This window comes from Corylus avellana, chromosome 6 (assembly GCF_965113065.1).
Source record: "Corylus avellana chromosome 6, dhCorAvel1.hap1.2, whole genome shotgun sequence".
Taxonomy (NCBI): Eukaryota; Viridiplantae; Streptophyta; class Magnoliopsida; order Fagales; family Betulaceae; genus Corylus; species Corylus avellana.
In genome coordinates this window covers 21,610,065-21,682,153 of record NC_142495.1, presented here as the reverse complement: position 1 = coordinate 21,682,153, position 72,089 = coordinate 21,610,065, and the positions used below count along the sequence as shown (strand labels likewise).

At 33.0% G+C, this 72,089-nt stretch overlaps 1 protein-coding gene, 1 long non-coding RNA gene and 2 pseudogenes across 3 annotated transcripts; 1 reads left to right on the top strand and 3 right to left on the bottom strand.

Moving 5' to 3' along the window:
- Window positions 1–14,512: 14,512 nt before the first annotated feature.
- LOC132188768 (uncharacterized) lies at window positions 14,513–15,448 on the bottom strand. Its single transcript, XR_009440913.2, has 3 exons — window positions 15,234–15,448; window positions 14,977–15,012; window positions 14,513–14,790 (listed from the first exon to the last, which is right to left on the bottom strand). It is a non-coding gene; the product is annotated as an uncharacterized LOC132188768 (long non-coding RNA).
- A 3,849-nt stretch (window positions 15,449–19,297) lies between these two features.
- Window positions 19,298–50,938, top strand: LOC148585020 (glycerol kinase-like; annotated as a pseudogene).
- On the bottom strand, window positions 25,592–38,979 carry LOC148585021 (receptor-like protein 14; annotated as a pseudogene).
- Window positions 50,939–51,686: 748 nt separating the features above from the next.
- On the bottom strand, window positions 51,687–61,139 carry LOC132186083 (cuscuta receptor 1-like). Of its 2 annotated transcripts, XM_088517778.1 has the most exons (10): window positions 60,657–61,139; window positions 58,866–59,024; window positions 58,689–58,763; window positions 57,799–57,954; window positions 57,324–57,479; window positions 57,161–57,235; window positions 56,166–56,321; window positions 56,011–56,085; window positions 54,373–54,474; window positions 51,687–54,093 (listed from the first exon to the last, which is right to left on the bottom strand). In XM_088517778.1, exons 1-10 carry the CDS (start codon window positions 61,102–61,104, stop codon window positions 51,920–51,922), a joined length of 3,576 nt encoding a protein of 1,191 aa, XP_088373904.1. In that variant the 5' UTR covers window positions 61,105–61,139; the 3' UTR covers window positions 51,687–51,919. The 2 variants fall into 2 exon arrangements, with proteins under 2 accessions (XP_088373904.1, XP_088373903.1); XM_088517777.1 differs by lacking the exons at window positions 58,689–58,763; window positions 58,866–59,024; window positions 60,657–61,139 and having other exon boundaries at window positions 51,692–54,093; window positions 54,373–54,471; window positions 57,799–58,128.
- Between the last annotated feature and the right edge of the window lie 10,950 nt (window positions 61,140–72,089).

The following is a 72,089-nucleotide window of genomic DNA, read 5'->3' as shown; positions in this document are numbered from 1 at the left end:
GTCGAGGTAAATTTTTCTCACCGGTGAACGTGCTCATAGGGCTAACTAACCGTTTTTATCCACAACTACCATTATCTTTCTTATTTTTTCTTTTTTGCTTTTTTTTTTTTTCCTTTTATTTTTTTCTGGAAATATCACAAGTATATTTGACAAATGACAATAACTCAAGTGCCACTAGCAAGCCTTAAATCATGCAATACTAGCTGTTGCTCCATGCGATATTAGACTCTAGACCTTATTAATTAGTTTCCTTTCTTTTATATTGTAATCCCATTCTCACTAGTGTATATAATGTCTGGTAGAATAAGTCTTCCAAAGACGAAAATCTCTTTTTATCTTTACATTCAAAGTAAATACATGTTCATCTATCTTTAATCTACTATTGGAATTCAGTTTTTATTTTTTATTTTTTATGAAAGTAACACGTGTGTGTATATAATTATGTAAGAGTTAAATGCTTCTTTTGGTAGTTGTGGTAAGAGCCATTATCAAATAGCTACTTTGGTTTCAAAATGTATTACATGTGATACCTGTTGTAAGCTAAAATACTAACTTGCATCTTTGGTTCAGGTTTTGTCTATTTTTCTAACTAAGATTCACATCAACACGCTTAAACGCGATACATGTACTGATGAATTTTTAATATTTATTGAAACATTAAAAAATAAAAAGTAATTTTATGGTTTTCCTTTCTTTGGCCTTTTTCCCAATCGTTACTTCTGCCTATAAACCATAAGATAATACTAGATATCTCAACACTTTTTCCCAAATCCATTTTCCCAAATGATTTGGTCCATTCAATAAATAAATAGATTTATATTGCTTTTTTTTTTTTTTCTTTCTTAAATGAATGTGGGGTCAAAATCATTTGGGAAAGAGAATTTGAGAAAAAGTGTTAAGTTGCCTAGTAGCCCTCTAAACCATATAATTTTCCTTAGATCCGATTAAATGAAATGGTGAGGATCCTTATCCTTTGTTCTCTTCCATCAACATTAAATGCCAAATATCATTCGCTTTCAGCTACATCTATTGTCCCTTCGAAAATACCATTTATCTTTCATCCTTGATTAATCCCGTCCAATATGAGCCATTGAATCTAAATCCTTGTGCATTTAATCCCCACCTGCAAACACACATTTTCCAATTAATCCTTTTAATCTCGAACTGTCCCTTCCTTGTGACCCTGCCCGGCCAGAGGCCTATCCACAAACCATAATTTTTTTTTTTAATTCTTATAAAAATTTACTAAATAAATAATAGTTCAAAGTGCTAAATTACATTTTTTCCTAGAAAATAATAACAAACCATAAGTAAACTATCTAGCTACTAAGCAATTAAGCCTAGCTTTAACACACTACCAAAAAAAAAAGAAAAAGGGTTCTCCAGGCGCCCAAAAAGCACTAGGGAAGAGAAAACAAACGTTGTGAATTGTAATCCCGGCGTTTGGTGTTAACACCGTGTTAAACAGTGTCGGCAAAGCTTTTTCCCGTCGTTTTGAGCGAACACTGATGAAGATAATCTCAAGGACGATGTCTTCTGCAAATGCTGGAGAAGGAATATGTATCAGTGTCATCTGTCAACGCCGGCAAAGGAGGATGCTAGCATTTTCTGTAAACAGCAGAGAAGGAATATGTGTCGGCGTCATTTGTTGACGCCAACAGAGGAGGATGTGCCGGCGTCCTCTGTCAACGCCAACAAAGGTTGTTGTGCCAGCATTTTAGTTTGGCCGGACCACCCCATTGGGCCAAGCTAAAAAAAAAAAAAAAAAATTAATGGGGTGGCCAGACCACCCCTGCTGGGCCATGGGGTGGCCGAAGCCACCCAAGGCCAACAGGGGTGGTCCGGCCACCCCTTATGGGTTGTCCGGCCAACCTTAGTTTTTTTTAAAATATTTTCTAATTTTTTATTATTTTTATTTTTATTTTTATTTTTTTAAAATCTAAAATAATATTTTATTATTAATTTTAGTTAGTGGACATGTGTCCTATTTATGACTTCAGAATTTCTAAGAAGAAATTTTAGCCATAAACTAGATATTCTCGTCCATTTTGGACTAGAGATGATCCTATTCCCTAAATGAAATGGTGAGGATGCTTCTCCTTTGTTATCTTCTATCAACATTAAATGCCACATACAATTCTCTTTCAGCAACATTTATTGCCCCTTGAAGCTAAAAAAAAAACATTTATTGCCCCTTCGAAAATATAATTCATCTGTCACCCTTGATTAATCTCCTTTAATGCCCACTTGCCAACACACATTTTCCAATTCAACCTTTTTAATTTCAATCTTCCAATCGCTCGAAATTTAATCCAAACTATCCATAATTCTTACAACTCTAGACTTTCAAAGTCTGATACAAAGTAATTCTATAAGTCATTTTTGTGCTTCTCTTGCGTCCCTTCAAGAATGATGTGGCTATTAAAATCACCATTAAGCTTGTAATTGATAATTATTGAACTTTGGTCAAATAGTGATGTTAATAGTCATATCATTTTTGGAGGGACTTAAGAGGGATACAAAAGAGACTTTTAGAATTACTCGTCTTATACACCTTCCAATCGCTCTAGAAGTCACTCTTATGTTCATCTTGTGTTACTCTAAGAATGAGGTGGCTTTGAAATCATAATTTCATCAAAATTCAATAATGATCAATCACAAGCTCAATAATAATTTTAGAAGCCACATTATTTTAAAGTGACACAAGAGAAATACAAGAGTGACTTCTAGTATTACTCCACTAATAGTCTACCAAACCAACTCTCACAATTTCAATTTTAATGGGTAAAACAGTAAACTCAACTCAGATAGAGGGGTTTAAAGTAAGTGAGGTCTATTTATGAGATAGTACTATAATAAATAATTGATCATAATATAAATCACTAATTAATGAATAATTTGTTTCAAAAAAGTTTTTTTTTTTTTTTTTTTGTTAATAACTTTTTTGGTACCTGAGTTTTCACTTTTTTATTTTTTCTCCCCTGAGTTTTAAAACATGACAAATCTAGTACCCAACCTATGGGGAAAAGACAAAATCAATACCTCTGTTAGTTCCGTCAGTCCTAATTAACGGGTTTAGTAGGAAAATCAACAAGGAAAGCTTAGAACTAGTCTCTGAAATTACCCGAAAGAACTTGGACATGTAATAGTGTTTGAAATAAAATAAATTCTTGTCAACTCGGCAACACATTCTTTCCCTTGTTTTCTTGGCAACCAAACAGTGGCAGCTTGGTTTTTTTTTTTTTTTTTAAATTTTTTAATTTTTAATTATTTTTACTTTTTAGGGTTCCAAGCTTTCCTTGTTGATTTTCCTACTAAACCCGTTAATTAGGACTGACGGAACTAACGGAGGTATTGATTTTGTCGTTTCCCCATAGGTTAGGTACTAGATTTGTCATGTTTTAAAACTCAGGGAGAAAAAAATAAAAAAGTGAAAACTCAAGTACCAAAAAAGTTATTAACTCTTTTTTTTTCTCTAATGTTTCAACAAAGTTAGAATGTGCAGAACAATGGTAATTACATTAAAAAAAAAAAACATAAAAACATTAATGGAAAGTTGAACTGAATTGATCAAGAGAACACAACAAAAAGACAAAACGAAACCTGAGGAATTTTTTTTTTTTTCACTAATCAAATTTTAAGAAATTGTCATTTTGATGTTGAAGGGGCACATATGCCCGTTAGTTTTAATATTTTCATATTGCAATGTTCATTTGAATAAATATTAATTTATTAGATATGGTAATTGTGATCTTATATATATTAATCTTCTTAAGTTATTGTTATTAGATTAGTTATCTATATCCTCGTGTGTTGGAGGTATTCTTTCTCATAAGTTGTTGAAATCGAATATTTATCTTATTTTGAAATTGAGAGCTCTTCTTTGTGGTTCAATAATTATGGTACGGAGGGATTGATTGCCGTGTTTGAAGGTTTGAGTCAGTGGCTACGGACAGTCTTCTAATCTAGCTAGGGACCCTTCTCCTTAATTTCCACTCTCACATGAATTGGTGGCCTCAATTTCCACGTTACAGTGATGTGCCTCCATTTATTCTATCACCATAAATGGAAAAATGACCTCTACTGCTCCCCACCCAAGTCAACGTAAATTAATTGTCCCCTCCTTATGACCCTGCCCAGATGCCTATCCACAAAAATTATAATATTTTATTTTATTTTTTTAATTTAATTTTTTTTTTTTTTTAATTTCTTTGTTATACTTTTTCATAAACTTTCGCATCACTTACTCAAGAAAAAAATTAAAAAGGGAAAGCATTTGAGTTATTGTCAAATTATACCATATTTTCCATATTAAAAGTGTCACTTTTTAAAATTTAAAGGTGTAATTGCAAAATAAATAATAATTCATATAGTTAAAATATATATATTTTTCGATACAAATTAATAACAAACTTCTACTAACACTAAGTAAGCTATCTACGTACTAAGCAATTAAGCCTTTAACATCTTTAAACTGCATATAATATATATACAGACTCAGTAAGGTACATGCATGATCACCACTATATATAAATAGAAATTAACAGAGATTTTTACCCAACAAAAAGAAAAAACAGAAACTGGAGAATTTATTTATGTCTTTCTCATAATATTTTCCTTGTCTTCAAATTGAGATCTCTTTCGTTGGGTACTTATTTGGTCCAATAATTATTGCACGGAGGAATTGATTGCCGTCTAGTGTTGCCTTCAAGACCATTATCCCAAAACAAAATCTCAAGCTCATCATGTATTTCAATTTTCACAAATATATTAGAGAGAGTCATAATAGGGAATGCTGGAGAGTGAATTAAACTTCCCCTTTTGTGCAGACATGTCACAAAAAAAAAGAAAAAAAATTAAGTCATGTTGTCTCCGGATGAAACTCCCTTTAGATCGGATAAGCTCTAGTACTCTTGTTTCTTCTTGAACATATAATTAATTTGTTAAAAAAAAAATAAAAATAAAAAAAACACTTTAATAGGGAACCGTTAAACAGCAAACAAGAGTACATGAACAGATATATGACTAACCTGAACTCATAATAGTATCACAGATGTCCCAATTACTAACAAGCTATATATCTATTATCGCACGCGGGAGAAATACTAGAAATAGAACAAGGCTCAACCCGACATGAACCACAATGTCTTGATTAGGAGCAATTTATTTTATTTTTATTCAAAACAGATTTGAGGGAGAGACCAATTATGGTTATTCTACCTGGGCATGACCATAGTAGCACCAATCTGCGGGAGACTGCTCATGAGTGACCTAGACGGCGGAAACCGCAAGCGCACCTTCAAGACCAACCGAGCCATAGCTTAACCACCAGCCCCACCAGTGCATCAATGAGAATCAGGGTAGTTTATACTTATCAGACATAAGGATTCTCTATTGCGGAAATTCGAGCCTACACCCTAATACTTACCTAACTACTTGAGAATTTTTTTTAGCCATTGAACCACCACAACCACTTGATTAGGAGCATTAATTCCACATAAACATGATTTGGTTAGGCATACGTACACTCTTCATATTGTTACTGAAAATATGAGGATTAAGGTTTCTGCAATTCTCTAAAATTGCAAGGCTAAGAGTTCATTCAATTGAGATCATTCATTATAAATGAATGGTTTAGAGTATGTCACGTAACCATTAATAATAATAATAATAATAATAAAACAGAAAAAGGTTAAGGGAGATGGTTCAATTATCCAGTAAACTATTTTTGGGTAGTTGGCCACCGTGATGTGGGACAACACAATAAATAATTGGTAATTTAATTTTATTTTCGTTTATTTATTAATGAGACTGTTAGGTTTCTAAATTGGCTAATTCATTGACAAAATAATTTTGGGTGTAATTTGTTTTTGGGACTATTTAATCAAGGCATAATTGTGAAGGACTTCCCCATAAACTCATATGTGATAGTGTCTGAAGAGCGTACAGACGATGTGTTCTTTGATGACCACCGACACACTCGTTTATAAACTCATCTTATGTACATATGAAGAAGATATCTAGAGAAAATCTATAAGATGTGGTTAAGCTTAATCAATCAAAATAGCAAACAATTATGATGTGGTTAAGTTTAATCAATTAAGGAAATGAGCAAATCGGAATTTCTTTAGTTGAAGTTAAAATCTTATTTGATTTATTTTCGTATTCTGCACATATCTTCGTATTTTGACCACAACTTTCGGCTCAAGTATTGAAACTAGTGGCATTGGAAAGTTAACTCCAAATTCGACAAATTACTGTGAAATAAAATTTTTCTAATTCGGATGTTTACTATACCAAAATCGTCATGAAATACAAAAACGAAAATATGGATGAATCCTATTCTAATTAGTATTAGGTTTTCTTCTCATTTCAATTAGTCTATATATAGGGAACTGCTATGTACAAAAAAGTAAAGATTTTTAGACTAGAATACATGTGCTAAGAAAATAATTAAAATATTGAGTGTTAGGGTTAGTTTCTCTTAAAGTAAAAGGTCGTGCCTTCATTACATCATAGATCGTGAACAAATTGGAGGTTCCGGTTAAGGAGGTACACTATAAGAATATTGTCGAGCTAAGAGACATGCGTGAAGCTTGTTGATTTGATAGAATCTAGGATTTGCAAAGGGTTGTAAGTCTCTGTGTACCTATAATCTGAATCTTCTTATAGTGATTTTCTAGGTTTTGCAACCCTTGAGAGGTTTTTATTTTTAGAGAGTTCTCTAAAGAGTTTCCTCTTCATCACCAAAATATTTGGGTCGATTGATTTATCGCTTTTATTATTTTTGGTGATTGATTGCTGCATGATTCATATTTTTAGTTCTACTATATTTGATTAAAACACTTATTCGCCTCCCTCTAGGTGTGTTTGGATGCTAGTGTGATTTTTCAGAGGATATAAGTATTTAATTTTTAAGAGTTTGAGATTTATTTGTATTTCACAATGGACTTAATTGAACCAAAGACAATCAATTTAGGGGTAAAGTTAGGGTTAGTCAATGTTATGGAGTTTTTTACAAGATTACATTTATATACATATTTGAACAACACCCATAGATGACTTTTAAAATCATCATTGGATTAAAATTCAATAAAGATTCATCTCATATCCAATGGTTATTTTAAAAGTTACATATGAGTGTGGAAAAATGGGTGTGAAGAGGTGGGAGTAAGTGTAGCATTACTCCTCTAAAAAAATATATATATATGTAGCATTACTCAAAAAGCCTAAGTTAATGAGCTTGGGTCCACTTTTACATATTATGCACTATTTTTCTTTATACATTCTCATTATATAATTCAATACTTATAAGTGCACTCACAACAATCTGCACATCACTTATGAGTCTCTTCTATATTGACTAAACTCCCCCTCGCTTGTGAATCTTTTTACATTTCTTTAAATAGAACACTCACAAGTCACAATAGTTAATGAGTTCTATTTTTAGTGTTTTATTGTACTCCATTGGATATAGATTTGATTGTTCTATTTAAATGTTTTATTGTACTCTATTGGATATAGATTTGATTTATTATTCAATTACTTTTGAGAAAAAAGATTTTCCTTTTTGAGGTGTGACTAAGATTTAGTGGTGAGACTTCACTGTACTCTATTGTTGGTTAGTGAAACTCCAATTGAACTTGAACGAATTCCAATCGTTATTCAGTGAGACTTTCAATTAATGTAGGATTATATGATTATGTTGTTTTATTTTATTATTAATTTTTTTTGTCATGTGTCACATTCTTAAGAAAGTGGTTGGGATGATAGTGTCCCAGGCATTCCTCTAATTTTTTTTTTTTAAATATGCAGTCCTCTAAACCTCACTCCGAAAATATGTGATGAATAATGCATTAAAGATGAGTGCCTGAATTTCCACATTTGTAGTTGACTAAGACTAAAAATTTGCTTGCAAAATACGGTTCTCTTTCAGCTACATCTATTGCCCCTTTGAAAATACCATTCATTTGTCACCCTTGATTAATCAATCACCTCCAATATTGAATCTGTATCCTTGTGTAATTAATGCCCACCTGCCAACACACACTTTCCAACTGAGCCCTTTTAATCTCAACCTTCCAATCGCTCCAAATTTAATCCAAATCATCCATAATTCTTATAACTCAAGACATGAGTGCCTAAATTTCCACGTTTGTAGTTGACAAAGACTAAAAATTTGCTTGCAAAATACCGTTCTCTTTTAGCTACATCTATTGCCCCTTTGGAAATACCATTCATTTGTCACCCTTGACTAATCAGTCACCTCCAATATTGAATCTATATCCTTGTGTAATTAATGCCCACCTGCCAACACACATTTTCCAACTGAGCCCTTTTAATCTCAACCTTCCAATCGCTCCAAATTTAATCCAAACCATCCATAATTCTTATAACTCAAGACTTTCAAAGTATGAGTGCCTGAATTTTCACGTTTGTAGTTGACTGGGACTAAAAATTTGCTTGCAAAATACCGTTCTCTCTCAACTACATCTATTTCCCCTTTGAAAATACCATTCATTTGTCACCCTTGATTAATCAATCACCTCTAATATTGAATCTATATATATCCTTGTGTAATTAATGCCCACCTGCCAACACACATTTTCCAACTAAGCCCTTTTAATCCCAACCTTCCAATCGCTCCAAATTTAATCTAAACCATCCATAATTCTTATAACTCAAGACTTTCAAAGTATGAGTGCCTCAATTTCCACGTTTGTAGTTAGACTAAAAATTTGCTTGCAAAATACCGTTTTCTTTCAGCTATATCTATTGCCCCTTTGAAAATACCATTCATTTGTCACCCTTGATTAATCAATCACCTCCAATATTGAATCTATATCCTTGTGTAATTAATGCCCACCTGCCAACACACATTTTCCAACTGAGCCCTTTTAATCTCAACCTTCCAATCGCTCCAACTTTAATCCAACCCATCCATAATTCTTATAACTCAAGACTTTCAAAGTCATTGGAAAATATGTAATGCATTAAAACATCAATACTCCTCAATTTCCACGTTACAGTGATGTGCCTCCATATTCCAGCACCTCCAGACTTTTCTTTTTTTTTTTCCAAATCTGTGTCACCCTAAATGAAAAATGACCTCTACTGCTCCCCACCCAAGTCAAGGTAAATTAATTGTCCCCTCTTTGTGACCATGCCCAGAGGCCTATCCACAACAACTATAATTTTTTAATTTCTTCAATTTTTTTTTAATTTCTTTGTTATACTTTTTTCATAAACTTTCACATCAACTGAACCAAGAAAAAAAAAAAAAAAAAAAGCAATTGAGTTATTGTTAAATTATACCATCTTTTCCCTATCAAAAGATAAAATGCGTATAAGTTTAACGACGTCACCTATTAAAATTTAAAGGCGTAATTGCAAAATAAGTAACGATTAAGAGAGCTAAAATATACTTTTCTGTAGAAAATAATAACAAACTATCTACTAATACTAAGTAACTAAACTATCTACTAATTATACAATTAAGCTTTTAACATCTTTAAACTGCATACATACTAAATAGAGTAATGGTTAGTGGTTATTGGCTAAAATCGCTAACCCTAACCACTTAGGCGGTTAAACGGTGGTTATATATATAAGCGGTTAGTGGTTAGCGACTTTTTCAAAACCGTTAATCGTAATTGTCTAGGCAGTTAGGAGTTTTTCCTAACTACGTTCAAAAGCTGTTAGCCAGCGATTAGTAATAGCCCGCATTTTCAATCCTAACCAGACCTAAGATAAAGTTAAATGAACATATTAACATTGCTCCATTCCATTAATGAATGATATTAAAAGAGAGATCAATCAGTATTTTATCCATATAAATTTGAAGTGAAAATAGCCACATATTACAACTCTTATCATAATGACTATAATAAGCTTCCAATTGTCATATAGAAAACATGGAAGCGAAGTCATCTTGGATGAAACTCACCTTTATTTTGGATGAGCTCTGCTCTAACTTGTTTCTTCTTGAACATATAACTTGTTCAAAAGAAATTATAACAAGACCTTACTTATCCAAAAAAAAAAAAAAAATGTAACGCAGGAAACCATAGAATTAAGTTATTAGCACGTGAACATATAACTAAACTGAACTCATAATAGTATCATAGATGTCTCAATAATTAACAAACTATTTATTATCACGCAAGGAAGACTACTAGAAACGGAACTAGCTTGAGCCTAACATGAACCACAATGTCTTGATTAGGAGCAGTAATTCCATGTTAACATGTAATGGTGGTCGTGGATAGAATGATCGACCACTCCCTTACCCTTTGAGGAGGTGGTCGGCTACTTCTAAGGAGTGTGATTAGGGTGTCGGTCACCCCATAACAAACTTGGAGGTGGTTGATCACTACCCTCTAAAACCTGTTGTTTTCTTTTTTTTTGTTTTTTTTTTTTTTTTTTTGATTGAACCACCTCTTTGAAAGTGGCGGACCACTCATGAAACAATTTTGTGTGATTCAGCAACCTTAAAACAAGCTTGAAAGACATCCGTACATGTATATGTATATATATAAATTTAATTATTACGAGGTATATTCTACTAAATTTCATTAATAGATTAGAAAATGCCAAACTAGATAGGAAGACAGAGAAAGTAGCAACCAGCTCTGGCAACTTCATTTTTGAATGCCATGATCAAGTGAAAGACATGGTATGGAAATCACATTTATGGTTTCAGATTAAGGTGATACTTTTGCCTCGATTTTACTTCAAGGTTTGATGTGGAATCTTTGGGTACAAGAAAGAACGAGCCACGATTGCGTTGGGCTCTAATTAAGCATTATCAGGCTAGCTAATTGCTTAAAAGAAAATCAAGAGCATGCGGTGCCATTCAAAATTGGGCACCTGCATAGAATGACTAATTGCTTTATGAGAGGAAAATCGCTAACAAAAAGCCATATGTAAATCACACCATCGATCGATCACCGGTTCTTATGATCATCAATGGAATTTGTTTTTTCTTTTAAAGAAAAAACAAATTTTGAATATGGTACGATTCTTAATATATTTTGATTTTTAAGTTTTTTTATTGCTGTTTTTATCTTGAAATCAGAAGACAAAAACATAAACAAACGTGTTGATCGGGTAATTTTTTTGGAAGACTTGAAAGGGGTTACTCTAGGTAGAAATCGTATAAATTATTTTGATCAACCACCAATGTTCGTGTCAGACATTTGCATTATATTATAGTATGTGGCTTTTTTAAAACTTCTTTTAGTGATAATAGATTCCAACCGCAGGTCTTAAAATAAGAGTATTCACAATGAAAAAAATTATAACATTACAGAATCCTTCAATATATATATATATATATATATTAAATGGATTTTTGGTAGTTATGGTAAGAGTCATTATTAAATAGTTATCTACGTAAATCAAAATATTGCATCTTTCGTTCAGGTTCCGTTCATTTTTTTAATGGATATTCACGTCAATGTGCTTAAACATGATACTTGTACTAGATGAATTTTTATTATTTAAAAGAAAAACATTAAGACGTTTTTTCTTTTCCTTTCTTTGGCATTTTTTCCAATCGTTACTTTCTTTCTATGAACCATATAATTTTCCCTTAAATCTGACCAAATGGAGAGGATCATTTTTGTTTGTGAAAACGGATCCTCTTAATTTCAAATGAAATGGAGAGTGTTTATTTAATGCATTTGAGAGGGTAATATTGTTCTTAATCTTTTAGGAGTAAATTTTTTGAACAAATTTATCCTCCTAACACTACAAAAAATTAAATTTTTTCTGACGGACGTTTTCTGACGTGTCAGGTAGTCTGACACGTCAGAAAACATTCCTAACGGGGCCTTTCTGACGTGTTATAATTAACACGTCAGAAATTATTTTCTAATGTTTTAAATTTGACACGTCATAAAAGTTTCTGACGTGTCAATTTGTGACCCGACAGAAATTTCCTGATGTGTCAAAATTGACACATCAGGAAATTTAAAAAATTAATTAAAAAAAAATATATTTTTTTTAAATTTTTTCTAGATTTTTTTTTTTCAATTAAAAAATTTATTATTTTATTTGAAATCTCTGCACGGCTGAGGGAGCTGCGCCAATTTCTCTTTTCTTTTCTCTGCAGAGAAAAGAAAAGATCATTTTCTCCTTTTTCTTTTTTTTTTCTTTTCAATTTGTTTCTACAGATTTGCTAATTGGATCATGTCTCCATGCTTTCCATTTTCTCAGTACTGTCTCTTCTTTTCTTTATTTACAAAAACTCAAACCGAAAAAGTCTTTAAAAAATCAAAAATCCAAATCAAAAAATTAAAAACCCAAACCTCAAAACCCAACAAATTTTCAAAAACCCAAAAAATCTTCTTATCTTCTCCTCTTCTTCTTCTTCTTCTTCTTCTCTTCTCCTTTTATTTTTTTTTCTTCTGCTTCTGTTCTTCTTTCCTTTTTCTTCTTCTTCTTTTGCTTTTCTTCAATCTGCTGCTTCTCTTCTTTTTATCTTCACTTTTCTTTTTCTTCTTCCTCTAGAGAGGAGCTTCGTACCAGATCGATCAGGGAGATTGAGAGAGGAGAGAGAGAGTGTGGAGAATTTCAAAATAAGAAGAGGGAAGAATAAAAAGAAGAAAAAAGTTGGGGAAATAAGAAGGGCCAGGCGGGAGAGAAAAAAAAAAAAAAAAAAGGAAGAAAACCAAAAGAAAAGTAATGGAGGCGTGGGCGATGCCTGCTGGCCTTCTCAAGGCCACGCCTGACGTGCCAGCTTGGCACGTCAGTAATTCCTGACATGCCAAGCTTGGCACGTCAGGATTTATATATATATATTATAATATATAATATATTATAAGTTATACTTATATCCTATAAATATAATATCCTATATATATAATTTATAAGTTATACTTATAAATACTTATAGGATATAATATTCTAAGTATTTTTAAAAAATCAAAGAAGAAAAAAAAAAGGTTTGTAAATTAATATATAGTATTTACAAAAGATTTTGTGTTTTCATCCTTCAAGTTGCAATATCTCCAAATTAATTTAAAATGTCATTTTATACAAAAATAGTAAAACGACATGTTTATATATAAAATATGTTTTGGAATGATTGGTTTTGTAATTTAATCAAATGTATATATATATATATATATAGATATATATATATATATATATAATGACAGAATTTTTCTTCAAATTGGATTAAAGCAAATTTTCTAAATCAAAGTTATAAAAATGATATGTGTACGTCAAACTTAAATTAAGAGTATATAACATTATCTTCGTTCATTTGGAAACTAAATCAGAAAACTTGATCAATGGAAACTAAGCACAACCTTCCAAATTCCAACCTTTGTTGCAAATTCCAATAAAACCCACGAAGCAAAACTCAAATCATACATCTGATTCCCAACCACCAATCAACTGCCAAATGCAATGTAAAGCCACAACCCAAAACGCTCAACACCTCCCAAAGAAACCCAAGAATCCCAGAAATAAAAATTTCACGATGTCTACAAGAGAAACCCAACAAATCCCAGAAAACAAATGGCTCCTAATACAGGAAAACAAAGGAAAATAAAACTGCTGACGTGTCAAACCGACACGTCAAAAAATTCTGACGTGTCAGTCAGACACGTCAGAAACTTTTGACGTGTCAGTCAGACACGTCAGAAACTTTTGACGTGTCGAACGTTGACACGTCAGAAATTTTTAAATTTTAATTTTATTTAAATAAATTGTTTAAAAATTAAATTTAATTAAATTTTACTGACATGTCAAAAATTGACACGTCAATAAATCCTGACGTGTTACTTTTGACATGTCAGTAAAATATTTGTTAACGTGCCAGTTTTAGCATGTCAGCATTTACTGACGTGGCAAAAAACAAACGCTGTTTGCCACGTCAGAAAATGACCTGTTTTTTGTAGTGTAAATATACTACACTTGTGCATTTAATGCCTACCTGTCAACACACATTTTCCAACTGAACCCTTTTAATCTCAACCTTCCAATCGCTCCAAATTTAATCCAAGCTGCCCATAACTATTACAACTCAATAGGCCTGTAAATGAGCCGAGCCGAATATTAGCAAACTCGGCTTGGCTCATTTAGGAAGACAAATAAACGAGCCGATCTCGAGCTCGAGCCGAGCTTGAAACCCATGGCTCAAGATCGGCTCATTAAGGAATTTGACACACTCGGGATCGAGTTCGGGACCGTGAAAGGGCACTATCGAGCCGAGTCGAGCCCTCGATTGGCTCGACTCGGCTCGAGCTCGGGTTGGATAAAAAAATTAAAACCTTGTGATACCGAGCCCGAGCTCGGTTAAAAGCTCGTTTGAGCCTTAAACGAGCAGCTCGGCTCGTTAAGATTAATATTCACTAAAACAATTAAAATTCAACACTTAATCTTATAAGATATTAAGATTCCAAAAGTCAATTATAAATCATCTAAGATTCACTAAATCAGGTCAAATTCAGGATAATTATATTTATAAGTTATAACAGAGCCATGATTCATGGGAAAACCTAAAAATAAGAACTTGCTTATTGCAGAAATTATAAAAACATGAAATTAGGCCTTCCAAATTACAATCAACTTCAAATGGAAGAAAACAAATTAAATGACAAACAAAATTACAAATCAAATTGAAGAATTAAATTACAAACAAAATTACAACTAGAATTACAAATGAAATTGAAGAATTTACAAATGACTTAAATGCGTGAAATGATCAAAAGGCAAAATTCATCTAAAGAGACTACAAACTACAACCTAGCCACCAGCTGCCAGCCTGCCAACACCACACTGCATTCAATGAAAAAATAGATCAATAGCATAAAGATATAAACATGATATTTATAAGCACAATTTTATGAGATTTTCAGACAATATAAAATACAGAAACTTAAAATTACCAATTTTATGAGATTTTCTATGTCATTATGTCATTCTATACTGTTATGCAAATAACTTAGAAGATTGAAACCTAACCTTTGTCATTTAGCACATATTGTCGTGGTTTCGATACTGTTTTGACAAAGAAAAAAAATAGTATCAGTGTTTGAAAACATATATAGAATTAAAACTTAGCATTTCTTTTACAGTTTGAGATCCCGAGTAGACTATCACAGAGCACCCCAAAGAACACCCGAACACATAATCAAAATCAAAGTAATATGGTCTTATTTTGATTTGAAATCGTCAAGAATAAATAAAAAGAAGCAACCAGATTATGCATTGGAACGTACCTTTGGGCGATCGGCTTTCACGAAGATGGAAAACCCTCAAACTTAGAATCCCAGAGGAAGACCTTCAAACTCATACCCAATGTACAAACAATCAAGCCAAAATCTATCACAGTCAAACAAAAATCAATGAAAGAGAAAGAGATAGAGAGTGTTTTGATCTAGGATTTCATCTGAAAATTGAAGCGGCTGCTGAGAGAGCGAGAGATAGAGAGAGGGTTTTGAACTTTTGTTTTGGGGTTAGGGCTGCTGGAAGCTTGAAAGAGATGAATCAACGGCTTGGATTAAATCAAGTTACATCCGACGGCTATAATTATAAGATGAAAAGTTTCAAATTTCAAATAATCATAATAATATAGTATGGGTAATTTCATATGAGCTCGCTTATTAGCTATCTAATAAATGATCTTGACCATTTATTTTGATCCTTATCTTCTCATTCAATAAAGGACGTTGGATTAACTCAATCAGGGGAAGCTTACAACGATTCGAATGCACCATATAACTCCTACGCAATTAAATGGTTTACAGCTGTCGTCCATTGAATGCATCCAACGGCTTAGATTTCATCACAAAATGTTGGACGGCTGAGACAGCCTGCGTGCAAAACGAGATTGCTGCAGTCTCGACCGTGCATGTGTGGGGGAGTACGAGAGTGAATTTATCCTCCGCGTGCGTGAGTTGGTGAATCTGGTTCCATGCGTTATCCAATAAATGATCTTGACCGTTTATTTTGATCTTTATTTTCAAATTAAATTCAGAACGACGGATTTGTGAGCTCAAGGTGTTATGTGGAACATCATATAACTCTCACATTAGGAATGGATTACAGCTGTATTCCATTTATCAAATCCAACGGTTTTTATTAAATCAATTAAAATCGGACGGCTAGGATTCTAAGATGAAATATTTCAAATTTCAAATAATCAGAATAATCTAGTATGGGTGATTTTAGATGAGCTCGCCTCTTAATTATCCAATAAATGATCAAAACCGTTACAATTAAATACAAATTTGTATCAATTAAATCACAGCCGTTTAATTGATTAAAGTACGCAGCAAACTGTGCTTGCAATAGTACCCCATAAAAACTCTAAAACAAAATTTTAATTAAATACTAAATAGGTTTAAAAATGGTTGTATTATTTATCATTATTTAGTAGTGTATAATGTCTAATTGTTTTAGTGTTTTAAGTCTCATAATCCTAATTAATATGTCATTAAGACAAAAACAAGTAACATATATAGACTATGGTTCATAAACATAGCTACTTTACATATTAAATTTGAAATTTGTAATTAATATATCATACACTAATACATTAAACCTATTATTAATAACATAGTCTCATATAAATATAATGCTAGTTATACCCTTAATTAATTAATTGTATACATATTAAATCTATGATTATTATTGATTAATAATATAGTCTATAAACATAACTACATTCACGACTCACATTTTCACATACTATTAGTATTATCAAATAATGTCATTATGTCACACACACTAATCACTATTATCATATTATATGTAGTATTATTTACTCTTTCAAAAAAAAAAAGAAAGTATTATTTACAATTTTAATTAATATGTTAACTTGTTATACTTAACACTATTAATATATAACATACTAACTTACTAAATACTAAGTGACTAACTATACCAAGTGACTAACTAGTAGTGTAATAGTAGTAATTAATAGTTAATATTAATAACTTATCATGTTAAATTATTTAGTTATCAACTTATCCCTAGGTTACTAACTAAGTAACTAGACTAACTAGTAATCTATAATGTCTAGTTGTTTTAGTGTTTTGAGTCTCCTAATCCTAATTAATATATCTCTAAGACAAAAACAAGTAAGTAACATATATAGACTATAGTTCATAAACATAGTTGTCATTAATTACATATTAAATTTGAAATTTGTAATTAATATATCATACATCAATACATCATATATGTAATAATTTATAATCAACTTTGTATATTGTGTTACATGTTAGTAACTTTGTAATAATTTCAAATCATATTGATTCATATATGATATATTATATGATTCATATATCATAAATGTAATAATTAATATGTTAAATTGTTACAATTAAATTATAATAATGTCACACACTATTAACTAGCAACAAGTAACATAATTAGTATATAACTAGTTGCTCGGGAAAAAAAAAAAAGTATATAACTAGTTAGTAGTTACATATTAACTACCTTTGTAATCACTTATAAGTTTTAACTTATAAGTTATATCATACATTCTCATTCTTATGTTTTGTAATTTAGTATATATTAAGTATTAAGTATTAACTAAGTTATTAAATTATAAAATTATAACTATGATTAATAACATATTCCATATAATGTTAGTTATACCCTTAATTAGTTAATTGTGTACACATTAAATCTATAATTAATAACATAGTCCATATAATGCTAGTTATACCCTTAATTAGTTAATTGTAGACATTAAACCTATAATTAATAACGTAGTCCATATAAATATAATGGTAGTTATACCCTTAATTAATTAATTGTAGACATCAAACATTTTTTATTTTTTGAATTGGACATTAAACCTATAATTAATAACATAGTCCATATAAATATAATGGTAGTTATACCCTTAATTAGTTAATTGTAGACATCAAACCTTTTTTATTTTTATTTTTTTGAATTGGACATTAAACCAATAATTAATAACATAGTCCATATAAAAATAATGGTAGTTATACTCTTAATTAGTTAATTGTAGACATTAAACCTTTTTTTTTTTTTGAATTGGACATTAAACCTATAATTAATAAAATAGTCCATATAAATATAATGGTAGTTATACCCTTAATTAGTTTTTTTTTTTTTTTTTCATGTTTTTGAATAATAAGAATCGTATGCTTTTATTGATTCTCAAAAAAGCAAAATCAAAGAGAGGGAATTGGTTCCTCTCACCTTACAATACCACAAATACATGGTGGGATGGATGTCCACCTGACTGTATCTATGACATGGGTCCTAACTCTTATAGCTAGTTCGTGGGCAGCCGTATTCGCCTCTCTCCGGGTGTGGGTGAAAATCGCCTGGTCCAAACTTTGGAGACGTTCCTTTATGGCTTCGGTTAAATGCCCATGCATAATTTCACAGGGTGTCTCTGATCTTACTTCTTTAAAAATAATGGTAGTTATACCCTTAATTAGTTAATTGTACACATCAAACCTTTTTTTTTTTTTTTTGAATTGGACATTAAACCTATAATTAATAACATAGTCCATATAAATATAATGCTAGTTATACCCTTAATTAGTTAATTGTTTACACATTAAATATATGATTATTATTAATTTATAACATAGTTACATTCTCGTGAGGTCGGGTCGGGTCAAGCGATAATCGGGTCGAGCTCGCGAGCCCTAAACGAGTCGGGCGAGCTTTAAACGATCTCGACTTAAACGAGTCAAACTCACGAGCCCCCGTCGAGTTTAATCGAGCGAGCCGAGTATGTGTCACTAGCTAATCGAGCGAGTTTCAATAGTAACGAGCGAGCTTGTACAGTATCGAGCTCGAGCTCGAGTCAAGCTTAGCCGAGCGGGTATCGAGCGAACTGTCGAGTGTGTCGGCTCATTTACAGGCCTACAACTCAAGACTTTCAAAGTCATTGAAAAATATGTAATGCATTAAAGCATCGGATTCGGCTTCTATGCGGTAGTGCAAACTACCATATAGCTACTATAGTTCAAAACTGCACTATTCTGGGGCAGTTTAGAACTGGAAATAATTGTGGGCCCCACCCACTTAATTGGATTTTTTTAAAAATAGAATAAACAAATTATTAAGAATTAAATATTATAAAACAATTAATAATTATAAAACAAAAACTATTAAACAATTAAAACAAAAAAATAAAGCAAATAAAAAAACTAAAGGGGTGGCTCCAACCATTTCTTGGCAAAAATGGGGTGGTCGGCCACCCCATTTTGCCACAGGTGGTGGCCGGCCACCCTTGTTGAGAGCCTAGGGGTGGTTCGGCCACCCCAATGGCCACTTTGAGAAGAAAATGCCTACTCAACACCCACTTTTAAGGAAATTCACCCTTCCCTTTCCTTCAGACGTGTTGCTGCTTCCAGTAGATCCACTTGTTCTCATTTCCAGGTAAAACAATTCACATCTTCTTTTACTTGCAATTAAGAATTGAAACTAAATAGAGGATTTGAAGGCTGGATTTTGAATGAATACCAGCTGTTTGTATTTAGTCCTCCTATATATAAACAATTACAAAGTGTTGAATAGTGAACGTATGGGAGTGGCCGAGCCTGAAAACCTGTTGGCTGTTGCTGTTTAGGTGAAACAGAGACATATCGGTGAGGAAAGAGAGCTCCTTGCCGAGAGTGCCTTGAAGATTTGCATGGTTGAGATCTATGCCGGCAACAACAAGGCCAGGCGAAGCATCCATCTCATCTTGAGAATCTGCACAGAAGACTCCTTTGTAAGAACAAATATCGGAGCCGACCCAAGTGTCTAAAATCCCCAATGGGTCTTCTTTGATTGCATATTTCCATGCTTGTAGAGCAGTGTAAGCTCTCTTGAGCTTTGAAACCAGAGACCTAGAAGCAACCGGCCCTTTGGGTGGTCCGGCCAGCCCAAAAATCAAACCAAAAATTTTTTTTTATTTTATTTTACCCTATTGGGGATAGTCGAACCACCCCAATGACCATGGTTTGATTTTTTCATCTCCAAATCGGCCATGCAAGATCGTCACCCCTCGGCCAAAATAGGGTGGCCGGCCACCCCATTTTCACTAGGCTTCGTTTGGCAACAGCCTTGTCCTAGATACTGTTTACTATTTGACCAGTTGACCATAAACTTTGAACTTTCAACCTCAAAATTTCACACACTTTTGACCATATTGCCCCCCTGCTCTATCCTTCACTTCTTGAATTTTTTTTCCTTGAAAATCTCCAAAGCACACAACCAGGTGTCCCCCCTGCGCTCCATCCTTCAATTCTTGATTTTTTTTTCCTTGAAAATCCCCAGAGCAGTGAAAGCACAGAACTAGGCGTCCTCCCCCCGCTCCATCCTTCACTTTTTGATTTTTTTCCCTCGAAAATCCCCATAGCACCGAACAGGCATCCTCCCCCCCCCCAACCCCCTACGCTCCATCCTTCAACGTCCCCCACGGACAAGATCACGATCGAAGATACTGCATATAGATTTTTGGCTTGTGTACTGCATATAGATTTTGCCTTGTTTGGTTAGATAGAAAAAATGAAAGAAAATTAGAGAAAGAAATGAATTGAACAGTCTCTACAAGAGACCGGCCACCATTTTCCCATTTTCCCTTTGTGGCCTTCATCAAATTTTACTTCTCGTGCAAGTGAAATTATAAGGAAAATTTGGCTTTCTGGGATGGATTTTTCATGAAAGGGTAAACATTTGGGGTTATTGTTTGAGTCTGGTGGTGTCAGTGGTAGTGGAGCTGGGGGATGTTTTTATGGGCTACAATTGTAGAGAACACCCCCCTCCCAAAAAAAAAAAAAACTAAAGAGGCGGAGTGTGAATTAATAATTGATTGTTGGATGATTTGGGGGTGAAAGTGTGATGGGCTCGCAGGGGAGATTGTGTGAGGGAGAAGAGTTCGTGCGCTGGAAAAAAGGGAAAGAAAACGAAGGCTGGGGGCAGAGTTCTTGCCCGGGAAAAAAAGGAAAGAAAACAGAGGTTGGGCAACCTTCGTGCGTTGGAAAAAAAAAAGGGGAATAAAATGAAGGCCAAGAGTGTAATTTCATAAATGGGAGACTGATGAGTTGTATTGACAAAGCACTATTATCGAGAATGTACAGTGTTTAGGCTGACTCCAGCCTATTGCCAAACACCCCCTAGGGTGACTGAGCCCCTTTGGTTTTTTTATTTGCTTTGCTTTTTGTTTTAATTGTTTAATAGTTTTTGTTTTATAATTATTAATTGTTTTATAATATTGAATTCTTAATGATTTGTTTATTCTATTTTTTTTTTAAAAAAAAACCAATTAGGTGGGTGGAGCCCACAATTATTTCCAGTTCAAAACTTCACCAAAATGGTGCAGTTTTGAACTACAGCAGCTATGCAGTAGTGCAAACTACCGTATAGAAGCTGAATCCAAAGTTAAATAAACATATTAAGATTGCACCATTCCGAGTTAAAATATTGGAGCTCCATTTAATCAAAGAAGGATATTGAGAGAGTGATCAATCAGTATTTTATTCATAAATTTGAGTAAAAAAGGCCACATATTACAACTCTTATCTTAATAACTATAATAAACTTGCAAGTCATAACATCTATATGGACAAAATATCCCAGCGTAATTTGAGAAGGACGTTGTACATTAATATATATATAAGGATACTACTCTAGTCTAAAAGTCTAAGCTAATGAGCTTGAATTTACTTAAATATATTAACTACTATTTTTCTTTATATTTTATCAATATAAGAGTACATGTTCTTTTTCTGGATGAATTGGAGTACCTTATTTGGATTTTTGTGGTTTTAATTGTACAGAAAATTGGAGAAGGAATTACGAGGGGGAAAAACTCATTTTGTGTAGGTGTGTGGTCTGCCCATAAGCACCTATTTCAGTGCAGTGAATTAGCTGCTCTGGTTGAAGGAAAATGTGGATGCTGTTAAGGAGGCTGTGAAAGCAGGGGATGCTCTTTTCGATACAATAGACACTTGGTTAATCTGGAACTTAAGAGGTGGCATAAATGGAGGAATGCATGTGTTTCCAAGTCAAAGATGTGTTGGATTCAATGCAGAAAGATGCAGGGGAGGGAGTTGCTACTTTTAATAGTCTTTTGATGTAGATTCAGGTTTGGGCTTTCTTGTTTCTTTTGTCATATTTTTTTCCCTTTTAGCTTAATATTGTTTATGTTTGTTAAATTTATTAAGAAAATATCAGAATGTCTTAATGTTGGTCTATAATCTCCGTGTTTGTTATTGGCTGTGACACAGAAGGAGTTGATATAGTAGTTCCATTTTCACACTGAAAAGTTGTCCTCACAGATAAAAAGAAGACAACAGATTGGGAAGAATGGTTCACCATTCTTCTTTTTGGCCATTTTCCGGACTACTTCAGATTTACAAAAAGATCGGACGAAGATTTAGAAAGGAGAAATGCTAGAGGTCAATATTTTTTTTCATATTTAGTCAATCTCATCTTACAAATTAACTATTATATTTGTAGATTTACGTGAACTCCACATAAGTCAATAGTGGACTCTACAAACTTATCTCATGTTTCAGACATTATTTCTTTCGTACCAAGATGACACTACTGTTTTTTAAGCTAAAGTATAATTCAGAAAATTAATTGAAAGTCTTTTGATGAGGAATTGCATATTCCTATTCCTAGGTAATCAGTGTTTCCGCACACCGAACATAACCTAAATAATGAATTTTAACATTTGTTTAGCAGTCTCAGCTAAGATTTCTGCTTCTTCTTTTTACTTCTTGGGTAATTAATTCTTCACTGTGAATTTTAGTCACTCCATGGAAATGAGAAAACAAATTGTAAATAGGATAAAAATTAGATTATGGAAGGTGTATTATTTAGGGGATTTCGCTTTGGTGCAATTTTGATTTTAGCAAAGTTTTATATCTCTTATGTCTTATTATAGGATATATATATATATATATATATATATATATATATATATATATATATATATTAATTTAGATACTACAAATTTATTAATTTTACATTCCTATGCGTTTACTTTGACTATGCTAGAGAGAAGCGATTTCTTAGTTAGCTACCAATTAGCTAAATTTGGGCAATTGCCGGTAACCCTACTAAACTGCTCAAGACCATTTTTGGAGACATTACACTAACAAACACTAACAACAATATAGGTAGAAAAGCACTTGAAAACCCGAATTATCCATCCATTGTAGAAAGAAGTAATAGAGACTTAGCTCTATGTGCAATCCTTTGCTTAGCTTATGACACTAATGAACCTAAAATGTTTTGAAAGTCATAGCGGCCAAATGTCATCAATAGTTGATTCAAATAAAAATTAAAAAAAAGGGAGAAATTGTCTTATGGATTTTGTAAATGAGTAAATAATTCTCAAGCTCGTCATTTATTTCAACTTTCTTCTACCTATTGTGAACTAACATCCACCAAATAAAATGGTGAAATATTATACTGACGATAAATAATAATATATAATTAAATATGAGTTAAAAAAAATAAATTTTATTTTTACCTTTAAAAGTATAAGAGCTGTTGCATTTATGCCTAATAACCCTTCACCGTTGGGAGCTTTATTTATATATTTAAGGGGTCTGGCTCTCAAACATTTGGACTGCTTCAATTAGTTTTCTCACAAAGCCATTCCTCCTTAACTAATTTTGAATTTTTATTTTTATTTTTATTTTGTTGAAATTTAATGAAAATTTTTACGTGGGAGGACATAAAAATACTTTCTATTTAAGAAAATTCTAAGTTTTTGTAAATGAGTAAATAATTTAAAAGTGTTGCTTTGTACATGAGGGTGAGTGACATATAAATTTTTTTTATTTAAAATACATTAATGTTCAATTTGAAAAGATAAAGAATATCGTATTATTTTTGAACATTTCGAGTGGGGAAGAAATCTCTATAATATTTCCTAAAACCTTTGAGCAATAAAGAATCTGAAAAAGACAAAAAACCAAAAAAAAAAAAAAAAAAAAAAAAAACAGAGAGTTGAATGTGCATGGAGCAAATTGTGACGTGTGTCATTAACTGAAGAAGCAATTACATAGAAGTGTGAAAGATAGGTGAGAAAACTAAGTCATGAAGTTATTGGAAATTTCAAAGTTAAGTCTCTCTTTCTCTCTTAAGGAGCCATTGAGTGCGTTATAACTAAAATCCAACTCTTCCATGTCTCCACAAAACAACACAAAAATTTTCAAAAATAATTGAAACTACTTGCAGATTCTCTAAACTAATATTAAAGATCAACCTACTTTGGGCAGGAAAGGATCCTTCTATCTGATTCAAAGTAAGATCTAGAATTCATAAGAGATTTGACTGCACTCAAAGATTTTATGATGATTATGTTGAAATTGTTGACACTCAGATTTAAGGTCTCCAGATTCTTCAATCTTGGCAATCTTGACAAGCTTTTAAAACCTAAAGTAAATATATTAAAAAAAAAACAAAAACAAAGAAAGAAATAGTATTTCTAGACAACATCACTTCATAATCGCAAGTAATTTAAATTCAAAATATATCTTCGCCGGGTAAGAATTGCCACCAAGACTCATTGCATTTGTAAGAGATAACAAAGAAGTGAACATAATCAGAGATTAAGTACAATTAAAGAGAGATTTGGGATGATAAGCATAAATATAAATGGAGGAAGGCCAGCTATTTTTTTTTTTTTTTTGAAGAAATTGGCGTTTTTATTGATAAATCAAGTCATACACTGCAGTGCTAAAGCCTCTGCATGTAGAGTCTCACGGATACAATCCGGGGGTTCATAAAACCACACCCTGTCCATCTCATTTTGCACAGCCAAACTGGCAAGAATATGAGCCACGTTATTGCCTTCCCTCCGAACGTACCCCAGCTCCCATGACGTGAAGGAATGTAGAGCTATCCGCAAGTCTTCAGTGAGGTATCCCTTTGCACTCTCATCAGGCAGCAGGGAATTCACTGCATCCACGACCACCTTCGCGTCACCCTCCAATTGGACCTGCTTCATCCCCATCTCAGTGCACAACTGAACCGCCATAATGGCTGCCAAAGTTTCAGCCGAAGTTGGGTCCAAAAAAACCCCGACCTTCAAAAGAATTTATTGCCAGAGTCAATGTCTTAAGGGACGCAAGTCTACTTAAAGATGATATAATGATATAACCAAACTTCAATATCTCCAATTTTGGAAGTAATGCTAGTCTTTCAAAACCTGAAAGATTCGAACTAATGACCTCCATTATATGAAGCGTAGTCCCTAACCGATTAAGTCGTGTCCTAAAAGTTATTTTACATTACACTTGATCTATTAATGTAACATAGTTGATAATTAAGGAGAATTTAACTATCCCAATTTAAATATTTAATTTTGAATGTTTAATGTGAAAGTATTCAAAATAGGTGCTTATTCGTAATTTTTTTTTCTTCTTTTAGGAGTAGATCGTAGAGACTTGATAAATTTAAAAGCCTACTAAAGTTACAAAGACAATATCCATTATCAAATGACAAAGAACTACAACAAAGAAGAAGGAAAATACAAGTGAACATCATGTCTCATATTAGAGCACAATAACCATTATTCGTAATCAGATGTACACCTAGCTATCATCAATACCACCATAGGTGTCCGTGGAAACTGAATATATCTAAGGATATAGACGGTTTGACAATTTTTTTAAAGTGTCAAAAATAGGATAATAACACCGATACTTAAAATCCTCAATTAAATTGAAGCATTGTTGTTGCCAGTAAGGATGAATATAAAGGAGAGTAGCTGTACCCAATAAGAAAATAATATAAGATGCGGTGAAGCTTGGAAAGAAGACCTGAAGATCTACTTCATACCATTTCCCTTCACTTGCATTTGACGATTTTGGTGGTGATGGATGTGACTTGTCTTCTTTGGTGCAACTATTCTCTAATGGTTGTCCACAAAGAAATGGATTTCCTTCGTAACTACTCTTATCAAATGTTGCAAACTGTGCTTTCATGTCTAGAACTTTACCTGATAAGTTGTTGTAAGCCACAGTGAACACTGCTAAAAAGCTCAAATCAATCAATATCGAAGGAATTTCTCCACTCAAATTGTTGTGGGAAAGGTCTAAACTCTCCAATAAGGTCAAATGTGAGAATGTTGGTGAAATGGAACTTGTCAAATGATTGTAAGACAAGTTCAATGCACGAAGTGAAGATAGCTCTCCTAGTTCCTGTGGGATGCTACTTGTTAGCTTGTTGCATGACAAATCCAATCCAAACATGTAATCAAGGATATCACCACTGTACAAGTTAGACCTGTATTTTGTGACAAACTCAATCTCAACTTGATCATCATATTCTGTCCACTTGTTATCTTCCTCATTATTCCATTCTATGAGCCTTTGGAATGTTGAAGCTATTTTCATGTTCGAGGAAATAGCAAAACTAGAATATCTATTATAGGCATGATCACTAACAATTGTCTTTCCAAAGGATATGTTGTGAAAGCAGTCCGGTATTTTTCCAGAAAGAGAATTCTTAGAAAGATCCATTATGTCTATCTTATTTAACCAACACAGTTGACTTGGAATTCTACCTCTGAAATGATTGCCCCTCAATAAAAGTATTCTTAAGCTAGAAAGTGCACCAATTTCATCAGGGATGCTACCAGAAAAGTTGTTATCTCTAAGGTCCAACGCAAAAGAGACGCTGAACGTGAGTTTAAAACAACTTTCGGTATTGCTCCTGTAAGTTTGTTTCCTTGCAAACGTAGGTGCCTAGCAGGCAAATTCAAGCAAGAAGGCATAGATCCCGAAAGTAAGTTATGGGAAAGGTCTAATAAGTAAAGTGAATTCTGTCCACAAGGAATCTGACCTTCAAAAGAATTGTTACTCATGTCAAGAGTCAACAAATATGTATTGTTTACAATCCATCTAGGAATTGTTCCTGACATATTGTTGTTGCTAATATCCAAATAAAATAGAATGAGAGGCACAACTGGTAGAGTTCCTGTGAACTGATTGTTGTTTAATTTCAAAGATAACAATTTTTCTAGCTTCAGTTGCTTTGAGAAAAACTCACCATTAAAGCGATTATTGCATACCTTCAAAATCGTCAAGGAGGTGCAATTGGCAAGCGATTCCACTGTTAACTCTCCTGAGAAATTATTAAAGGACAAGTCCAAAAACTCCAAATTACTCATGTTACCAATTGAGGATGGAAGATAACCTTCAAAACGATTTCGGGATAGATTTAGATATACTAAGTATGGAATAATCTTTCCACTATTTTCTTGAAGTTGCCCATCCAACTAATTGCCTGAGACATCCATAGACACAATACTCTCGTATCGATCTAGTGGCAAATTAAAATTTACCCACGAAAGAATTATTTCGAAGATTTAGCTCTCGCAGTCCTGTATTGTTTTGAAGCAACCAAATGGGGAAGCTTCCTTTCAAGTTATTGTGAGATAGATCAATTCTTTCCAATTTGCGCTGGTGAAAGAGAAACTTGGGAATATTTCCGGTGAGCTTGTTCAAATAACAGTGACGAAGTATAAGAACCTTCAATTGAAACGAGGGGTCCCAATCCGCCAAATTTTCAGTTTCTATCTCTAGTTTGTTGTTTCCACTTGCCAATATAATCACCTCAAGCTTAGAGTGATTAGCCAATAAGCTGAATGAGAATAGCCCCTCAAAAAGGTTATAACTGAGATCAATGTACTCAAGTGATGTAGGGCTAGCTATTAGATTTGAAGAGACGTTTCCAATGAATCGATTGCTAGATATATCTAACAATCTAAGAGATGTCAAATTGTTTAGGCATGTAGGAAGGATCCCTTCAAAGAGATTATGATAAAGATCTAACTCTTGAAGCTTCTTGAGTGCGCACAAATCTATCAAAAGGAATAACATTAGAAATGTCTATCTTAATTATGTTCCACTCTAAGAATCAACAAGAAAAATCAGGTTTTCAATATTGGGTTTTTCAAAAAAAAAAAAAAAAAAAAAAGAGTAAATGGTCAATTGTTGAGTTAAATCAACCATGGTCCTTCACCTTATCTCACATCTTTAATCAATTGTAGAAAATGTACTATATAGGTAATTAAGACTAACAATTTGCAAACACTTGATTTTCTTGTCGATTCTTACCTTTTGGAAAAGGGCCATTGAGCTGATTCTTAGCTAATGATATAGCCTTTAAAGAAGATAGTGCCCCGATATATGGAGAAATACTTCCGGTGAAAGAATTTCCACTCAAATCTAGAATCTCCAGCCTACTGAAATTAGACAAACCTACCACAAGTGAAGAAAGATATATAGTGTCAATATATAAAATATTTAAATGGCAAATCAGCTAATAATAAATAGAAATTATATTTCGAGTGCAACTTATTTTAGCCTTGATATTAGATTACCAAATGTTTTTTAGTCGATTATTAGAATGAATTAAGAGTCCTAGTCCTAGTCAGTCAGGTAAGCGCAAGGGTACCGAGAATTAACCGTATTGCTATGCCAGTTTACCATGAGATTGGAAACGAAGCTATTCAGTCGTCTGAACAAATCTTGACTTTGTTTTAAAGAAGAAAAAGGCTGCTTGAGTCTTCAAATAGCATCTGACAAAGCAAGCCTTATACTTGATAAACACATGTTCAAATCCGTCAAAAGGAATAAAGTCGTCTGAACAAATCTTGACTTGTTTTTATTGGGGTTTTCATGTCTACTGGATGCTTTTTACATGATTCAAATTTACATTAGGTTTCGTACACCTTATGTTGCCCTTTCTTCTTGTGTTTTTAATACTTTCTAGTACTTTTTTTTTTTTAATTGCAAGTGACACATGTTACATTCTGATTGGTACTGATGTAGCATATTAACCGATTGACCAACTATTCTAAACGCAAATACTAATTTGTCTTTTGTGATTATTTCAAGGTGTGTTTAATCACTTTTTAAAAACTAAGGTAGTTATTTGTTCAAAGTCCAAACCACAAGGAGAAAAAATACATTTATCCCTCAAGGCTCAAACTTAAGTCTCGCTCATTACCTTGGATTGTTAGGGGGCCATAGAAATCATTATCCCTTAAATCCAACTTCTCCAAGTTTTCAAAAGCCAATAATTCTGCATAAAACAAAACATAGAAAATTTCAAACATAATTGAAAGTTTCTATAAAGTAATATGGAACATCAACATATCTTTTGCAGGAAAGGATCCTCCTATATTATTCCCAGCAAGATTCAAATTTTTAAGAGATTTGACTGCACTCAATGATTTAATGAAGCTTTTATCAAAATTGTTTTCCCTAAGATCTAAGGTCTCTAGGTTCTCCAATCTTGACAAGCTTTTCAAACCTGTAATAGATCTATTAAAAAAAAAAAAAAACTATGCAATTTGTAGTGTTTAGAAGAAAAATAGCGTATAGCTTAAGCAAATCTGGCTACTCTAGTGTTATAGTCAGCAAGAAACCGTAAGTGAATAATTAAATGGTAAGCATAGCCTCATATGCAATGTTGATTATAATGCACATAGGAAAACACATTGATGCATTTCATGTTTCACACAACTTTCTTTGTGTATGTATTTCGGACATGATGGACATTCAAGAACAATTGTTGTTATTCAAGTCAAACATCAATGCTAATTGCCGAAGAAACCAAAAGAAACCAAAAGACCAAAAGAAACCACCAACCCTCCAATTGCCGAAGAGAGCAAAGCGATGGTGACATTTTTTTTATTATTTTATTTTTTTATTTTTTTTATTATTTTATTTTTTCGTTGAAGCTTCAAAAGCAAGGACTGGCTTAACCCCAATGAGGTCAACAGAATCTTCATAACGAAAGACGACACTTTTTTATTATTATTATATTTCTATTATACCCTTATTCTCTTAAAAACTAAAATGAAAAACTAAACTAAACTATTTTTTTCTTTTTTTTTAAAAAAAAGCCAAAATTCCATTAAAATACTTGCCGATTTTTGTTAGATGTCACATTAATGCTAATAAAATTGTAATACAAGTGTCACTGTTAATATATATATATATATATATATATAACTAAAAGAAATTAATTTTTAGGAAAAAAACTAAAAAAATATACCCCTAACGTTTTTTAATTAATTTTTTATTTTATCAATTTTTATTTCAGTTTTTAAGAGAATAAGGGTATTATAGGAATATAATAAAATAGTGGCATTTTTTACACATTTTAGTAGTTTGATACACCAGTTTAGCACATTATAAACTTCATGGAGCTATTTAAAAAATGGATGTTAGTTTGGTGAGCTTTATTATATTTTTTCCAACAATTTAATAGGTACTTTTTGTTTTTCTCAAGTAGAAAACGACTCCCTCTGAAACAATGTTCGATACACGTTCGGATGATGAATTGGGCCATTTGAAAAAATCCCTATGGAAATGGAAAATCCGATTCTTTAATAATTTAGTTTGACGTCGGACAAATTTGATCAGGTTGACTTTTATTGTGTACATATAGCCAGAGATAGAAACCCAATTTGTACACGAGAGAGAGAGAGAGAGAGAGATTTGTCAACCGCTCTACCCATTTGTCTTTGTGTTTTTATTTTTATTGCTTACTCAATGTGTGTTTAATTAATCACTGTTTAAAACTTAGAGATCTAATTGACAAAACACCAAACCACATCAACAAATTTTACATTTACCCCTAATAACCATTATTCACCGTTGAGAGCTTAAATTAATTATAAATTACTTCAATTTGTTTTCTCACAAAATCATTCGTCTTTAATTAATTTTGAAATTTGCTGTTGTTTTTATTTTATTGAAATTAAATGCACATTTTCGAAGGTCTTTTGCTTCCTATAGGAGGGAGAGGGAGGACATAACTATTGGAATTGGGAGACAAAATTGAAAATGGAAAATCTAAAGGTGTAAGAATAGTTGTGTTAAGAAAATTCTAAGTATTTGCTTTTTATTGCCTGGAGGGTGAGTGATTAAAAAAAATTAACGTATCGATTGAAACAAAGAAAAATTTTGCAATTTTTCGAGTGGGGAAGAAATCTACATAATATTTCCTAAAATCTTTGAATGTGTATGGAGCAAATTGTGAGTTGTGTCATAAAAACTAAACAATTAGTTACAAGAGCTTCTCAAGAAGACTGGAAAATCCTTGAAAGCTAGCTTGAGTACTGTCCAAAGACTTTTTTGGGCACTATGAGAAAGAGGGGAAGAAGATATTAGATCCTAGCTAGCTAGACCGCATGTGATTTGCCAATGGAGCAAGATATTCTTAGTGGCTTTCGTAGTTTCATTGTTTTGAGTACTTTTTTTTTTTTAATTGAAAGTGACACATCTTACATTCTGATTGGTACTGATGTAGCACATTAATGGATTCGGCCAACTTTTCTAAACACAGATACTAATTTGTCTTTTGTGTTTTTCTTAATGAGTATTGTTTAATCACGTTTTAAAAACTAAGGTAACTATATATTTATCAAAACTTCAAATCACAAGGACAAAAGTCGATAATTATGCATAAAACAAAACATAGAAAATTTCAAACATGAGCGGAAGTGTCTATAAAGTAATACGGAAGATCAACATACCTTTGCCAGGAAATGATCCTCCTATAGAATTCGAAGCAAGATTCAAATTCTTAAGGGATTTGACTGCACTTAATGATTCAATGACGCTTTTGTCGAATTTGTTGTCGCTAAGATCTAAGGTTTTTAGGTTTTCCAATCTTGAGAAGCTTTCCAAACCTGTAATAGATCTATTAAAAACAAAACTATGCAATTTGCAGTGTTCAAAAGAAAAATAGCGTTTTATAGCTTAAGCAAATCTGGCTACGCTAGTGTTATAGTTAGCAAGAAACCATAAGTGATTAATTAAATGGTAAGTATAGCCTCATATGCAATGTTGATTATTCTTAGTGGCTTTCGTAGTTTCATTGTTTTGAGTACTTTTTTTTTTTTAATTGAAAGTGACACATCTTACATTCTGATTGGTACTGATGTAGCACATTAATGGATTCGGCCAACTTTTCTAAACACAGATACTAATTTGTCTTTTGTGTTTTTCTTAATGAGTATTGTTTAATCACGTTTTAAAAACTAAGGTAACTATATATTTATCAAAACTTCAAATCACAAGGACAAAAGTCGATAATTATGCATAAAACAAAACATAGAAAATTTCAAACATGAGCGGAAGTGTCTATAAAGTAATACGGAAGATCAACATACCTTTGCCAGGAAATGATCCTCCTATAGAATTCGAAGCAAGATTCAAATTCTTAAGGGATTTGACTGCACTTAATGATTCAATGACGCTTTTGTCGAATTTGTTGTCGCTAAGATCTAAGGTTTTTAGATTTTCCAATCTTGAGAAGCTTTCCAAACCTGTAATAGATCTATTAAAAACAAAACTATGCAATTTGCAGTGTTCAAAAGAAAAATAGCGTTTTATAGCTTAAGCAAATCTGGCTACGCTAGTGTTATAGTTAGCAAGAAACCATAAGTGATTAATTAAATGGTAAGTATAGCCTCATATGCAATGTTGATTATAATGTAGGGAAACACGTTGATGCATTTCATGTTTCACACAACTTTCTTTGCATATTTCCGACAAGATGACATTAAAGAACAATTGTTGTGATTCAAGTCAAACGTCAACAAAATGGGATGTAGCAATTGAATTGAAATTGACTTGTTCAAATTTTTGAACAATAAAAATTCGAAAAGAAAACAAAAACAAAACAGAGGAATGAATGCAAATTGAGAGAATTGTGACTTGTGGTATAAACTAAATAAGTAGTTTAATAGAAATATGAAAGATGTGTGTAAAGTGGTTATGAAGCAATTGAAAATCTCAAACTCAAGTCTCTCTCTCTCTCTCATTACCTTGGATTGTGAGGGTGCCATTGAGTCTATTTTCACTTAAATCCAACTTCTCCAAGTTTTCAAAAGCCGATATTTCTACATAAAGCAGAATATAAAAAATTTCAAATATGATTGGAACTGCTTGCATTTTCTATAAAGTAATACTAAAGATCAACATATGTACCTTTGATTGGAAAGGATCCTTCTATGTAGTTAAAACCGAGATTCAGATTCTTAAGGGATTTGATTGCAGGCAATGATTCTATGATGCTTCTATTTAAATTGTTCATACTAAGATCTAAGGTCTCAAGGTTCTCCAATCTTGACAAACTTTCAAAACCTGTAGTCAATCTATTAAAAAAAAAAAGAAAGAAAACCAAATATAAAGGGAAGAAGTCTAGTGATAGTAAATTACCTGTAGTTGTATTCAAAAATCCCAAATAATTTTTTGCAAGACTCAATGTCTTAAGGGACGCAAGTCGACTTAGAGATGGTATAATGCTAAAATCAAAGAAATTAATACCAAGGTCTAATATCTCCAATTTTGGAAGTAGTGCTAGCCTTTCAAAACCTGGAAGAAAATGACACAATTAAAAAGAACTCCATCATATGCTTCAATACAAAAATTTCAAGATTAATTTGATAGAAATATTCTATTTCAAATTGGTTTTCATACTTTAGCTTGAACCTTATGATTGATGTTAAGACATTGGCGGCTCAATGAAAATTGAAGTTTAAGGCAAAAAATTAAAATAAGACATTTTTAATTTTAAAATATTAATATAATAAATTTTTATATTAAATAATAAAAATTAATTTAAAATCATTCTTCTATTTTTTGAGATTTAAAATTACTAATTAAATTTTCACGATCGGGCCTTGTTTGATAAAAGGGTTGGAGTTGGCCTAGATACTATTCATCACCATTTCCCAAAAAAATCAACATCAAAACATTCTAACTTTTTTACTTTTTATATCATATCATTAATTTTTTATTATTATTTAAATAAAAAAATCACTACAAAACAAATTTTTTTTTACTTTTTCATACCACTTTTTCATTTTTTTTATACCAAACATTCTTACTTTTTTTTACATCAACTACAGTGTCTAGGCCAACCCATTTACCAAACACCACCCAAGTTTTGTTAGTTATTATTTCAATAGATAATATGGTTAATCCACTTTATCTTTTTTGTAAGATAGTCAAATGTATCTAGAAATTAATTAGGTTGTGCACTAAAATCAGCGGCACAGTGACGACAACTATCAACTAAAATCAATAGCTTCTGATTGTAAGTATAATATATAAAATATTAAAAAAATAAATAAAAACTTGTAGAACTAAAAGGCAAAAGACTACAAGTGATCAAATAAAATAAGAGAAAAAAAACATACGAAATTTTTTTGTGAAGAGAGGTTGGGTTTTCATAATTTTCCTTGGGAAATGGGAGTGGAATTGCAAAAAAGTTAAAAAAGTATCGTTCAATTTGGTGAAAATAAAGCTGGAGTTTTGGAAATTGGATTATGGGAGAGAGAGAGAGAAGGGAAAAAAATAAAAAATAAAAAGCTTAAAGAGTTTTACTACAGAACCCAAGAATTGAGCTAAAACTCTATTTAAGACGATATAAAATGAGCTATTTAAAATAAGGATCATTTAAATCTGATTTTATGGTTTATATCAATTGCTTAATTCTAATATATATAATCCATATTTTTATCTTTTCTATAATTCATTGAGAAATTAACTTTGATAAATTAATTTTAGCATGACATATAATTCAGAATCACGCGGGACACCCGTGATTCAACATAATTATAAATCTTTAGAAATTAATATTTGTAATTATCTATATCATTGTTAAAGAGGTAAATTCGAACCCAGCAATTCTTAATTTTATCACGGAAGAGAACAAAATGGCTTAAGGACATCTTTTTGGTTTTTTATTTCTTTTCGGGTGTAGGGAATTGACCGGGATATCCTCAAATTCTCAATCTGAACCGTTGGATGTTGATTCAACGGTCCAGATTATTTCACTAATAAAAAAGTATTTAAATTTAAAAAATAAATCAAAATTAAAATAATAAAAAATTATTAAATAAATAAAAAACTATTTACACTGCCCATCTCTCTCCTCCAGTACCGTCTTCTCTTCCTATCTCTCACTGCAAAACAACCAAACCCACTGCAACATAACCTGAAGTTAAAGACCTACCTCTTTATTTTCTTCCAAATTTTGTTTGTGTTTTAATTTTGTATAGAGAGGAAGGTTGGGTTGTGATGAGTATGGTTGGAAAATTTGAGAGAAGAGAGAAATAGGTTGAGTGGGAGAGTGAATTTGAAGGAAGAAGAAAATTTCAGGAAAAATTTCACCGCATCAGCCGGTCTGGGGTGGCCGGACCACCCCAAGGTCAAAAAAATTTGTTTTTGGCTTTGGCCCTTGGGGTGGCCGAACCACCTCCAAGGGCCGGTTGGGGGTGGCCGAGCCACCCTCATGGCCCTTGGGGTGGCCGAGGATCGTCAACCCCCAAGGTAGAGGCTTTGCGATGGAAACGTTGGTGGAGGTTGTGGTGGTGGTGTTGCCCAAATAGCGGCGGTTCTGGTGGTTGCTCTGGAGGTGGTTTTTCAAGGGATGGTGGTGTTTGGTTTTGTGGGTACTGGTGGTTTTGGTACGGCTTGGTGGCGTAGAAGCCATATTAGACACCACTATACTCTGCCTCACACAATATAAAGGAAAAAGTAGAGTCTTTAAGAGAGAAATATATACAAAAAATGTGATCTTTCTCTCACTGTGGATACTGAATATGGGTTTTGGTAGGGTTTGGCTGAGGAAGAGGAGGGAGGAGATGAGGCCATTTTGGATGAGTATGCACAGAGAGAGAGAGAGAGTGAGAGAGAGATGGGCAGTGTAAATAATTATTTATTTATTTAATAATTATTTATTATTTTAATTTTGATTTATTTTTTAAATTTAAATAATTTTTAATAAATTTTTATTAGTGGAATAATTTGGATCGTTGGATCAACATCTAATAGTCTAGTCTAGATTGAGAATTCGAGGGCCTCAAATTTCCTCAGGAATTCTAGGGTCTTGGTCCGGAGGGAATTAGACAGAAGACGTTCAAAAGCAGGGATTTGATAATATTTCTTTTATGTTTTGTTTTTTTTTTTTATGTGTGTTTTAAGAGGGATTTGATATGATAAAAGAGGGCTGACGAATTAGAGTTAACTGGCTTAGAGCCTCTGCTACGCGTCAGTTTTATTTTTTATTTTTTATTTTTTTATATATAATTAAGTCAAAAAGTCTTTAAAAGATTATCAAAACAAATTTTATTTTCTTCTCTTAATTTACAAATTAGCTACAAAAAATGACAAATGTTCATAAGATCATTTTAAACCATAAATTTACTTAATAGGATAAACCCACATATCCAATAAATTTAAAAATTCATAAATTTTAGTTCTTATAAATTAAAAAGTGTTAAATATTTGTTCTCATATATGTAGTTTAAAATGAAATATAAAGGAAAAAAAAATTCAAAATAAAAACCTAGATTAATTAATTATAGAAAATGAATAATTACGGAAAAAAGTACAATTAACGAAGCTTTGAAATGATGAACATAAATATAAAGGAAAGAAGGCTAGCGATAGTAGATTACCTGTAGACGAGCTCAAATAATTGCCTGCAAGACTCAATGTCTTAAGGGACGCAAGTCGACTTAGAGATGGTATAATGCTATAACCAAATCCAAAGGAATTAATACCAAGGTCTAATATCTCCAATTTTGGAAGTAGTGCTAGCCTTTCAAAACCTGGAAGAAAATGACACAATTAAAAAGAACTCCATCATATGCTTCAATACAAAACTTTCAAGATTAATTTGATAGAAATATTCTATTTCAAGTTGGTTTTCGTACTCTAGCTTGAACCTTATGATTGATGTTAGACATGGACGGCTCAACGAAAATTGAAGTTTAAGGCAAAAAATTAGAATAAGACATTTTTAATTTTAAAATATTAATATAATAAATTTTTATATTAAATAATAAAAATTAATTTAAAATCATTCTTCTATTTTTTGAGATTTAAAATTACTAATTAAATTTTCATGTTCAAGTTTTGTTAGTATATATATTATTTCAAGAGATAATATGGTTAATCCACTTTATCTTTTTTGTAAGATAGTCAAATTTAACTAGAAATTAATTAGGTTGTGCACTAAAATCAGCGGCACAGTGACGACAACGATCAACTAAAATCAATAGCTTCTGATTGTAAGTATAATATATAAAATATTTTAAAAAAAAATTAAAAACTTATAGAACTAAAAGGCAAAAGATTACAAGTGATAAAATAGAATAAGAGAAAAAAGAAATACAAAATTTTTTTGTGAAGAGAGGTTGGGTTTTCATAATTTCCCTGGGAAATGGGAGAGGAATTGCAAAAAACGTTAAAAAGAGTATCGTTCAAGTTGGTGAAAATAAAGCTGGAGTTTTGGTAATTGGTTTATGAGAGAGAGGGGAAAATAATAATTAAAAAGCTTAAAGAGTTTTATTACAGAACCCAAGAATTGAGCTAATTAAAACTCTATTCAAGACCATATAAAATAAGCTATTTAAAATAAGGGTCATTTAAGTCTGATTTTATTGTTTATATCAATTGCTTAATTCTAACATATGGAAAAAGTTTTCCTCCAAGTTAGGTTGAAGAAATTTCCTTCAACCTAGTCTGTAAGTGACATGTGTCATTTTTTTTTAATAATATGCGAGAAGCACATGAGTTTTTAATAAAATTTATTTTAACTTTGCCCCTATTATTAAAAAAACATGTGCATCTCACATGTTTAAGGGACATATGTCACTTTTATAGACTAAATTGAAGAAAATTCCTCCAATTTAGTTTGGAAGAAAACTTTGTCCTTCTAATATATATAATCCAATTTTTTTTTTTTTTTTTGAGTAATCGGATATATTGTATTTATTGCAAATGCTGCAAAGCAGAAATCTCTGCTTGCAAGAGGTCACGTATCCAATCCGGTGGGTTATTATACCACACCATATTCAACGGTTCGTGTGTAGCCAAACGAGCCAACGCATGAGCCACCTTATTCCCTTCGCGACGTGTATAACACATTTCCGTCCCACTCTCATCAGGGTCAACCGAGTTTATTGCAGCAATGATAGTCTTCGCATCTCCCTCAAGTTGCACCTGCTGGATCCCCAACTTGACACATAGTTGGGCAGTTGGGCTGCCATAATAGCAGCCACGCCTTCCGCTGCTGTAGGATCCAAAAACCCACGGCGAGTTTGGCTTTGCGAGGCTACATCTGCCCCAGTGTCTTTTTATGTTTTCTATAATTCATTAGAATTTAATTTTGATAAATTAATTTTAGCAAGACATAATTCAAAATCACGCGGGACACCCGTGATTCAACAGAAAAAAAGAAAATAAAAATAATTATAAAACTTTAGAAATTAATATTTGTAATTATCTTTATCATTGTTAAAGAGGTAAATCTGATCCTTGTAATTCTTAATTTTTATCACGGAAGAGTACAAAATGGCTCAAGGAAATCTTTTCGCTTTTTATTTCTTTTTAGGTGGAGGGAATTAGACTGAAGACGTTCAAAAGCCATCTTTTCAACGTAGCATTATATAATTTCTCTTTTTCGTTTTTTTGTGTGTGTTTTAAGAGGGATTTGATATGAGAAAGGAAAAGCAGGGGAGGCTGAGAACATACCTTCATTTGGTAGGCAACCACCAATTACATTGCCGGACAGATTAAGACTTCTCAGCTCCTTGAAAGGCGCCAACAGTGACATGTTTAGCAACCAATATTGCTTCTTCTCTTCATTTTTTAAGAAATAGTAATAAGGATCTTCATCGTAGTAATCAGGATCTTGGTTTAAGTTGTAGAGGGAAAGGTTGATAACGTGAGCGGTGGTGGAGTTGCACGTGACCCTCTCCCAACCACAACAATCACTCTTTGCATCGTCGATCCACGAGGGAAGAAGGAGGTGACCTGCATAAATAATATTGGATTTCAGAAACACCTTCAACTCAAGCAGAGCAATCCTCTCTTCATGGAAGCAGGCTGCGTGCTCATGAAATTGAAGAAACACAAGTAAACCCCACAGCAAGGCTTTCAGTAAAGGCGGGTCTGCCATTGAAAAAAATTGTTTCATTAATTTGTAGGTAAACCAGCTTCTTCCTTTGCACACGAAAGGGAAAGCTCAATGTAAAATTCAAAGAAATATGGTCATTATATATAGAAGTTTGAGAGCTAGAAGGTGGGTGGTGGGCATATGAAGGGATTTGTTTGAAGGTTGGAGTCAGTGGCTAGGGTCAGTCTTCTAAACTAGGGACCCAGACTTTGTTTCTAGGGTCAGTCTTCCAGCGTATGGGACAAGCATCTCCAGACTTTGTTTTTCAAATATTTGTCACCTTACATGGAAAAATGACTTCTACCGGTCTTGAGTGAAGTCAAGGTAAATTATCCCTTACGGTGATTGAGGACTAAATACAAAAGCCTGTTTAGAATTGCGTTTGAAAAATAGAACTTTTAAATAAAAAAGAGCTTTTGGACAAAAATTTCATTTTTTAACTTTTGCCAAAAGTACGTTTTGGTCATTTTGCGCTTTTAATTTTTTTACCAAACAAGTACTTTTTTCTTCAAATAGACTTTTTGAATATTAAAAGCACTTTTAAATCTCTCAAACGCAATCTCAAACATGCCCCTAAAGCATTTTCATTGGCCGGGCTATTCATTTTATGTAAGAAAGTGGTTTAATTAGTGGATTGAGTACTAAGAGGGCACAAGATCAACCCAACATAAATAGTCTATCAATACATACTTGCACATAAATCTCTAAATAAATAAAGTCACAAACTCTTACAAACAGTTTACCCACCGGTAAAATGCCCCTTGGAAAGGAATAGTGCATAAATATACAACAAAGTATGAGTAATTTTACAATAAACATATATATTTCATAATAATATACAAACATATATACATTTATCCGAAATATATGAATTAAGTGAAAAGGTCGGGGTAAAAAAAAAAAAGGGTACACTGTAGATTTGTGCGAGTAAAAAGCACGATGACTATGTAAGCAAATACATGCTTTTAACGGTTACGGTCATAATTCCTTTGTTTCCTCATTTTCAATGAAATCAATTGTTTGATTGCGCCAAGTATCAAAATCAATAGTTTTACAAACAGCCACTGCGGTGAGAAATGTGAGGATTTGGCAGAATTCCATTGCATCCCAATTGTATATATTCATGTATACCAGAAATTTCACAGCTACAAAATGTGCGGAAGAATGATAATTACGTTAATATATATATATATATATATATATATATACCGGAAATTGAACCGAATTCAAGAGAAGACAACTAAAAGGAAAAAAAAATCGGAAACCTGAGAATTTATTTATGTTTTTCTTTTTACTAACCAAATTTTAAGAAATTCTCATTTTGTTGTTGAAGTTTCACCAAGGCAGTCAATTTTGATATTTTCTTATTGCAACGTTTATCTGAATAAATATTAATTTATTCGATATGGTCAATGATCTTATTATATATTAATATTGTGAAGTTTTAATTTTTAATTTATTTTTTATAATTATTATTAGTTATCTATATCATCGTGTGTTCTTGGTATTCTTTCTCATAAGTGGTTGAAATATAATATTTTTCTTATCTTCAAACTGAGAGATAGTTTTTGTGATCCTTATTTGGTCCAATAATTATGGGAATGAGGGATTGATTGCCGTGTTTGAAGGTTGAGGTCAATGCGTAGATACAGATAGTCTTCTGAAATGCAAATGAAATTGAGGAGCTAGGAATACGCATTATATTCCAGCACATGGGTGATGGGACAAGCACCTCCACAGTACTATTTTTAGTGTTTTTTTTTTTTTTTTTCAAATCTTTGTATCTTACATGGAAAAATGACTTTTATTGGTCTCCAGCGAAGTCAAGGTAAATTGTCCCCTATTGGTGACCATGCCCAGAGGGCTAATTAACGGTTTCTATATGTATATGAATTAACTAAAATGTAAATATATGATCTCACCTCATACTCATACATAAGTTCAAAATCAATACCCTTGGATTTTCTTTTTTCCCCTTTGTTATGTTGTCTAAGATTTGAGTAGTTTTTTCAATGGCAAACCCATGAAGAATGAATGCACAAGATTGATCAGATCAGAACTTCACCCGTTTGTAAGTGCAAGGGTATATGACAAAAAATTGATATTTTAACTAAACATAATTTTTAAGTTTATTTATTTATTTATTTTTTGCATTAATTTTCTTATGTTTGTAGTAATAATTGATATTTATACGTTAATATGATTGAATAAAAATATAAGAAATATTTGTTGATTTTTTATACTTGCTACGCTGAAAAATGCTTTGAACAGAAAATATTTTATGTTGAAATAAATAGAGCCTTAATTTAAAAATAATAATAAGAATATACAATAATATTTACAAACACCAACAATGGTAGAAAGGCACCCGAAATCGCTATAACTCATTGTAGAAAGAACTAATAGAGACTTAGCTCTATGAGCAATCCTTTTTGCTTAGCTTATGATACTAATGAAATGAACCCAAAATGTCAGCCCATTGTCATCAATAGTTAATTGGAATTATAAAAAAATAAAATAAAATAAAAAGGAGAAATTGTGTTAATTATGGCTATTCCAGACAATTTTTCCCCAAAATCTTGAAAGCAATTAATAACACAATATTTTTTTATTCTATATTTCAATTACGAACAACAATTGTTAAATTCATCGTTATCCTTCAAAAAGAAAAGAAAAAAAAAAAAGAAGGAAGTTCTCATTCACGGACATAGGAACTTTTATTTTTATTTTAAGTATATACAAATGCACTCAATATATAGCAACATTCAAGGTCATGGGAATATCCTATTCTTTTAATGAAATAAGTAGAATTTTAGCTACAACTTATTTGGCTATAAACATGTATGAGTGTTAATCATATTAGCATATATTATTTTTGGATTTAGAAAAAGAGAAGTCACAATAGGCCTTCCTTCATATGAGTGTTACCTTCAAGACTATTATCACAAAACAAAGTCTCAATTAAAAAAAAATGATTAGATTTGAATAATTAAAAGAAAAATACGAACTTCTTAATTGAAAATATAAAAACTTCTTAGCAAATAATGGGAGAACGCGCAATAGATTTAGAAAAATGAAAAACTGGACTTTGAAAGTTGGAATTTAGTGTTAGGAATTCCACGCGGACATGGACTGATTAGATTAGACATACAATTTTTCCGCAAATTAAGTCATTGGCCAACATGTTCAACACCCCTTAATTTCCACTCTGACATGGATTGGCAGCCTCAATTTCCACGTTACAGTGATGTGCCTTCATTTTGGTAGTTAAATTACCTACAAAATCACAAGATAAATAAAAAGAAATTGAGAATAATATTATTATGTTACCATTCCAGCGTATGGGACAAGCATCTCCAGACTTTGTTTTCCAAATATTTGTCACCTTATATGGAAAAATGACTTTTACTCGTCTTGAGCGAAGTCAAGGTAAATTGTCCATTTCGATGACCGAGGGCTAAATAACAGTTAAAGTCTGTTTAGGATTGCGTTTGAAAAATAGAGCTTTTAAGTGAAAAAAAAAACTTTTAGACAAAAGCTTCATTTTTTAAACTTTTACCAAAAGTACGTTTTTGTCATTTTTAGGCTTTGTGGACCCTTAAAAGCGCTTTTAATGTTTTTTACCAAACGAGTATTTTTTTTTCAAACTGACTTTTCGAGTATTAAAAGCACTTTTAAGTCCCTCAAACGCAATCTCAAATATGCCCTTAGAACATTTTAATTGGCCAGGCTATTCATTTTATGTAAGAAAGTGGTTTAATTAGCGGATTGAGTACTAAGAGGGCACAAGATCAACTCAACATAAATAGTCTATCAATACATACTTGCACATAAATCTCTAAATAAATTAAGTCACAAACTCTTACAAACAGTTTACCCACCGGTAAAATTCTTCTCGGAAAGGAATAGTGCATAAATATACAACAAAGTATGAGTAATTTTACAATAAACATATATAATTTATAATAATATTTTACAAACATATATACATTGATCCGAAATATATGAATTAAGTAAAAAGTTCGGGTAAAAAACAAATGGGTACACTATATATTTGTGCGAGTAAAAAGCACGACGGCTATGTAAGCAAATACATGCTTTTAATGGTTACGGTCCTAATTCCTTTGTTTCCTCATTCTCAATGAAATCAATCGTTTGATTGCGCCAAGTATCAAAATCAATAGTTTTATAAACAGCCGCTGCAGTGAAAACTGTGAGGATTTGGCAGAATTCCATTGCATCTCCCAATTGTCCATATACCACTTTTTCTTTTTTTTTTTTCCTTTTAGCAAATAGTGTTTTTTTCAATTTCCCATCTACTGTCACATACCAAATAGTATTTTTTCCTCTCAATTTCATAGTTTCACACAATCTCTAATCACAAGGTTACATTACTGCAAATAGTTTTTCCTTTTTTTTAAAAAAAAAAAAAAAAAAAAATTGAGATATGTAATCACATTTTTGTATGGATTTATTTTTAAATTTACTATCAATTAATAGACTTGCTATATAAAATTTTATATTTAAATTGCAAATATTTCAAAATATGAAACTCGTCGTTGAATTGAAAGATTTATTTCGTTAGTTATATTTTTTAGTATTTTTAATTAATTTTTGTTTAACTATTGTTTTATCTTGCCACCTATGAACCAACCTTTTTTTTTTTTTTTTTGAAGGAAAATCATTCTTATCTCATTAATAGAGAAATCAAGAGCATTAAAACTCTTACAATCACAGAACATGACGTTCTGAAAGATCTTAGCCGAAGCTAAAAGATCAAAGTCGTAACTAAAAGATTACACATCAAAAACGCCAAACATCCGCTAACCTATAACTAATTTTCAGTTGGAATAACAGATCTGCGCTAGGCAGACACAAACTAATGCATAGGTAGCTCTTATTCCTCGACGCTGGGATCAACAGGACCCCATGCCGACACACATCCTCCTGAACCCGAAAGCCAGGATATCGTTCACATCCACAACCCCAAGGGTCTGGACCAACCTTAATTTGCCACTGATCGTAATAAACACTTGACTTATATATATATATATATATAATACACATTACTCTGTTTTTATTTTTTTTAAAGGCACGTTACTCTGTTTTGGTGTGCTAACCAATTACCAAAACAATTCTTACAATCTTGAAAGTCCCTCAAAACCTTTTTGGGACTGTGTTCGGTATCAGTTCAACTTGCCTTATTGCATATTTGAAATTGTGTTTGAGAAATATAGCTTTTAAGTTAAAAATTACTTTCTAGCAAAAGCTTAAAATTAAACTTTTGTTAAAAATGTGTTTTGGCAATTTTTAGACTTTTCGAACCCTTAAAAGCACTTTCAATCTCTTTTACTAAACTAGTACTTTTTTCTTCAAATAAACTTTTTGAGTATTAAACACGTCCTCAAACACACATCCAAATAGGCTCTTAGAGGATCTAAAGCCATTCCAAGCCTACAATGTATGAAGTAAAATGAATCCGGTAAAAAACAAAATGGCTACTACACTGTCAAGATTTAAAAATAAAATTAAACAAAAGTTGAAGAATATAACTGACGAAATAAATAAATAATTCAATAAAAATTAATTATTTCGTAAAACATATAAACAATTCAACCATTGCAGGGAGGAACATCTGCCCTAATTTTTTTTTTTTTTTTCGCTTATGCAAGTGATCATTTCAATGGTAGCAAAACAAATGGTTTTACAAACTGTTCATCTGATCATTAGTAGATCAAAATAAGAGACAATTCACAAAAGTTTAGGAGCAGATTATAATTTAGGAGCCAAACACGAACACAGAAGAAAGCAATGCCGAAATGACAAGTTTCAAAAATACAACATTAGATTACTACAAGATAACTTAATTAATTAAGAGAATAAATGTAAAATTGGTCATTGTGATTGGCTTAAATTACAATTCACTCTCTGTAGTATAAAAAGTAATTTATAGGTCCTTGTAATTAGCCTAAATTACAAATTACTCCATGCGATATAAAAAATAATTTATAGGTCATTAGAGTAGACCAAAATAACAGTTTACTCCCTGAACTTAATTTTCCATTAAATAACTTAACAAAATCCATTACTATAGCACGTCACACCCACAAAAAACGTGACACTTATTATTATTAATTTATGACTTTCAAAACTGACAATTATAATTTTTCACATCATTTTAGGACGCCAACTTATATAGATTACACATCAGCCCTCACTCCATGTCAAATTCTCTTAAATGCGACCATCAGATTCTCGCAAAATGCTTCCAAATCATGGTGAGGAAGATGAAAATAAGGGAGGGTTACACATTGAGTATAATTTTGAGGGTAGAAGAGATTAGATTAATTTGCTGTAGCAGTATGACGTTGAGTGAGGGCCGATGTGTAAACTTAGCCGGTGTCCTAAAATGATGTGAAAAATCCTAGTTGTCATTTTTTAATGTCAAAAATTAATAATAACACATGTCGCATTTTTATTGGGTATGACATGACAAAGTAACAAATTCTGTTAAGTTACTTAATGGAAATTGATTTCAGGGAACAAACAGTTATTTCGGCCTACTCTGAGAACCTTTAAATTATTTTTTATACTATAGAGAGTGAGTTGTAATTTACTCTAACTACATAGAATACCTATATATTATTTTTTATACAATTAGAAATGATTTGTAATTTAGGCCAACCACATAAACCAATTTTACATTTATTCCTTAATTAAGGCTCTAATGCAATCCTAGCTACATTTGAATGCAGTCGTGTGTTATTTTGAGCCTCATTCCATTTCCTTTCCTATTTCTGTTTACTTGTACGTTGCACTTTTAGTTTTTTTTTTTTTTTGTGAGATTTTATAGCACAAGAGAGGCTCTTAGAGGGTGCTTTTTATTTTTATTTTTTATCAATGTTAATTCTAACTTTCTTTATTTTTTTATTTCTGTTTACTGGACTTTCGAAGTTAAATGCACGGAATTTCATGGACCGATTAAATTAGACATGCACATTTTCCCGAAGTCATTGAAAATATATAATTAATGCATTAAAACATCAATATTCAATACCCCTCAATTTCAACGTTACTTATGTGCTTCCATCAAGACCTTTTTTTAATGTTACCAGAGAAATCGAGGTAAACTGTCCCCTCGTGACGATACCGAGAGAGTTAGCTAAAATTTAAATAACAGTTTCTATACAAAACAACCATAATTTTTTTTTTTTTTTTTTTCTAATGTTTCTTTATCGACTTAGAATATGTTTGAAATTGTATCTGTTAAACAGAGTTTTTAAGTCACAAAACGTTTTTTTTGACAAAAACTTCAATTTTAAGTTTTTACCAAAATTGCATTTTGACCATTTTTTAGGCTTTTTAAATCCTTAGCTTTCAATTTTTTTTATCAAACGCGTACTTCTTTTTTCAAATTGACTTTTTGAGTGTTAAATACACTTTTAAGCCCATCAAACGCACATATTAATAGATCCTTAGTACTATGGTCCAACTCTAATTACTTGTAGGATCTAACAAACAAATAGGAGTCTGCTTCCTCTTTCTGTAACACGCTTCCATATTTTTTTGTTTGTAATTATTTTCATGGTTGATTACACGTGCAAAAGATGTAATTATTGGGTGCATATATTTTACTCCTAACATGCGGTAATAATTGTATTCATCCGAAATGGTGTTGTAATGATTTTGATGTTAGGTTTATTTGAAGTAATAAGTGTGGCACTTTCTTGTAATTATGGGCTTTTTGGTTTGCCAGAGTAAAGGTGATCACATCACATGCTTCCATACCAAGCTTCAAAACCATTTTTTTTTAAGATTAATTGGAGACTAATCACTTGTGCAAAGACAAATATGAAAAAAAAAAAAAAAAATGCTATAGATGTGATTAGTGTAGATAAAGCAGAAATTTTTGTATTACAGAAAATAAATGAAACATTGTTTGGCTACAATTCAAAACACACTTTTCTTACGATTTGTAGCCGAGAATGCTCTGATTCCTACACTCAAAAGCATTTTAGTACTTGTAATATGTTTTATGCAATTACAAAATATCTAGAAGATCATAAGATAGAAAGGATAAATAAAAAGAAATTGATAAATAATCTCATGGATATCATGTTTGCAAGGAAGCATCTTTGCATTGAGACCTTTTTTCCAAATCTTTGTCACCTTACATGGAAAAATGACCTCTACTGCTCCCTAGTGAATAAGAAAGAAAAGGCATATGAGTTATTGAAAACACTAAAAATTATAATTTTAAAAAGTTGAAGGATGGGAAAAGGATCCGGGGCAAATATATAGCAAATCTCATTGTTAAATTATACGATTTTTTTCCTTGTAAAAAATAAAAGGTGTATATGTTTAACTCATGTATGCATTAATTGGTAACCGTTAAAGAGATTATTATCTTATTATTCATAATTTTAAACAAGGAAAAAAAACATCATGTCAACAAAGCAATTTGGGCTTTGCAGTGACTAAATCAACATAATCCATCAAGTAGTGTTGTGCAAACCCAATTTGATCTGGGCCTCATTCTCAAACCTATAGCTTATTCGGGCTCGGCCTAACTGAAAGATGAGAATTTGTATTGGTAGTCCAAGTGCGCAAAAAACAAGCTTCATTGGGCTATTCATTTTAACTAAGAAATGGTTTAATTAGCAGATTGAGTACTAAGAAGGCACAAGATCAACCCAACATAAATAGTCTACTAATACACTCTTGCACAAAAGTCTCTAAATAAATCAAGTCACAAACTCTTACAAACAAGTTACCCACCGATATCCATGCTTCTCAGAAAGGAATAGTGCATAAATATTCAACAAAGTAAAAGTAATTTTACAATAAACATATATAAACTTGAGGCAGAGAGCAACATATATCCGTAATGTTTGAATTAAGTATTGAGTCAAAAACAAATGGGTGCACTATAAACTTGTGAGTGTAAAAAGCATGATGGCTATGTAAGCAAATACATGTTTTTAACAGTACATTCTTGTTCTTAAGGGGTGCCTCAATCGGTGGAAACCATGCCTAATTAATCGGAGATCATTAGTTCGAATCCTCCTCTTCCTCTTGTGTGGGCATGTTAAAAAAAAAAAAAAAAAAAAAACAGTTACAGTCCTGATTCCTTTCCCTCATTCTCAATGAAATTAATTTGTCAAGTATGAATTCTATAAAGCTAATCTTAATTGTGCGGTTTAAGGCCAACTCAAGAATTTCATGGCATATATATACACAATGCAATTAATAGTAAAATGTCAAAGCCCATCGTAGTCATAGATAGTAATATTTTACAAAAAAAGAGTAAACAAACATGGGGTCGATTTAGTAGCATCACATTCATCAGAGAGAGACATAATTGGAGGGAAAAAAGGATATTGAGAGAGAGATCAATTAGTACTTTATTCATAAATTTGGAGTTAAAAAAGCCACATATTACAACTCTTATCTTAATAACTATAATAAGCTTGCAAGTCATGCCATCTATGAACAGATTGCCAAAGAATGGGACAAAATATCCCAGCCTAATTTGTTAAGACTCTCACGCATCCTAAACCTCTCACTGAACGATTAATATAGAATATAGGAGTACATGTTCTTTTTCTGGATGAATTCGTGTACCTTATTTGGGTTTTTCTGGTTTTAATTTTACAGAAAATTGGAGAAGGACTCATTTTGTGCAGGTATGTGGTCTGCCCAAAAGCACCTATTTCAGTGCAGTGAAGCTGCTCTGGTTGATAGAGAATGTGGATGCTGTTAAGGAATCACACCCGTGTGAAAGCAGGGGATTCTCTTTTTGGTACGATAGACACTTAGTTAATCTGGAACTTAACAGGTAGCATAAATGGAGGAATTCATGCTACCGATGTTTCGAATGCATCAAGAACAATGCTCGTGGATCTCAAAACACTTAATTGGGATAAACCCACTTTAAAAATCCAGCTGAAATTCTGCCCAAAATTGTCAGTAATTCTGAGCTTATTGGACAAATTTCCGAAGGTGACCAACATGCAGCAATGTTGGGGCAATCTTGCCGGAATGGTGAAGCTAAAAGCACCTATGGAACTGGTGCTTTCATACTTGTCAAAACAGCTGAAGAGATAATCCAGTCAATGCATGGGCTCCTATCCACTTTAGCATTCAAGCTTGGCCCCAAAGCACCAACAAATTTTGCTCTGGAGGGATCGATTGCTATTGCTGGAGCTGCAGTTCAGTGGCTCAGAGACAGTCTTGGGATAATTAGTAGTGCGAGTGAGATTGAGGAATTGGCTTTAAAGGTTGAATCCTGCGGTGGGGTTTACTTTGTGCCTGCTTTTACTGGATTGTTTGCTCCTTGGTGGCGTGATGATGCTCGTGGAGTTTGTATTGGGATCACAAGGTTTACAAGCAAGGCTCACATTTCTCGAGCTGTGCTCGAGAGCATGTGTTTCCAAATCAAAGATGTGTTGGATTCCATGCAGAAAGATGCAGGGGAGGGGGGTGAGGTTAAGAATGAGAAGGGGGAATTCTTGCTTAGGGTAGATGGTGGTGCTACTGTTAACAGTCTTTTGATGCAGATTCAGGTTTGGGCTTTCTGTGTTTCTTTTGTCATATTTTTTTCATTTTAGTGTATAGTTCAACATTACCAATACATCCTTTTTCCCTATTTTTCTATCAACGCCCTTTTTATAAAGAAAAATGCTAGGTGTACCAAATTTTTTACCAAAATATTGGTTACCAAATGATGTCTCACCATCACATTTGAATTTGGACCATTTATGCTTCATGTGGAAATCATTTGCAACCTTTCTGTGTGCAACATGATGCTAGTTTGAGTTGCTTTGAGTCATCGACTGAATCTAATTTCCTGCTGCTTATGGATTCCATATGAATAAGTGAATGAAGCGACTTCAAAAGGCTTTGGTTTTTAGAGAGAAATTTTTTTTTTTTCAATCTTTACGTGTAAAAGGGTTTTGGTTCCTCAAAGTCTTGAACCTACACGGGTGGAATTAGAATTTTAGGTGGGAGAAGAAGAGAAAAGACATTTTAGTGGAATAAAAAATAATAATTTTGGAGGGCATCTAATAAAAATCGGTAACTTTTCTAAATTTTAAAATTTTGAGAGTGCAATAGTGCCTACCTAGTTTCGCCCGTGAACCCACAGCCTCACTATTCATCCTATTTTTATATTGGAGAAGGATTACATTTTGAATTAGAGTTGACTGGTTTCTTTTTTCATAAATTTTGGTAAATAATCATGGGCAGCTATTCTATGTTATATATGTTTGCTTAATCATTTCCTTCAAGTTTTTAGCTACTTCTTTACGTTCACTTATTTGATAATATGTGAAAGGAGTGGTCTTTCGGGTTTTTTTTTCCTCAACCAATTTTTAAGAAATTATCATTTTCTTGTTAAAGTTTCACCAAGGCATTCAGTTTTGATATTTTCATATTGCAATGTTCATTTGAATAAATATTGATTTCTTAGATATGGTTAGTGATCTTATATTATTATCCCGTGTAATCTAATTTTTCTTCAAACTGAGAGCTCCTTTTTGTGGTCCAATAATTGTAAATTTTGTTTATTAATGTTTTGTAGGCAGACTTGTTGGGAAGCCCGATCGTGAGACCAGCTGACATAGAAACAACCGCTCTTGGAGCAGCATATGCTGCTGGATTAGCAGTTGGTTTTTGGACAGAAGATGAGATATTTGCTTCTGAAGAAAAGTTAAAAACTGCAACCATTTTCCATTCAACATTAAATGAAGAGTTAAGGAAGAAGAAGGTGGAATCTTGGTGCAAAGCTGTTTCTAGAACTTCTGACTTGGCTGATCCTTCTCTTTGATATACTCGTGTCAATCCTGTTCCATTATCCCCTGTTTTATTTTCCCATGTCCTTTTGTCTTGAGTTATGGAATGTTTAATGTTGGGTACATTTATGTGAATTATGGAGACCAGAATGTATTGAAGTGAATAAAATTATAATAATGCTGATTTATACTGTAAAACACCAAATTATCAATGCATCCATATTATAATTAATTTGATTAATATCATCAAAGTGTGGGTTTATCTTTTCAATATGAAAATACTCAACCATTTTCTTTTTAAATCACTGGGAGTTTCCCATTCTTATCTTTCACGGTCTTGCTAGCTTTCGGATTCCCCATGACATCCTAGAGGAGGAACAAGTCATGTGCTAACTCTAATTTGATTGCCAGCACACACACCTCATTGCCAGCGCCCCACTCCTCATTCTTCCTCTCTCAGACAAAAAAACGTCTGCCTTCCTCCTTCTGTTCTCTAAGAACCGGAGATGATTTTCCTATCTCCTCTTCACTTTGAAAATAAACATGCTATTTTAAGCATTGGAGAGTATTTGGCTCCGGCTGAGGGGCTTGTGACGCTTCCTTTGTTTTCCAGGCACACTATTCTCACACCGGAGACGTCTGAGAAGATGATTGTTGAGGTAGCTTGTTTTGATCCCAAAAATACTCCAACAAAACATCAATTTTCAGAATGAAAAGAGTAGGCAGAAATTATTAATGCATCTAAAACACCAAATTATCAATGCATCAATTTATCTGTACCAAAGTAGATCACTTTCTTGAAAGTTAAGTCACAAGTTGGAGTATCAAATTTGGGTTCGAGTACCAATTTTGTTTCTTCTAATGCAAAGGATTAGACAGATCGATGCTTTTGGCACAGCTACAAGTTATAATTCCAAATATAATAAATTGTTTTCCGATTAGAAATGTATCCACAAATCACGTGTTGAAAAACAAGTTTATTCATACTATTAATAGTATTTTTAGCTATAAGAACAACATCCATCATCAAATGACAAGAATTACAATACAGAAGAAAGCAAGCGCAAGTGAACACCTTGTCTTATATTAGACCACAATAACCATTATTCATAATCAAATGTACGGTTATGATCACTACCACCAAAGATGTCCTTGGAATCTCAATATATCTATGATTCTAAACAGTTTGACAATCTTTTTAAGGTATCAAAAACAGGATAATAACATCGGTACTTCAAATCTTCAATTAAATTAACGCACCGTTGTTGCCAATAAGGATGAATATAAAGAAGACAAGCTACACCCAAGAAGAAAATAATATAAGATCCAATAAAGCTTGCAAAGAAAACCTGAGGATCTACTTCATACCATTGCCCTTCACTTGCATTTGAAGATTTTGTTGGTGATGGATGTGACTCGTCCTCTCTAGTGCAGTTATTATCTAATGGTTCTCCGCAAAGAAACGGATTTCCTTCATAACAACTCTTCTCAAATGTTCCAAACTGTGCTTTCATGTCTGGAACTTTACCCGATAAGTTGTTGTAAGACACATTGAACACTTCTAGAAAGTTTAGAGCAATCAATGCTGGAGGAATTTCTCCACTCAAATTGTTGTGAGAAAGGTCTAAACTCTCCAACTCGGCCAAATTTGAGAAAGTTTGTGAAATGGAACCTGTCAACTGATTGTGAGACAAGTTCAATGTATGAATTGAAGATAGCTCTCCTAGTTCCTGTGGGATTCTACCTGTTAGCTTGTTGCATGACAAATCCAATCCAGACATGTAATTAAGGATGTCACCATGGTAGGAGTCAGACCTGTATTTTGTTACAAATTCAACCGCAACTTGTTGACCATATACTATGTTTTCGTAATCTTTTCCACTATTCCATCCGAAGAGCGTTTGGAATGTGGAACCAACTTGCAGGGACAAACTATTTAAATCGTGGCTATATGATCCATAGAGAAAATCATTAACATATAGTTTTCCAAAGGACATGTTGTGAAAGCAGTGCGGTATTGTTCCAGAAAGAGAGTTCTTGGAAAGATCCATTATGCCTATCTTCTTTAACCAACATAGTTGATTGGGAATTATACCACTAAAATTGTTTCCCCCCAACAAAAGTATTCTTAAGTTAGGAGGTGCACTGATTTGATATGGGATGCTGCCAAAAAAGTTGTTATCTCTAAGGTCCAATGTCAAAAGAGACGATGAATTGAAAATAGATTTTGGTATAGGTCCTGTAAGTTTGTTTCCTTGCAAATACAAGTGCTCAATATTCTGTAGATTCAAGCAAGAAGGTAACGATCCCGAAAGTGAGTTATGAGAAAGGTCTACTAATTGCAGGGAATTTGGTAGTCCACAAGGAATCTGACCTTCAAAAGAATTGTTACTCACTACAAGACTTTGCAAACTTGTCATGTTTCCTATCCATCTAGGAATCATTCCTGACAATTTATTGTTGCTAATATCCAAAAGCCTCAATTCAGACCATCCAAACTCTTTAGAAGGTGCAGCCGGTAGATCAAATCCTATGAACTGATTATTGCATAACTTCAAACTAAACAAGTTGGTGCGACTAGCAATCAATTTTGTTGGTACCTTTCCCGAGAAATCATTAAAGGACAAGTCCAAATGCTGCAGCAAATGACTCTTGTCAACAATTGAGGACGGAGGATAACCTTCAAAATGATTTCGAGATAGATTTAGATATTTTATGTTCGGAGTTATCTTTCCAATATTCTCTTGAAGTTGCCCACCTAAGTGATTGTCAGAGACATCCATATACATAATACTCTTGCATTGATTTGGTGGCAAATGAAATTTACCCATGAAAGAATTATTCTGAAGATTTAGCTCTCGTAGTCTTGTCTTGTTTTCAAACAACCAAATAGGGAAGCTTCCATTCAAGTTATTGTGAGACAAATCAATTATTTCCAATTCGCGCTGGTCAAGGAGAAGCTTGGGAATGTTTCCTGTGAGCTTCAAATTACAGTTAGATAGCACAAGTATCATTAACTGAAATGAGAAGTCCCAACCCGCAGATATTTCAGTTTCTATCTCAAGCTTGTTGTTTTCACTCGCTAATAGAATCGCCTTAAGCTTAGAGTGATAAGCAAATATGTTGAATTGGAATAGACCCTCAAATTGGTTATAACTGAGATCAATGTACTCAAGTGATGTGAGGCTGGCTATCAGATATGAAGAGATGTTTCCAACGAATCGATTCCTAGATATATCTAAATATCTAAGAGATGTCAAATTGTTTAGGCATGTTGGAAGGATCCCTTCAAAGAGATTATCATGAAGATCTAACTCTAGAAGCTTCTTGAGTGAGCACAAATCTGTCAAAAGGAATAACATTAGAAATGTCTATCTTAACTATGTTCCAGTCTAAGAATCAACAAGAAAAATCAGGTTTTAAATATGGGTTTTTCAAAATGAAAAAAGAAAAAAGAAAAAAAAAAGAAAAAGAAAAAAGAAAGTGAATGGTCAATTGCTGAGTTAAATCAACCATGGTCCTTCAATTCACCTTATCTCACATTTTTAATCAATTGTAGATAATTTATTAGATTGGTAAGACTAACAATTTGCAAACACTTGATTTTCTAGTCGATTCTTACCTTTTGGAAGAGTGCCATTGAGAGAATTGTAAGCTAATGATATAGCCTTTAAAGAAGATAGTGCCCCGATATATGGAGAAATACTGGAATTAGACAAACCTACTACAAGTGAAGAGAGACAGTGTCAATAAAATATTTAAAATGGCATACCGACTAATAATAAATAGAAATTCAATTTCGATTACAACTTATTTTAGCCTTGAAATTAGATTACCAAATTGTTTTAGAGCATGCTTAGGATTATGTTTGAGGAGCCTAAAAGTGTTTTTAACACTCAAAAAATTCGTTAGAAGAAAACAGTACTTGTTTGGTAAAAAAATTAAAAGCGCTTTTAAAGGTTCAAAAAGCCTAGAAATGACCAAAAAGCACTTTCGGCAAAAGCTTAAAAATGAAGCTTTTGCCAAAGAGCTCTTTTTGAGTTAAAAGCTCAATTTATCAAACGCAATTCCAAACAAACTCTTAGTTGATGATTAGAATGAATTAAGAGTCCTAGTCCTAGTCGGTCGGCCAGGTATGTAGATGATTTAAGAGTCCTATTTGCATTAGTAATTCTCTTTATTACCCTTCTATTAAAAGGGAGACCGTTAATGAAGTACTATGCTTGAGAAAATTATGTCCTCGTGTTTGTCCAACCAGCAACCGGCAACCGCTGCCATTTAAAAACCAAAAGAAACCACGAACCATTCATTTGCGGAAGAGACCAAAGCTCCAGAAGCGAGTGCGGCAGAAGCAAGGTATGGCTTGAGGAAAGAACATCAGGAAACCAACAAAGATTCACTCTCGTTCCCGAAAACGCAGAATGAAGAATCAAACCCAACTGTTATGCCTATTTACCATGACATTGGAAAAGGAGCTGATGATGCTGGAAGAGCATAGACGAATAGAAAAGAAAAAAATTAGAGAAGGACAAAGGAGTTTTGTTAAAGAAGAAAACAGGCCACTTGAGTCTTCAAATAGCATCTGACACAGCAAAAAAGCTGAAATGAGAGTTATACTGGTACAATGCTTTATCCTGAGAGTGAAGTAGTTGACTTTTATAGAAAATGGAACAATTCAATATGTACGACTTCAGATGATGAATTGGGCCATTTGATAAAATCCCAATAGACATGGAAGATCCGACGCTTCGATTTTTATTTTCAGATTTCACGATGATATATATTGAATCAACAAATTAAGCTTGACGCAGTCAATGGGAATGGTGAGATTAAGCATAAGGAGCTTCTCAAGAAGACTGGAAAATTCTTGAAAGCTTTTGAGTACTATCGAGAGAGTTTTTTGGGCACTATGAGAAAGAGGGGAAAAAGATATTAGGTTCTAGCTAGACGGCATATGATTCGCCGATGGAACAAGATATTCTTAGTGGCTTGCTTAGTTTCATTGTTTTTAATACTTTTTAGTACTTTCTTTTTTAATTGAAAGTGGCATATATTGTTACAGTGTGAATGGTAGTGATGTAGCACATTAATGGATTCAGCCAACTTTTTTAAATGCAGATACTAATTTGTCTTTTGTGCTTCTCTCAAGGAGTGTTTAATCATTTTTTTTAAAAAAAATCTAAGGTAGCTATTTGTCAAAATTTCAAACCACAAGAACAAAGATTACATTTATCCCTCAAACTTTAGTTTGGCTGATTACCTTGGATTGTTAGGGGGCCATCGAAATTATTCCAAGACAAATCCAAGTTCTCCAAGTTTTCAAAAGCTGATAATTCTGCATTGTTAAACAGAACATAGAAAATTTCAAACATGAATATTGGAAGTTTCTATAAGTAATACGGAAGATCAATATACCTTTGGCAGGAAAGGATCCTCCCATATAATTCGAAGCAAGATTCAAATTCTTAAGGGATTTGACTGCGCTCAATGATTCAATGATGCTTTTGTCGAAATGGTTGAAACTAAGATATAAGGTTTCTAAATTCTCCAATCTTGACAAGCTTTCCGAACCTGTAATAGATCTATTAAAAACAAAACTATGCAATTTGCAGTGTTTAGAAGAAAAATAGCGTTTTATAGCTTAAACAAATTTGGCTACTCTAGTGTTAAAGTCAACTAGAAACCGTAACTGATATGTAATGTTGATTATAATGCACATAGGGAAACACACTGATGCATTTCATGCTTCACACAACTTTCTTTGCATATTTCCGACATGATGGACATCCAAGCACAATTGTTGTGATTCAAGTCAACATCAACAAAATGGGATCGATGTAGCCATACAATCTCATAATGTTTTACACTACTTTTGTAATTATCTTCTATGAGCTACTTGGGTGGCTTCTATTTTGCATTTGTTATCGTGTAGGGTAGACTAACTGCAATACTGATAACAACATATGGAACCTTAACAATTTAGGATTTTTGTATTGAATATTAGTGATTGATTGAGATACAATAAACATCATCCCAACCCTACACTTGCAGTTGTAATTGAAATTATATTCTTTTGATCGCGAACTTTATAGCCTATGTGGTGGTTTTCTATTTTTGGTAAAAAAAAATTAAGATAGATTTATGCAAAAATTGGAACAAAGAAGAATATGGTATAGTTTTCCATTATTTTGCGTGGGGAAGAAATCTATATAACGTTTCCTAAAATCTTTGAGCAGTAAAAATTTGAAAAAATCAAAAACAAAACAGAGGATTGAATGCAAGTGGAGAAAATTGTGACTTGTGTCATAAAATAAATAAGTAGTTTAATAGAAATATGAAAGACGTGTGTAATATGGTTATGAAGTAATTGAGAATTTAAAACTTAAGTGTGTGTCTCTCCCTCTCATTACCTTGGATTGTCAGGGAGCTATTGAGCCCATTATAACTTAAATCCAACTTCTCCAAGTTTTCAAAAGCCGATATTCCTACATAAAGCAGAAGAAAGAAAATTTCAAATATGATTGTAACTGCTTCCAGTTTCTATAAAATAATACTGAAGATCAACATATGTACCTTTGATTGGAAAAGATCCTCCAATGAAGTTCCTTTCAAGATTCAGATTCTTAAGAGATTTGATTGCAGGCAATGATTCTATGATGCTTCTGTTTAAATTGTTGTCACGAAGATCTAAGGTCTCCAGGTTCTCCAATCTTGACAAGCTTTCAAAACCTGTAGTAGATTTATTAAAAAAAAAAAAAATGGAACAAAAAGCACGTATGCAATTTCATAGTATTTAGACGAAAAATCGTATTTTACAGCTTACAAACTAGATATGCGCAATTCAAACTTCTGGACAACATCACTTGACAATCACTAGTATTTCGTGATAATTATTTTAAATCAAGAATATATGTTCAGCTTTAGGGGATGTAAGTCCGCTTGTAAGAGATACTAAGGAAGTGACCATATAATATATTACGGAAAAAGTACAATTAAAGAAGCTTTGAAATGATGATCATAAATATAAAGGGAAGCGATATTAGATTACCTGTAGTTGTATTGCACCTTCCCAAATAATTTTCTTCAAGACTCAATGTGTTAAGAGACGCAAGTCCACTTAGAGATGGTATAATGCTACAATCAAAGGAATTATAACCAAGGTTCAATATCTCCAACTTTGGAAGTAGTACTAGCCTTTCAAAACCTGGAAGAAAATGATTGGAAGACACAAAAAAGAACCCCATCTTATGCTTCAATACAAAAAAATTCAAGATTAATTTGATAGAAATATTCAATTTCAAATTGATTTTCATACTCTAGCTTGAACCTTATGATTGATGCTTATAACCTATGGTTATAGAGCACTTGTCAAATTGTGCATTCGAATGAAAATTACTAAGAAGTAAGTACAATGGAAGGTATCAAATTGTGCCCTCAACAGAATTTGTTCTCTATATGTGATGAATAATTCTACAATACATGCATGCATGCCATCAATAGATAATAAATATGTGAACATAATCACGGAATAAGTACTATTAAAGAGAGATTTGAAATGATAATAATAAATATAAAGGGAAAAAGGCCGGCTATAGAAGTAGAATAGCTTCCAATGTATTCCAAAGTTCAAAAGAATTCCTTGCAAGACTCAATGCGTTAAGGGACATAAGTCCACTTAAAGATGCTATAATGCTATAACCAAGGTTCAATATCTCCAATTGCGAAGTAGTACTAGCCTTTCAAAACCTGGAAGAACATTATTGGAAGACCAAAAAAGAATTCCATCATATATATATATGCTTCAATACAAAAATTTCAAAAGCAACTCGATAAAAATTTTCGGAGTGATCCATTCAAATTGATATTCATGCTCTTGAACCTTATGATTGATGCGTCTAACCCGCGGTTAAACTACTCTCTCCATGACAGAAAACTTGCCTTGCAGTGGTAGGGAACCATTATAGTAATTCGAGCTTATATCTAGCTTGTTCAAGTTTCTCAATGCAATTAACTCTGCATTTCAAATTAAAGATAAATGAAAATTAGTAAGAACCAAGCGGAATCAATGTATCAAACTATAAATCCTCTCATAAGATATAGGATAGAAGAAATCGCCTTGAGCAGGAAAGTATCCTTGCAACTTATTCTGAGTAAGAATCAAAGTTTCAAGCGATGTCACTGCACCCAAAGACTCTGGAATACTATTATTATCAAAGTAGTTATAACCAAGGTCTAAAATTCTCAGATTCCTTAAGCTTGACATCTTCTCAAATCCTACAAAAGAGGAAAAGAAAAAGTTACTGGTTGAATGAGGAAAATTAATTAAAAAAATGATGCTAATTGTCAACGGCGTTTGTTCGCTACATAATTCTTGTACTATGCTTCTAAAATATTCATACAATACATGCATGCCTACAGACTTCAGTACGTATATGTGTAACAACCCATGACCATTCGTCTAATGGAATGCAATAGTAATCTAGTTTTACATTATATGGCTTTCATTTCATTTTAAGTATTGTGGATTTACTTAACATGGAAATTATCCAATGGTTTACTTGGAAGTGTAGAGGGTGAAGGAAAATACAGAAAAAGGATAGGAGAGGGAAGTAGAAAATTTTATTTTTATAATAACTTCAAGGATATATGTTTTCATATATGTTTTAATTTTAATTTTTTAATAACTTCAACGTTAAAAACCCTGTGGGGAGGAGGGAGCGCTTGCTTCCCCCTTTCCCCTCTCCCCTACTGGACCTACTCCCCTCTTCTTTCCTTCCTCTCCCCTTAGCTTATGCTGCCCTGCCTCCATCCGTCCTCCACCATGCTGCACCGCTCTTCTCCTCCCCATAATCAATTGGGCTTTAGATCTAGCTTTTCAAATCTAGATTTAGTCTACTTAACTGGTTTCGCTCAACCACGTGTCGGCCAAACGTGCTCCCTGGCTCCTCAGCTGCCCATTGGCGCAAAACAGCTTCATCTCATCCATCACACGCTGGCCAGTGCGCTTCGCCTCCCTTGCCCTGGTTGTTGTAGCTATTTGCTGGCTTTTTTATTTTTTTTGAATAAGGGTTTGACTTTTCCTTAGATATACTTTCATGAGCAATCTCTAGGATGCAAGTTTTTATCCTGACCTTTGAGTCGAAGATGATTAGTTTCGGTGTGAGGGTTTTACTCCCATAACCGAGAAAATCAAAGTTAGGAATATAAACTACCTATGTATCAGATTGAGTCTGCTTGGAGCAAATCTATTCTATAACTGAAGTTTAAACATGAGTTAGTGAATGTTAAAGTTATAAATATGACTTGATTATAAGATTTTTATATTTGTCTTTATGACATTGTAACCATATATATAGCTTTATTGTAAAAAAGACCTCGTAGCTTGTCAAAAGGCCTCCTGATCTCATTTTATTTTTCTGGAGGTCTTTCACTTTTTTTCCATCAATATGGTCTCTCTTGGAGTGGAATTTATCCAAGCACTATCAAATTCACAGACAACAACATCAGTAAAATGTGATGCTTAACCATTCAGACTGACAATATATATGTGTATACTCCAACTCCAAGGCTGAAGAAGGTCCGACCCCTGGCTGTAATTATTAATATAATTCAGAATCACGCGGGACACCCGTGATTCAACAGAAAATACCAATTATAAAACTTTATAAATTAATATTTGTAATTAAAGAGGTAAATCCGACCCCTGCAATTCTTAATTTTATCACCCAAGAGAACAAAAGGGCTCAAGGAAATCTTTTCGCTTTTTATTTCTTTTTGGGTGGAGGGAATTAGCTAGAATAAAGACGTTCATAATATAATTCTTCGATCTGCCCCTGTTTTTTATGGAGGGGGTCGGTGGTATGTATGCATAAGAAAGGAAAAGCAGAGGGGCGGGAGAGAACATACCTTCATTTGGTAGGCAACCACCAATTGAATTGGCGGATAGATTCAGACTTTTTAGCTCCTTCAATGGCACCAACATTGACACGTTTAGCAACCAACGGTTCTCATCATAACTATCTTCATCTTGACTGTAATAATAGTGATCACGATTTCCATAGTAATTAGGATCACGGTTTAAGTTGTAGAGGGAAAGGTTGATGACGTGAGAGTTGGTGGAGTTGCACGTGACCCTCTCCCAACGACAACAATCACTCTTTGCGTCGTCCATCCATGAGGGAAGAACTTCTGCATGAATAATATTGGATTTCAGATACGCCTTCAGCTCAAGCAGAGCAATCCTCTCTTCATGGAAGCAGCCTCTGTCCTGATGAAATTGAAGAAACACAAGTAAACCCCACAGCAAAGCTTTCACAAAACTAGGCCACTCCATTCTTGACAAAAATTGTTTCATTATTTTGTAACTATATAATAAACCAGTGTACACCGAAGGGAAAGGCCTCTCGTATATATATATATGGGAGAGGCTTACATACGGTCCTTTTAAACTACCGCAATCTGCGGTAGTTTAAAAGGACCGCTGAGATCTTCCAAAGGGTAACTTTAACCCTTTAACCCAAAACTGCGGTGCCCATTCAGTACTCCCATCCAAACGTTATCTCTCTTCTCCAAAGGAAGAAAACCCAAAAATTTTCCAACATTGCAGACTTCCTAATTAGAGCTCATTCGGAGCAGCCTAATTTTGACCAAAAATGCATCACACACAGATATCTGCTACTGCTAGGCAGCTGCAAATTCAAACTAATGGGTCATACTCACACATGGAGTTGATTGAAAATTTGAATTTTGAAAATGAAAAGAGAGTAGGAAGGAAAGAGTAGGACATGGGGTGTTTGTTTGAAGTCATAAATGAAATGAGGACGAAGGCTCTGTCTGGCGCTGCAAACAAAACCTAATTTCCAATGCACCATCATCATTCATAATGGCAAGACATGCCAAAATCAACCAAAACAGTGTGGCCCATCTCCCATTGCGCTCTTCACTGCGCACCTTATTGGCTTATTGCACGACTGGTCAACATTGCAGACTTCTGGGCAGAGGCGAGGACTCCATTTTTGGGTATAGTCGTTGCACTGCAGTTTTGGGTTTAAATTTCCTTTAGAAGATCTCAGCGGTCTTTTTAAACTACCGCAGATTGCGGTAGTTTAAAAGGACCGTATGTAAGCCTCTCCCTATAAGTTTGACGGTATCATTTCCGAATCCATGATTAATGGGTCCACAGAAAAAGTTGTTTGTCCAAAAAATTATTTTCTCATGTGTAGAGACGTGTGCGTGTCTATAATATTGGATTGTGTCTTCATTTGCTGAATCACTATTAAGCCGTGTCCTATTAATGTAACATGGTTGATAAAGAGAATTTAATTATCCTAATTCAAATATTTAATTTTGAATGTTTAATGTGAAAACCAAAATAGGTGCTTATTCTTAATTTTTTTTTTTCCTTCTTCTAGGCGTAGATCGTAGGCTTGTAGCTAGAGCCTTGGTAAATGTAAAATCCTATTAAAGTTATAAATGATTTTTTATTTTTTTTTAAACAAAAGACTTGCGTGAGATGAGTGATTCGCACATGGAAGATTCAAAGACATCACTGGGTAACTCAACGACTAAATTCAAAAAAGAAAACAAACTTTTGATTTTGTTCGATGACTTACTTTTGTAGTTTAAATACCTGGCAACTGAATTCACCATTTATTAGGCTATTCTATCTAAGGCTGACTTGGTAAATTGAGATTGGTTTTGTAAAATTGACATGCCAGAAGATTGTCTAATTGAGATTGGATTCGTAAACTATAGACAGTCTCGTGGCAGTTCATATTTTAAGGAGTGACATTATAAGTATCACATAAACTTTTATATCAATTTGTAAATAATTTATAGTAAAAATTGTACGTACTACTCTAATACTACTATAAATGAAATGTGATGATCTAATCAACCCATCAATAGTAATTTTCAAAAGTACCATTTGGGTATTTTCCGTTTGGGTGGGATGTGTCCAAACTAAAAGAGGTCAAGTCATAAGTCGGAGACTTAAGTAATTTTTATAAGATAAAGTTTTTCTTCAAACTGGGTTGGATGAATTTTCTCTAACTTAATCTATAAAAATGACATGTGTCCTTTTTTTTTAATAGCATATAAGATGCATATGAATTTTTAATACAATTTATTCCAACATCGTCCTTACTATTAAAAAAACATGTGATTTTCACATGTTCAAGGGTTACGTGTCATTTTTATAGATTAGGTTTGAGGAATTTCCTCTAACCCAATTTAGAGGAAAACTTTATCCATTTTTATAAGAAAGAATTTTAGTACTAGCTTCCTCGCTCAAACAATGAGCACTGCTTTTGGAATCTGACCTAAAGCAACAACTTTCACCCATTGTGTTGATTTTTCCTAATTAAAATAAAATCATAATGGAGTTATTCAATGCTAGTGGATCTTTTTGGGAAGTGATTGTTCAATCAAGATATAGGTTCTTAAGTTAGTAGAATGTCAATAAATAACTCATAAAATTTTTAAAAAAAATATGTGAAAGATGACACTTAATTGTCTCATATTGAAGTAGGTTGAATAAAATTTCGTCCAAATTAATTTGGAGGAAATTTATGTCATTTTTTAAAAATTTTGGTGATCTCAATCCTCCCTTTGCTGGATCCGGATCCTCTCCAGTCCATTTTGGACCGGAGAGTATCCAGTTAATGGACAGGATCTCTCTATAGAGATCCTGAAGCCATAAATTAGACATCTGTCTCATTAATAATATATATATATATATATATATATATATATATATATATATATATTAAAAATAATTAAAAATTAAAAATAATGGGGTGGCCGGTCACCCCCAAGGGCCAAATCTAAACAAAAAAAAAAAAAAAAATTGTTTGGCCCTTGGAGGTGGCCGGACCACACCCATTGGGCCTGGGGGTGGTCCAGCCACCCCTGGCCGGCCATTGGGGGTGGCTCTCAAGCCACCCCAACTAAAATAGGGTGGTCCGGCCACCCCCTATGGCCAAGATGGGGTGGCCAACCATCTATTTTTTTATTATTATTTTTTAATATGAAATAATATTTTATTATTATTTTTTGTTAGTGAAACAAGTGTCCCACTTAATCGTGATGTGTCTATTTTGTAGTTACCTTACGGGAAATGTTAAAGGGATTTAGAAAAATGAATAGTTGGACTTTGAAAGTTCAAAACATGGAATTCAGTGTTAGGAATTCCACGTCGATCGACATGGACTGATTAGAACTGTTTTCACAAAGTCATTGGAAAAAATGTAATTTAGGACTTTGGCCCAACGGGGTGGTCCAGCCAAACTAAAACGCCAGCACAACAGCCTTTGATGCGTGTTGACAGAGGACGCCGGGGCATCCTCCTCTGCCAACGTCAACAGATAACGCCGGCACATATTCCTTCTCCGGCGTTTGCAGAAGACGCTGGCATCTTCCTGTGCCCGCGTTATCTGTTGACGTCGGCAGAGGAGGATGCGCCGGCGTCCTTTGTCGACGCCAGCAAAGGCTGCTGTGCTAGCGTTTTAGTTTGGCCGGACCACCCCGTTGGGCTAAACTAAAAAAAATAAAAATTAATGGGGTGGCCCTAAGGGATGGTCTGACCATTTAATTTTAATTTTTTTTAAATCTAAAATAATATTTTAGTATTATTTTTAGTTAGTGGACAGATGTCCTATTTATGACTTTTGGATTTCTAAGAAGAAATCATAGCCATAAACTAAATATTCTCGTCCATTTTGAACCGGTGATGATGCTTCTTCTTTGTTATCTTCTAGCAACATTAAATGCCACATACAATTCTCTTTCAGCAACATTTATTGCCCCTTCGAAAATATAATTCATCTGTCTCCCTTGATTAATCCCCTTTAATGCCCACCTGCCAACACACATTTTCCAATTCAACCCTTTTAATCTCAACCTTCCAGTCGCTCGAAATTTAATCCAAACCGTCCATAATTCTTATAACTCCAAACTTTCGAAGTCTGATACAGAGTAATGCTAGAGGTCCCTCTTGTGCTTTTTTTGAGTCCCTCCAAGAATGATGTGGCTATTAAAATCACCATTGGACTTGTAATTTATCATTATTGGACTTTGATCAAATAGTGATGTAAATAGCCACATCATTTTTGGAGGGACTTAAAAGAAACACAAGAGAGACTTTTAGAATTACTCGTCTAATACACCTTCCAATCGCTCTAGAAGTCACTCTTATGTTTATCTTGTGTCACTCCAAGAATGAGATGGCTTTAAAATTACTATTTCATCAAAATTCAATACTGATCAATCATAAGCCCAATAATAATTTTAGAAGTCACATCATTTTAATGTGACACAAGCGTGACTTCTAGCATTACTCCACTAATAGTCTACCTAACTTGCTCTCACAATCCTGATTTTAATGTTAGGGTAAAACTGTAAACTCAACTCCGATAGAGGAGCTTAAAGTAAGTGAGAGCCATTTCTGAGATAGTACTATAATAAATAATTGATCATAATATAAATCACTAATTAATGAATAATTTGTTTCAAAAAAGTTTTTTTTTTTTTTTTTTCCTAATGTTTCAACAAAGTTAGAATGTGCGGAACAATGGTAATTACATTAAAAAAAAACAAAAACATCAATGGAAAGTTGAACTGAATTGATCAAGAGAACACAACAAAAAGAAAAACGAAACCTGAGAATTTTTTTATGATTTTTTTTTTTCACTAATCAAATTTTAAGAATGTCATTTTGTTGTTGATCAAGGGGCACATATGCCCGTTAGTTTTAATATTTTCATATTACAATGTTCATTTGAATAAATATTAATTTATTAGATATGGTAATTGTGATCTTATATATATTAATCTTCTGAAGTTATTGTTATTAGATTAGTTATCTACATCCTCGTGTGTTGGTGGTATTCTTTCTCATAAGTTGTTGAAATCTATTATTTATCTTATCTTGAAATTGAGAGCTCTTCGTGGTTCAATAATTATGGTACGGAGGGATTGATTGCCGTGTTTGAAGGTTTGAGTCAGTGGCTACAGACAGTCGTCTAATCTAGCTATAGAGCTAGGGACCCATCCCCTTAATTTCCACTCTCACATGAATTGGTGGCCTCAATTTCCATTTATTCTGTCACCTTAAATGGAAAAATGACTTCTACTGCTCTCCACCCAAGTCAAGGTAAATTAATTGTCCCCTCCTTATAACCCTGCCCAGATACCTATCCACAACTACTATAATATTTTATTTTATTTTTAAAATTTCTTTGTTATACTTTTTTATAAACTTTCGCATCAACTGAACCGAGAAAAAATAAAAAAGAGAAAGCATTTGAGTTATTGTCAAATTATACCATCATTTCCATGTTAAAAGTGTTACTTTTTTAAATTTAAGGGCGTAATTGCAAAATAAATAATGATTCTTAGAGTTAAAATATATATATTTTTCGATAGAAATTAATAACAAACTATCTACTAACACTAAGCTATCTACGTACTAAGCAATTAAGCCTTTAACATCTGCAAACTGCATATATACATACTCAATAAGGTACATGCATGATCACAACTATATATAAATAGAAATTAACAGAGATTTTTACCCAACAAAAAGAAAAAACAGAAACTGGAAAATTTATTTATGTCTTTCTCATAATATTTTCCTTATCTTCAAATTGAGATCTCTGTCTTGGGGTCCTTCTTTGGTCCAATAATTATTGCACGGAAGGATTGATTGCCGTGTAGTGTTGCCTTCAAGACCATTATTCCAAAACCAAATCTCAACCTCATCATTTATTTCAATTTTCGCGAATATATTAGAGAGAGTCATATTAGGGCATGCTGGAGAGTGTATTTATCTCTTTTTTTGTGTGGACATGTCAAAAAAAACACATTTAAGTTAAGTTGTCTCCGGTTGAAACTCCCTTTAGATCGGATAAGCTCTAGTACTCTTGTTTCTTCTTGAACATATAATTAATTTGTTAAAAAAAATTAAAAAAATAAAAAATAAATAAAAAAACTTTAATGGGGTACCATAGAAAGTTTAGCAGCAAACAAGAGTACATGAACATATATATAACTAACCTGAACTCATAATAGCATCCCAGATGTCCCAATTACTAACAAGCTATATATCTATTATCGCACGAGGGAGAAATACTAGAAATAGAACAAGACGCAGCCTGACATGAACCACAATGTCTTGATTAAGAGCAATTTATTTATTTATTTTTTATTATTATTTTTTTCTATCAAAAAAGATTGGAGGGACAAACCAATTGTAGCTATTCTACTTGGATATGACTATAGTAGCACCAATCCGCGGAAGACTGCTCATGAGGGACCTAGAGGGCGAAACTGCAGGGGCACCTTCAAGACTAACCGAGCTATAGCTTAACCGCCAACCCCACTATTGCATCAATGGGAATCAAGGTGGTTTATACTAATCAGGCATGAGGATTATCTATTGCAGAGATTCGAACTCACACCCTAGTACTTACCTAATCACTTGAAAATTTTATTTAGCCATTGAACCACCACAACCACTTGATTAGGTGCATTAATTCCACATAAACATGATTTGGTTAGGCATACGTACACTCTTCATATTGTTACTGAAAATATGAGGATTAAGGTTTATGCAATTCTCTAAAATTGCAAGGCTAAGAATTCATTCAATGCAGATCATTCAATATAAATGAATGGCTTAGAAAGGAGAGCTTTAGTTCCTGCCATTTTTCCCTAGGTAACCCCTGCCCATTTCTATGTTTTTAATGTTGTCTTTGTACTGTTTTAAGTTTTATAGGCACCATGTTAGAGTTCTTGCATCATTTCTTACAAAGTCTATAATGTTTTCAAAAAGAGTTTAAAAGAGCCTTCGATCCCTTATATTGCATGATGATTGAGTTTTCTTACGTTGCATGTGTTTATTCAATAGCCTAGAAAGAGAAATGATAGCTTATAAGTTTTATAGAAACCCTGAAACATAGTTGGAGCGTTTGGCTGAAATTCCTACTCATTGACTGGACGTACGCTTTCAAGCCCGGACATACAGTGAGGAGGTCAGACATCCACCTTAGCACCATTTGTGCAATTTAGGCCCCAGCAACCCTTTACATTAGGTTAACCTAGTATCTTACTCCTAAGGATCCTCTAGTACTATGTATAAGGGTGTGTTATATTCCGTTATAGCAGGATTTAGCAATGTTAGAGGATTCACGCGAGCGTGCGAGGTAAGTAAACACTTACGAACTCTTTCCTTAAAAACGTGGGATATGTCAGTTGACTGGTCACGAGTATGATATGAGCATGTCTACTTTTCGTAATAACTTGGTAATTGCTTTATCAACTGATTAATAAGATGCATTGTATGACATGGTACACTGGTACGTGCGGTATAATGGCCATGGGCTTACTATATAGACTTCATTTTATAGTCAAATGTGCGTATTGTTATGTGTGTTTTGGATCCAATTGTTTCGTGACCAGGCGCAGCCATTCCCTAATGGTTGGTCACTATAGGACGGATATCATTAGTGGTGTGGGCCACCTAAGGTCCGACTCCGTGTTGCCACTAATGGTATGTACGGTAGCGTACAATGGATAGGGCACCGGCATTGTATTTCAGGTCACTCGAGATAGCGCCAACCTTGCTGAGAAGTGGTAATATCTCGGATAGACCATACATGAAAGTTAGTTTTTCATGCATTAAAATACTGAGGCGATTGCCGCCAGGCGTACACCACTCTTTTATTAACCAAACAATACTTTTATGGTGTATTAACGGAGACAACACCTTTTTTAAATGTTTATTAAAACTGCACATTTATTTCTGCTTAAATGGGCTCAATCATGCCTAATTGTGAGGTTTACTTACTAAGTCGTTAGATTTACATTGTTATTACCCTTTTAAGAAGTTTGTCACTAGAACCGATGAGTAGCACGGTTGCCACTACGGACCTTGCTTTAGAATCTCATACTGCTTTCAGGTTTGTTTTACATTAGTATTAGTTGCTCCATGTCTTTAATTTCGAGAAATATACTTGTCCATTTCATGATTTAATAGTTCTCAGATTTATTTCACCTTCCTATGTATTAACTCTGATAATGCTTAGAGGGGCGATTCTTCATTTGGCCACAAGTTGGTTAAATTAGGGTAATTGCTAGTAACCCTACCAGGTTAGCCAAGGCTAATTTTGGAAGCGTTACATCGTAGCCCTTCTTTATGGAATCTTTAGCTTTTCCGATCTACATCACAACTCTTATCTTAATTACTATATAGTAAGCTTGTATGAGCATCTCCAACAAGAGTAACCAAAATAACTGCCCAAAGAATGTGACAAAATATGTCAGTATAATTTGAGAAGCTCTCACATATGCCTGTCTTGGAAGAAGTAGCAACAAATGTTTTCAACTCGTGTAACACGCTAAATACAATCAATATATACTACTAAATCTTCTACGTATATATTCATGTATACCAGAAATTTCACAGCTACAGAATGTGCGGAAGAATGATAATTACATTAAAAAAAGAAAAAGAAAAATGTAACGGAACTTGAACCGAATTCAAGAGAAGACAACTAAAAAAAAAAGGAAACCTGAGAATTTATTTATGTTTTTCTTTTTACTAACCAAAATTTTTTTTTAAGAAATTCCCATTTTGTTGTTGAAGTTTCACCAAGGCAGTCAGTTTTGATATTTTCATATTGCAACGTCTATCGGAATAAATATCACTTTATTAGATATGGTCAATGATCTTATTATATATTAATCTTGTGAAGTTTATTTTATTTTTTTTTATTTTTTTTTAATTATTTTTTATAATTATTATTAGCTATCTATATCACTGTGTGTTCTAGGTATTCTTTCTCCTAAGTTGTTGAAATATAATATTTTCTTATCTTCAAACTGAGAGATATTTTTTGTCATCCTTATTTGGTCCAATAATTATGGGAAGGAGGGATTGATTGCCGTGTTTGAAGGTTGAGGTCAATGGGTAGATAGAGATGGTCTTCTGTAATGCAAATGAAATTGAGGAAGAATACACATTATATTCTAGCACATGGGTGATGGGACAAGCACCTCCAGACTATTTTTACTCTTTTTTTCCAAGTCTTTGTCATCTTACATGGAAAAATGATTCCACTGGTCCCCAGCAAAGTCAAGGTAAATTGTTCCCTACCTGTGACCGTGCACAGAGGGCTAACTAACAATCTTTCCGTTTTTTCTTTTAAATTATTTTTTCTGCCAATATCGCAAGTATATTTGACAAATGACAATATCTCAAGTGCCACTAGAAGGCCTTCAATCATGCAAGACTAGATGTTGCAGATTTGATATTGACAGGAAGCTCCATGCGATATCAGACTATAGAGCTCTTTAGAAAATGGTATAAAAAATGATTTTCATTGGGCTACTCATTTTTACAAAGAAAATGTATGGCACATTAGCAGATTGAGTAATAAGAAAGCACAAGATCAACCCAACATCAATTTATTTTTTCTTAAAAAAATAAAATTAAAAAAAAATTAAAAAAAAAAAATTATTTGGATGAAAATAACTATTTGGATGAAAATAACACGTATATATATAAGAGTTGCCTGTCTTGGAAGAAAATAACACGCTAAACAATCAATATATACTACTAAATCTTCAACTTATATATTCATGTTTACCAAAAATTTCACAATTATTATTAGCTATCTATATCAACGTGTGTTCTTGGTATTCTTTCCCATAAGTTGCTGAAATATGATATTTTTAATTATTTTATTTTTCTTATCTTCAAACTGAGAGATATTTTTTGTGATCCTTTTTTGGTCCAATAATTATGGGAATGAGGAACAAAAATGCCACGTGTTTCACTAATTAAAAATAATAAAATATTATTTAATCTTTAAAAAAAATAAATAATAAAATAATATAATTTTTTTATTATTATTATTATTTGATATGGCCCTTGGGGGTGGCCGGACCACCCCCAAGGGCCACTATTTGGCCTAAGAGTGGCTTCGGCCACCGCAAACTGGTAGGTTTGCGGTGGCCAAAGCCACTCCATGGCCTTTTGGGGTCATTTGGCCACCCCTAAGGGCCAAACAATTTTTTTTAAAAAAAATGATTTGGCCCTTGAGGTGGCTGAAGTCACCCCCAAGAGCGGGGTGGGGGTGGCCCACCTGCCAACACACATTTTAATGCCCACCCGCCAACACACATTTTCCAACTCAATGCTTTTAATCTCAACCTTCAATTCCAATCACTCCAAATTTAATCCAAGCCATCCATAATTTCCGAAAAGAAATCTCCTTACTCCAGACTTTCAAATTTGATCCAAACCGTCCATAATTCTTACAACTCCAGACTTTTAGAATTTACACCAAGGGTCCACCTAACCGACTCTCACAATCCCGATTTTAAGGATAAGGAAAAACAGTAAACCCAACTCAGATAGAGGAGCTTGGAGAATGGATCATAATATAAATCACTAATAAGATGAATAATTTGTTTTAACAAAGTTAGAATGTGTAGAACAAAAACTGTAATGGAAAGTTGAACCGAATTCAAGAGAAGACAATGTTCATTTGAATAAATATTAATTCATTAGATATGATAAGTGATATATATATATATATACATGTTCGCACAAGAGAGGGATAGGGATTCGAACTAGTAACCTCCGTTTCATTTGGCGTGGTCTTAGCCGATTAAGCTACCTCTGAAAAAAATATATATAAGTGATATTATGTATTAATCTTGTGAAGTTATTATTATTAGCTATCTATATATATCCTCGTGTGTTGGTGGTATTCTTTCTTATAAGTTGTTGAAATCTAATATTTTTCCTATCTTGAAATTGAGAGCTCTTCTTTGTGGTTCAATAATTATGATATGGTATGGAGGGATTGATTGCCGTGTTTGAAGGTTGGAGTCAGTGGCTAGAGTCAGTCTTCTAAACTAGGGACCCTTCCCCTTAGTTTCCACTCTCACATGAATTGGTGGTCCATTTTGTTACAGTGATGTGCCTCCATTTATTCCAGCACCTACAGACTTTTTCATCCCAAATCTCTGTCGCCTTAAATGTAAATTAATTGTCTCCTCCTTACGAGTCTGTGACCCTGTCCAGAGGCCTATCCACAACAATTATTGCCCGGCGAGATTCATTGTCGTGTTAGAAGGTTGAGGTCAATGGCTAGTCACAGTCTTCGAACTGGGGACCCTTCGTAATGCGAGCCTAACTGAGGAAGATTATCATTGTTAACATATGCATAAATTATTTTTGAGTTCGAGAAAAACAGAAGTCACAACAGGCCTTCCTTCGTCTGAGTGTAATGTTGCCTTCAAGACCATTATCTCAAAACAAATAATTGGTCT

Bases quoted from the DNA above. Each gene is read 5' to 3' on its own strand.
- LOC132186083 (XM_088517778.1), bottom strand. From the start codon at position 61,104: ATGAAACAATTTTTGTCAAGAATGGAGTGGCCTAGTTTTGTGAAAGCT. The intron at 57,955-58,688 runs GCAAGTTTTCTG...ATTTTCTTCCAG, and splicing joins TGGTTCCCTACCACTGCAAG to GTTTTGAAAGGCTAGTACTA. The intron at 54,094-54,372 runs GTAAGAATCGAC...TCCTTTTGACAG, and splicing joins CAATGGCACTCTTCCAAAAG to ATTTGTGCTCACTCAAGAAG.